The sequence below is a fragment of the Papaver somniferum genome, chromosome 3, assembly GCF_003573695.1.
Source record: "Papaver somniferum cultivar HN1 chromosome 3, ASM357369v1, whole genome shotgun sequence".
Taxonomy (NCBI): Eukaryota; Viridiplantae; Streptophyta; class Magnoliopsida; order Ranunculales; family Papaveraceae; genus Papaver; species Papaver somniferum.
Genome location: NC_039360.1, coordinates 177,297,538 through 177,369,626, shown reverse-complemented (window position 1 = coordinate 177,369,626; position 72,089 = coordinate 177,297,538). Strand labels below are relative to the sequence as shown.

At 36.6% G+C, this 72,089-nt stretch overlaps 3 protein-coding genes across 4 annotated transcripts; all 3 read right to left on the bottom strand.

The window, feature by feature from the left end:
- Positions 1-25,451: 25,451 nt before the first annotated feature.
- Positions 25,452-29,222, bottom strand: LOC113358125 (serine-rich adhesin for platelets-like). The gene has a single exon (XM_026601647.1). The coding sequence runs from the start codon at positions 29,151-29,153 to the stop codon at positions 25,722-25,724; it is 3,432 nt and encodes a 1,143-aa protein (XP_026457432.1). The 5' UTR covers positions 29,154-29,222; the 3' UTR covers positions 25,452-25,721.
- Positions 29,223-29,470: 248 nt separating this feature from the next.
- Positions 29,471-34,248, bottom strand: LOC113358124 (proline-rich receptor-like protein kinase PERK3). The gene is made up of 8 exons (XM_026601646.1): positions 33,865-34,248; positions 33,061-33,525; positions 32,445-32,816; positions 31,670-31,879; positions 31,205-31,582; positions 30,754-30,997; positions 30,512-30,659; positions 29,471-30,179 (listed from the first exon to the last, which is right to left on the bottom strand). Exons 1-8 carry the CDS (start codon positions 33,893-33,895, stop codon positions 29,799-29,801), a joined length of 2,229 nt encoding a protein of 742 aa, XP_026457431.1. The 5' UTR covers positions 33,896-34,248; the 3' UTR covers positions 29,471-29,798.
- Positions 34,249-35,187: 939 nt separating this feature from the next.
- On the bottom strand, positions 35,188-40,153 carry LOC113358122 (aldehyde dehydrogenase 22A1-like). Of its 2 annotated transcripts, none has more exons than XM_026601645.1 (14): positions 39,848-40,153; positions 39,713-39,753; positions 39,003-39,104; positions 38,754-38,881; positions 38,418-38,540; positions 37,784-37,937; positions 37,480-37,583; positions 37,319-37,397; positions 36,895-36,975; positions 36,610-36,747; positions 36,242-36,457; positions 35,967-36,158; positions 35,728-35,871; positions 35,188-35,642 (listed from the first exon to the last, which is right to left on the bottom strand). In XM_026601645.1, exons 1-14 carry the CDS (start codon positions 39,957-39,959, stop codon positions 35,487-35,489), a joined length of 1,770 nt encoding a protein of 589 aa, XP_026457430.1. In that variant the 5' UTR covers positions 39,960-40,153; the 3' UTR covers positions 35,188-35,486. The 2 variants fall into 2 exon arrangements, with proteins under 2 accessions (XP_026457430.1, XP_026457429.1); XM_026601644.1 differs by having other exon boundaries at positions 36,880-36,975; positions 39,848-40,152.
- Positions 40,154-72,089: the final 31,936 nt, after the last annotated feature.

Here is a 72,089-nt window from a genome sequence, read left to right as displayed (position 1 = left end):
CAATGGAGTGGGCCTTGACCAAACCGTTTACCGGGTTTTAATTAAACCAACTCGATTAGAAGTTGACCTTTTGGACTCAGAAGTACTTGAGCGCCATTAAGGAGCCTTTGATACATAATTCATCTATGTCTACAAGGGCTTTACAAAAGGTGACATGAGTCAGAAAAATCTTTCCATTTTTATCTTTTCAACTTCATCCATTATGTTAAATTAACAGTAGATTCACGGTCCATTATACATTAAAAGAGATTCACAGTCTTTATTAAACTATTCAACCCGATGTAAGTTGTTGGGAGGCATGTGAGATTCTCTTAAACAACAATGTTTACATTGGGATAAAGAAATTTCTCAACTTGAGATAACTGTGTCAAGGAAATATATGGAAAGAACCTCGGAAAACAAAGGGTTAGACATGCTAAATCATACCAATATTGGTATACTAGAACATGTGAAAGAGTTGGAAATTAACTTTGTTATAGGTATTGATACAACCAACATAATGTGAATATCGTAGCAGCAACCAATTGCCATCTATATAGGGATTTTTAAAGAACCACAAACTTTTTAGAGCACTGCTCGGTCGAACTCGCAAGCGTTGCTATCTCAAGCTTGTTGTCAAGTTTATTTGCCAAAACTATAAGTCTTGATTTCTACTCTACTTATGGCTAAGTCTCGGATTAGGATAGAAAGTGTAGTTGAGCATTAGACTTCACGACGTTCATCGATTGAAGACGAAGAACTACGAAGGGGAGCTTGTGTAACTTCATCAACAAAAGGTATGCGGAGATTTGAACTCATCTATCACTCAAAAGTTTATCTACTCTATCTCATATTTGAGACAAAAGTCGTATAGCTATATAGACTTCAATTATACACATTTGATATTTCGAGCTGAGTTTAACTCGCTTACATATTTCTCGAAATATGTGTTGGTAAGATTTAACTTTAACCAACTTCATCTTATATTCTTGACGAAAGTCAAAAGATGATCATGTGAAAATCACCTTGTAACATCTTACATGATTTGTGTGAGACAGTCATTTGATGTATACTCGGAATGTTTCGTATTGATCATTCGTTCACTTAAAAAATTATTTGAAGCTAATAGTTTGTGTGAGATAGATATTGTCGTCTTCCAAGAAATGTTTCAATGGTTGAAATAAGAGTTTAAAACAATTGGATACAAGCACAGTCTGCGTACTTGCATATGTGTAATCCAAGTCCGGGAACCATGGTATGCATACCCGTATGCGTGCTGTTTGGTTTGTCAAGGTCCGGGAATTAAGTACGCATACCGGTACGCGTACTGGCGTGAGGTTCAGTTCCGGGAATTTCTGCTGAGTTTGGAAAGTATGCATACCCGTTCGCATACTGGCAAACCCAAACTTAGTCAGGCCATTTACGTATGCGTACCCGTTTGCATACTTGAGTGGTTTATGTTCAAAAATCAGTTTGTTCATGAACTAATACATTTATATAATAAAGAATGCAATCTTTTGCAAACCGTGGCTATAATGTTCATGACTTGATTCGAGTAAATCAAAATCGATGTTGCTTCAATTGTGTCTTGTATACTTCTATGAGAAAATAAACAATTCAACAACTCTAGAACTAGTTTCATTTGAGTCATTTGAACTAGTTATGGTTAAGATGAATATGGTTGATATGAAAGTGTCAATATGGCTAACTTCGGTTAACTATTGTTGAGCCAACAAAGGTGCTCACTTTTAGGTACGGTTACTCATATCTAAATGAAGTCACTTTTCATTTGTGTGTAACAAGCTAAGTTTGATCTAACAGTTGAAATATATTGGCTTGAGTCTAATAAAGTTTTCATCTAACGGTGAATATTGAATGTTTTGTTACCAAGATAACATTGATTGCAAAACCTGATTTGAAGACTATATAAAGGTGTTTATGGGTGAAAACTGTTTCTACTGGTTTTGGTAAATTTGGATGTGTGTGGATGAGAAACGAATCTAAACCCTAAACAAATGTACAGCACGAGAGTGCTTTTGATTCGAGAGATCAATCTATACAATTCTGGCATAAACCAAGAAATGGCCGTTCCAGACTTGCTTCGGTCACAAAGTGATAGGAGATGGGGTTGATCTTAGGGAGGGAAGCGAAGAAGGTGTTGATATTGTGAAGGTGTTGGTTGTTTATGACTTGTATCAGAATGTTGAACTGGCTTGCACAGTGTAAGCTATCAGTTCTGTGTGTTTTCTGGATACTGTGACAACACTTGGTTTTTTTTGTGTTGTTTGAAAATAGGTTGAAGAACCTATTTATACAAGTCATTTGAGCGCAATCCTCATCTCGTAGGAAGTAGAGGAAGTTGAGTGATGGAGTAGTGGGGTCGTGTAGGTGATTGTCACACGATCACGCCTTTGCCCACTTCCCTCATCATCGTTAACCGTACGTGCCTCCTGACACGTTCTCGTAATGGGCGCGTTTCACGCCACACGTTGTAAACCGCCATACCAATTCCCCAGTAAGTATCTCCCAGTTTGTGACATGTTTGATGTCTCGAATGAGTGGGTCAGGTCGTGGGACCCGCCGCAGGAAATAGTATACGGTGCTATTAGGTTAAATAACTGAGTTATTTATGGAATTGATATTCATGAAATATCGTGTATGTTCGATGCATGTAATGCATCGTTTTAAAGCAAGCAGCTCAAAACAATCGATATGCATAAAGCATCGCTGTTTTAAAGCTTGATTGAATAAGTGGCGGATTAAGCGTCTTAAAATGGCAACACATCCAACCATCTTCGAGCGATCATATGGAAGCCGCATGGGCGGGCCACCATCTGGTCGATCACTCCATGTGACAGAGTGGTGGATGGTGATCATTGAGGCTCTTCATTGATCGCCTAACTTTTAATCCAAGCCGTCCGACCAAGCTGGAAAAGTTGGACAGACGAGATGATTTACGACACATATTTGTTGTCGTTGATGGATTTTAGGGGTTTTTAGAGGTGCGCAACATCTCCTCTTTGGCTTTATCGAATCCAAGCATGGGCGCTAATTTTGGTGGGATCGACCAGGCATGCGTGGAAACGGCCTGCCAGCGTGCATGCCTACACCTCTCGGTCGCATAAAGATTCGATCTAGGCCACTCAATTTGACCGTCAAAGATGAGTGGTCATGATCGATTTGCGACAGAAATACATTGCCGCAAAGGTTTAAAAGTCGTGTGGCATGCCACCTTTGGGCGTGCGTTTTGAGGCGCCGGGCCCTAGTCTACATAGGTCGGCCAGTCACACGCAAAGGTGGGCCCACGGTCATCACGTTGACATCCTTGGGACCTCTTGATTTTATATCTACACCCTCCGTTTAGGCTGGCGAAGATGGATGGTCACGAGTGAACTACGACAGATGTGCATTGTCGCAAACCCTAATTAGGGTTTTGAATCAGTCATGCACGCGTGACTTTGGCCAAATGGTTTGGCATGCCGTGATCCTCCTTTGGAGAGACCGATCACGTGGGGCCCATGTTGGGCTGACGGTGAACGTATGTGCACCTTCCTGATGGTCCTAAATGCGATCTAAGCCATCCAAATAGGCTGGCTAAGTTGGATGGTTGTGATCGATTTAAGACACTAGTGGGATTTCCACGATCCTTTAAAGCATCACGCCAGCCATGTTTTGAGCAAACGTTTCATTTCTCCATGACTTTGTCGTGAGAAATCCGATCGGGGGAGGGAGAAGTGGGCCCGCCAATGTGTGCATTATCACTTCCGTGATCACTCACGGGATGATTTGATCCGTCCAACCAGGCCGGCGAAGTTAGACGGTCGTGATGGTTTTAAGACTGCCCTGAACAGTCTATGCTCGTCGAGCTTCTCCCAAAACAGCGCGGCCACTCAACTTTGGGTTGGCGTTTGGTGGCGCTGGGGGAGTATGGTGATTGTTCGGCCGACTAGGGCATAAGTGGGCCCGCCGGTGGTCATCACAACAATTGCATATTTTTGCCAGGGTTTGGCTAGGATTGTTAAATTGCGCGGCCATCTTGCGTGGCCGTGATCGTTTCTCATACTGATATGGACAGTCCAGATTTCCCTTAAGGAAATTAAGCATGCTCCATCGGCTAACCAAAGCGCGTCGATACGAGACTCTTCTTTAAAGAGTGATGTAGCATGGACGGGTATTTCGTGCACATCTCAAAATTGGCACTTGGAGATTCATGTTACTCTGCTGAGAGTGAACACTCGGTCATCATGTCATGCTAATAATGAGAGTTCGGCTGAGAACAACAGAGGAAATACTAGAAAAATCATGCATTAATTAATAATGCTAAAAAATACACAGAATATTTGGGATTGTTGTTACACGCACCATTCTGGGTGAATTTTGTGTATTTATTGAATTGCTTCGAATAAATAAAGTGAAGAGGTACTCATCACTTATCAAACGGCTTTACCCTTTGCAGGATGTCAGCGCATTATCAAACGGCTTTACCCTTTGCAGGATGTCAGCGCATTAAATTTGGTTTTACAATTTTAGCCCTGAACTAAAATCCACCATCAACAAAAGGAGAACTCTAGCGACTGGGAAACCTAATCCCCACACCTCATGTGTGATACTAGTTGCGACTAGAGTCGATTCTCCTTTAACCTTAGGTTTTTCACGAAACCCTATAGGTTAACGACTTAAATACTTCATTGGGATTGTGAAGCCAGGCCAACTATTTTCTCTGTAGTTGCGTGTTCTAATTTTGTTGTTTTCTATCGTGATTGAGTACTATCTTCTCTAAGATTTAATCGAGATTTAATCACCAATAAGCAAGATAAAAAGTAGTCACAAACATCTTCGTCTCATCGTTTGTGATTCCAAAATATCTTATTTCGCTACCTTACGGTTAAGATTATTGTGAGGTGATTGATATTACTAGCTAGGTTGTTCTTTGGGAATATAAGTCTGGTGTATCAATTGGTTCATGTTCACCTTGATTTATCAAAAGACGGAACAAAAATCATAGGTTTATCTGTGGGAGACAGATTTATCTATTCAATAGACTTTTCTGTGTGAGACAGATTAATTTATCAAGTCTTCGACTTTGGGTCGTAGCAACTCTTAGTTGTGGGTGACATCAGCTAAGGGAATCAAGTGCGCATAATCAGTGTGCCTTGATCAGTGTGAGATTGGTTAGGTTTCAACTACATTCCAGTCCGAAGTTAACTTGGAGTAGGCTAGTGTCTGTAGCGGCTTAATACAATGTGGTGTTCAAATCTGGACTAGGTCCCGTGGTTTTTCTGCATTTGCGGTTTCCTTGTAACCAAAACTTCTGGTGTCTGTGTTATTTCTTTTCCGCATTATATTTGTTTATATAATTGAAATATCACAGGTTGTGCGTAAGTTCAATCAATTGTGAATCCAACCTTTGGTTATTGATTAAATTGATTGACACTTGGATATTGGTTTTTGATACCGTCCAAGTTATTTCTTATATTCAATCGGGCTCGCAAATTCCTATTCGTTTGATTGCGGATTGAATTGAGAAATTGAGATATAACTCTTTGATATACTTTTCTTAAGATTGAGTCTGACTATCTAGTTGATTCTCTTGGAAGTATATTGGAGTTAGTCTATACATATTGCTAAGCGAAATATTGGGTGTGGTTGTTAGACCCCCGCTTTTTCAATTGGTATCAGAGCAGGCAAACACATTTAAGACCTTATAAGTTTGTGTTTGTAGTGATCTGACTCTATGGACAGAAGTGTTATCTCTATAAACGTACCACCAGTCTTCGATGGCCCGAATTACCGATGGTGGAAAACTGTTAAGCGTGTCTTTCTTCAAGCACGATATTTTTAATCATGGGTTTATGTTGTTAATGGCTATTTTCCTCCGGTTGTTACAGTAAGCGATGTAACTGTTCCAAAGGATATTGGTGATTATGATGATGTCGAGATTCTTGTTGCAAAGAAAAATTCTAACGGATTGAATGCAATCATCCATGCCATTACCCAGGATCTTCAGCACCATGTGACTACGTGAACTCGGTCTAAAAATGCTTGGGATATCTTAGAAACCGTATTTGAAGGGAATAACTGTGAAAAAGAAGCTAGACTTCAAAACATAAATTCTGATTGGGAAAACCTTCGTATGGAAGATGACGATTCTAAGAAACATGTCATCGTTGAAGGAAATAACCTTGATGCATTTTCCAGAAATACTCTCGTCGGGAAGTTACAGATCTTTGATCATGAGCATGTATCCAAATCTGGAAAGGATATTGCTTTCAGAACACAGAAGAACACTAAATTACTTAATAAAAGTAAAAGTGTTGGCATCTCTGAAGATGATCCTTTTGAGACTGATTCATCAGATGAAGATCTTTACAAGTCAGTATCTTTTATCACAAGACAGTTTAGAGATCTTCTTTTGAAGAGAAGTAAATGGTTCACTAGAGAAAAACCTAAGTCATCAGTTAAACCACATAATCGTATTCCTCCTAAAAACAGGGATGCTGACGATACTGATGATGAGGATATGCCACAGTGCTTCAAGTGTAAAGGTTTTGGTCATTTTTCAAATGAGTGTCCAAATCGTAGAAAATACACTGGAAACAAAGGTCTTGCTGCAACTCTTGATGAAATTTCTGATCACTTCGATTCTAATGAAGCCGAAAAATCAAGTGTTGTACTCCTCTGTGAAAATAATGATTTCGATAATATAGCAATGCATACATCAATCTCGACATTCTTCCAGGAGAAACTTCAACCACTATGGAGGATAAAATGGAGTTCTCTTTGTCTATTGGAAATTCGGTTTCTATTTTTTCAGGTTCCACCATTTGTCTAGCAGCCTGCACAGCCATGACGTCTGAACCTTCCTCCGTATTGACATGTTCTTATTGTACTCTCAATGGTCATGAACTTTCCAGATGTTTCAAGTAGAAACATAAGATAAGATATGTCAACAAACTTCAATGAAGGGCGAATTGATTAGCAAACAAGCTCAAACTTGTTCACAATCGTCTGCGGTATGTGATCTCATCTCTTCTCCGAAGAAGTTAATTTCCAAAGAGAATTTTAGACCACTAGAGAAAATAATATGGTCTAAACTGTCTGTGAAACAGGGTCCTAAGAATTCCATTCAAGAAGGTTATGGTGGACAGATTATTGTTCACCCCAGCACAACTTAATTGTGTTGGTTGTGTATCTTGTCTCATGTGCCTAGTTCAAAAAAGACAAGGGTTTGCAGACTTCAAGCTTTAGGAAAAGAAAATAGTTTGCTTTGTTTTTTCTTTTTGGTCTTGTTTCACTGTTTTTGGAATTCTTCCATCTTTTCATATCTAATTGATATTGAAAGGACTATCCCTGTTTGATCAATAAAAGAGGGTTAAAATCAACAATTCTGCCTTCTTCAGGGATGAGAGTTGTGTGTACGTGAATCCATTTTGTGTATAAAGGTTCTGTAACCCTACATTCCTTTTTCCTTCTCTGCAAACTCTTTTTATCACAAGATTGCTTGTTGAGTCTGATTTGTGAATTCCTCTCACAATCTCATACTGGTATGGAGAATCAAAGCATTATGTCTTTTGATGGAAAAGTTGTTAATATGATTGTTAAGCCATCAATCATGAAGGAAAAAGATAAATCTCCTGTACCTTCAACTTTGAAAAGAAAAAGGAGGAATGTGAGAAAACCAAAAGTTGATCCTTATAATCTACGGAAGTTTTCTGGGGTTCTTGAAGAGTTGAAGGAAACAAGAAAGGATACGGGCTATTGTTTTTAAGACTCTCGAAATTCAGAAGGCCCTGGTTTGGCATCTGTCTAGAAGGTTTGTTGGAATTTACTCCTTTCTTCATGAACCTTATGTTCTCATGGATGTTGACGACAAGGAGTTCGGGGACGATAAAGAACTATTTAGAGGCCTTAATGTCTAGGAAAATTCTTGTGAGAATTTATTCTTGTGTTTTAAGAAGGATAACCAGGGTTTGGAATAGCCATTATTGTGAGTCTACATAGCTATTTCCAACGATTTTCATCTTGCAATGTTTTTAGATTTATTTATTTAAATTCTAAAGTTTATTTGGAAGATGATTTTACAGTATGAATATTTATGGTTTTATATATTTCAATTTGTTATGGGATATGTGTGTTTGCGTCCGTGAACTATGATTGTCCCATATATGCTCAAAAGTTAAAGTCTATCATATATCTTTATGAAAATATTGATAAAAGATAGAATGAACTTTTGACAACAAAAGCTAAGCCTATTATGTCATTTTGCAAATATTGATGGAAGATAAGATGAACTTTTTTTTTACAAAGATTAAGTCTATTACATGTCTCTATGCAAATATTGATGAAAAATAGAATGAATCTTTGAATATTCCGCAGTATTAGTCTTTCCCTGATCCACTTCTTTGTGAAAGTACCGTTGAAAAGACGAGGGTACCCAAATATACCACGATCTTAAACTTTTCCACCTATAAGTCCTCTTACCGAAAGTGATTGTATATAGACTGTGTCGAGACAATACAACGAATCGGTATTCACACTTTATGTGATCGTCTATGGATACGAGATCGAGACAATACAACAATCAAAGTGTGATTACTTAATAATAGGTTCAGACTTAGCCAAACTCTATAGGATCACTATCAAGTAATACGGAGTTAACGTTTGTGTAATTTACTTTAAATTATCATTGCGGAAAACAAAAGTAAATGACACAACAAGATTTTGTTAACGAGGAAATTGCAAATGCAGAAAAACCGCGGGACCTAGTCCATAATTTAATACTCTTAGAATTAAGTCGCTATACAAAATCAAACAAACTTCGTATAGTTGAGACCAAGCAATTAAACCTATAGTTCACCTAGTTTCTTCAGTATCCCTGCGCTTCCGACATTTGATAAGTGTGCGCACTGGAACAATTCCTTTGGTTCGTATTCCAAACAGTAAAGGAACAACAAATCTGTTCGGTAAAAACTCTATTCAATCTCAGTGATATGAGTTAGACAAAGGATCTTCTGTTTAATCCAATAAATTCCTTTGTCGGGTTTAGATCTATCTATCCAACAACTACCAAATTAGCAGAGTTTAGACTTTGCAATCAAATATAGAATCTACCAAGATACTATATAGTGATGCCGATCTACGCAACTAATCAATCAAATCTATCAAAGATAAACCGATTATAGTTGTATCCCAGCCGATCAAATTTTGTGCACACCAATGATATGAAACCAATAAGAAATCTTATTTGTCTTCAAATCTTCTTTAATCTTTAATAAACACCTGCACACCACAACTTGAATCTCTTGTGATCAATCACACACAGAAAGGAGTCTGTTAACAATGGATTATCACAAGACGTCTTTAGATCTACAAACAGTTCTAAAGATCCCGTCGACACTTCGATCTAGTTTGAGTGAATCTTATATCAGAAGAGAAGATTCTCAAGAATAAACAAACTAGGTGCAACCAAAGTTCAACAACCGTTAGTCAATCAAATCAAATCGAAAACTAATAATAATGTTTCCCCCAACGGTACTCGTAGAGCTTCTTGATCCCACAGAAGTCTTTAAACGAGCGATCGTAAGAGATATCGCCTAATTAGGGTACTTTCCTCTCCGAATAGACGGCTCCACCAGTAACAACACAACAAGGTAGTTTTGTTGGCTCTTAGGATAGTTTCCTCGAAATGCAAACTTGGGTATTCATAGACCAAGGATGTTTGGACACCAAGGAATTTCCAAAACCGAATTATTCTTAAGATATACAATAAATGCCCAAATCAGTTTTCATAATTCCTGGAAATGCTTTGTCTAATATTACCAAAATCTCACTAGAAAATCTCCAATTAGTAAATGCACATTACCAATTTTTATTTTCCAGAGATATGTATTTAATTGCTGGTAATTAAAAGCATATAAAATTAACAACCTTAATTAAAAGATTCTCAATTTATTTCGGTCCGGGATCTCCTTGAGTTATTAAGGAATATCTTTGAACAATAAAAGATAAGAGTTATTAAACATGTTCAAAGTATGTCGACATCTTTTTCTTTGTGAATCCTTTTTCATATTTAAAATCGTGGAACCGATTATACCACACTTCCAAACAAGTTTAGAATTGGTTCATCTGAATTCCAAGAACTATGTGATTGATCAAATATCAATACACTAATCATGGGTTTACGGTTCTATCAAATACAAGGATCGGTTTTACCTTAATATGGTTACTGGGACCGGTTACATTAGTTACCAGGATCGGTCACGTCAATTACCAGGACCGGTTACCATATTCTCATGGTATTACTTGTGATCGGTTACACTAGTCACTAGGATCGGTTACACCAATTATCAGGACCGGTTACGCCAATTACAAGGATCGATTACACAACTCTTTTGTGATTGGTCACCAATTACTATGATCGGTTACACCAATTACAAATATTGATCATACCATCTAGGGTGATTACTTAGAATCGGTTACACTAATAAAAGTCATACCAATACATAAGTCAGGCACTGTGATTAGTTTTACCAAGATACATAACAAGTTATGATCGGTTCTACTAACTCACACATATTGGTAATCCAAAGATATGGAATGAATAACAATACCAATAATCCTAGCGATTTCCCTTTCGATTCATAAAACAAGTTCATGAATGTACTTCCTTTAAACAAATGTAAACATTGTTTCCTAGGATGAAATCTTCACCTTTACCCATACACATAATCACAATAGATAAGTGTTATACTTCGTATATTAATTTCTTAACACTATGTCTTACTACTAGAGTATAATCATTCACAGCTTCGTAGTTATGTTTTCAATATAGCACGAATTGAAAGATACCTTGGGAATGAAACAGTTCAAGTCAATATTACTAACCTCAAGAGGAAGGATGATGTCGTCGATGTAGCTTGTTGCTTCTTCACATTCTTCAAGTCTTTGAGTAATACTTGTATGTCTCATAATCCTAATCTTTCTAGCCTAACCTATACGAAGTTGTACCTAGTATATAATCAAGCGACTCTTTAATTGAGTTTTGATTCACTAAAATATGACAATCAAACTTGACATACCAACGCTTGGGTTCAACCGAGCTATGATCTAACAACTGTGTGGCTCCGCAAGTTCTCTTTTGTGAGCATTTCTGATTAAATTAATCATGGGTTCTCTTGAGATTAATTTAATTGAATATTTTGGATACAAATTCATGTTTCATGTGATTTGTTAATTTCCAAAGAAATCTTTCTTTTCTTGTGAAAGTAAGTTTTCTCTTGTTGTTCTTTCGGGAATGACATTTTATGGGGGAGAGTTCTTAATTGAACTTGTGCTTCACTGCCAAATCTTTGTGGGGAGTGCGGCTATGGAATATTGTAGGAGTTTTCTTGTATCTTTATAAACTCGTTGATGAATACACTAAGTTTCGGCTATGTGAAATCATCGAAACAAAGTTGATAAGTTCTCTTTTGGTCATGAAGTATCTCTATGGAAATTTCATTAGGATCCCACTAGTTTTCGTACCTTTGCCAATTTATATTGCCAAAAAGGGGGAGAATTAATGTGTAGTTCACACTACAGATACATATGGTTTACAGATCATTATGTAAGGGGGAGTGGTTTTCATGTGAGATGAAGTATTGACTAAGGGGGAGTGATATATATCACCATAGTATTGTTTTCAAAGTTGTGATACAATTGGACTTTGATGTTGTGTAATAATACTATGACATTGTATAACAATGATTGAGAGCTATTGTTTTCTCATTGTTATAGCTACAGATCTTCAACAATTATGATGCTGAGTTGAACACATTCAGAATCACTGGAGTACTTGGAAGTGACGAAGATTTAGAGTAATGTTGAAGAACCAAGGAAATCAAGCATTTGGTTTGAGAGCTACAAAGTTTATTTATTTTGTATTCCATATGTATTGATAGTTTTATCACTAAAATTGACAAAGGGGGAGACTGTTAGAGTACTGCTCGGTCGAACTCGCAAGCGTTGCTATCTCAAGCTTGTTCTCAAGTTTAGTTTCCAAAACTATGAGTCTTGATTTCTAGTCTACTTATAGCAAGTCTCCGATTAGGATATAAAGTGTAGTTGAGCATTAGACTTCACGGCGTTCATCGATTGAAGATGAAGAACTACTAAGGGGAACTGTGGAACTTCATCAACAAAAGGTATGTGGAGACTTGAACTTATCTATCACTCAAAAGTCTATTACTCTATCTCCTATTTGAGACAAAAGTCGTATAGCTATATAGACTTCAATTATACACATTTGATATTTCGATCTGAGTTTAACTCGCTTACATATTTCTCGAAATATGTGTTGGTAAGCTTTCGCTTTAACCAAGTTCATCTTATATTTTTGACGAAAGTCAAAAGATGATCATGTGAAAATGACCTTGTAACATCTTACATGATTTGTGTGAGACAGTCATTTGATGTAGACTCAGAATATTTCGTATTGATCATTCAATCACTTGAAAATTGCTTTGAAGCTAATAGTTTGTGTGAGACAGCTATTGCCGTCTTCCGAGAATGTTTCAATGGTTGAAATAAGAGTTTAGAACAATTAGATATAAGCACAGTATGCGTACTTGTATATGTGTAATCCAAGTCCGGGAACCATGGTATGCATAACCGTATGCGTACCGTTTGGTTTGTCAAGGTCTGGTAAACCGGTATGCATACTGGCGTGAGGTTCAGTTCCGGGAATTTCTGCTGAGTTTTGAAGGTATGCGTACCTGTTCGCATACTGACGAACCAAACTTAGTTCGGCCATTTATGTATGCGTATCCGTTGGCATACTTGAGTGGGTTATGTTCTAAAATCGATTTGTTCATGAACTAATACATTTATATAATAAGGAATGCAATCTTTTGCAAACCGTGGATATAATGTTCATGACTTGATTCGAGTGAATCAAAATCGATTTTGCTTCAATTGTGTCTTGTATAATTCTATGATAATATAAACAATTGAACAACTCTAGAACTAGTTTCATTTGAGTCATTTGAACTAGTTATGGTTAAGATGAATATGGTTGATATGAAAGTGTTCATATGGATAACTTCGGCTAACTATTGTTGAGCCAACAAATGTGCTCACGTTTAGGTACGGTTACTCATATCTAAATGAAGTCAATTTTCATTTCTGTGTAACAAGCTAAGTTTGATCTAACAATTGAAAGATATTAGCTTGAGTCTAATCAGGTTTTCATCTAACGGTGAATATTGAATGCTTTGTTACGAAGGTAATATTAATTGCAAACCCTGATTTAAAGAATATATAAAGGAGAACTCTAGCAACTGGGAAACCTAATCCTCACACCTCATGTGTGATACTAGTTGCGACTATAGGTTAACGAAACCCTAGAGTCGATTCTCCTTTAACCTTAGGTTTTTCACGAAACCCTATAGGTTAACGACTTAAAGACTTCATTGGGACTGTGAAGCCAGACCAACTCTTTTCTCTGTAGTTGCATGTTCTAATCTTGATGTTTTCTATCGTGATTGAGTACTATCTTCTCTAAGATTTGCTCGAGATTTAATCACCGATAGGCAAGATAAAAAGTAGTCACAAACATCTTCATCTCATCGTTTGTGATTCCACAATATCTTATTTCGCTACCTTACGATTAAGGTTATTGTGAGGTAATTAATATTACTAGGATGTTCTTTGGGAATATAAGTCTGGTGTATCAATTGGTTCATGTTCACCTTGATTTACCAAAAGACGGAACAAAACTCATAGAATCTGTGGGAGACAGATTTATCTATTCAATAGACTTTTCTGTGTAAGAAAGATTGGTTTATCAAGTCTTCGACTTTGGGTCGTAGCAACTTTTAGTTGCGGGTGAGATCAGCTAAGGGAATCAAGTGCGCAGAATCCTGCGTGTTTCTAGAGGCGTAAGGGACGCGACTGTACCTTGATGAGTGTGAGATTGGTCAGGGCTCAACTAAATTCCAGTCTGAAGTTAACTTGGAGTAGGCTAGTGTCTGTAGCGGCTTAATACAGTGTGGTGTTCAAATCTGGAATACGTACCTGGGTTTTTCTGCATTTGTGGTTTCCTCGTTAACAAAACTTCTGGTGTCTGTGTTATTTGTTTTTCGTATTATATTTGTTTATATAATTGAAATATCACAGGTTGTGCGTAAGTTCAATCAATTGTGAATCCAACCTTTGGTTGTTGATTAAGTTGATTGACACTTGGATATTGGTTTTTGATACCGTCCAAGTTATTTTTTATATTCAATCGGGCTCACAAATCCCTATTTGTTTAATTGAGTATTGAATTGAGAAATTGAGATATAACTCTTTGATATACTTTTCTTAAGATTGAGTTTGACTGTCTAGTTGATTCTCTTGGAAGTATATTGGAGTTAGTCCACAGATATTGCTAAGCGAAATATTGGGTGTGGTTGTTAGACCCCCTGATAGACACATTTTTGTGTCTAAATTATCTCGATTCTATATATTGATAGTGCTCATTTTTGTACTTATTATGGTGTTTTATGTGTGTGTAGGTATTTTTGGCCAATAAACATTTTTAGAAAAATCAGCTCGAAAAGTTGCGCGGGGCACCCCCGGAGGACACTTGCTATTCGGACCCCTCAAACGGATAAGGGGAGACCAATTACTAAGGGGCATCCATTTCAGGGCAGTTTCTAAAGGGAGACCAGCACAGGATAGGAGGAGGTCACTTTCTTCTCAAAATTCGAATATTTTTTTTGGCGGGAAAAATAACCAGTGAGCAACCAAATTTTCGTTTGGATTTCGAAGATGTTTGAGTGAGATTCAATCGCTGAAATTTGCTGGGCTAGACGTGATTCAACTAAACAAGCCTGGTATGTGCGCTGGAATCAATCGAATTGGGCTGGATAATCCAAAATAAGGAAACAGAGTTTGAGTTTTGTACGGGTCTCTGTTTGGGTTGATTTTTGGTAATTCAGGGAGACTAAACGCGTGAAATTGTTTCCTAAGGTAGTATTCTATCTAAGGAAGAGTTTAAGACAATCGGAAAAGCTCAGAATTGGCTAGGGAAGTCGCCAGAAGAGATTATTTCCGTGACTTGCACGTAAAGAAAAAGCGAGAATTAATCGCTATTTTTAGGTTTCTGAGTAGTATAAAAGGTGTGTTTAAGTCCCAGGAAAGAAAACGAATTATTGGAGCAGTCGCAGAGGAGTTAGAAACCCTACAGAGCCATATTGATCAAGTTGCAGGAAACCGTATTCTGCTGCTGCTGCTGAAGAACAACCGCTGCAAATAAGAACAGCGTCTCAAATTTGTAACGCTGCTACAGTGGCTTCTTTGTAACAGTCAGTCCTTTGTCTTGCAACTCCAATACATCGTTGCAAACATCCAGTGTTATAGTTTTTCATCTTTAATCAACTTTTGAGCAACAAACATGTATTTTGAGAAAGTGATTAATATGAGGAGCTAAACCGCATTGCTGAGGCGATAGAGGAAGTTATTTTTCCAACAAGAAGTGGTATATTCTATTTTATTTATTTATTGGCAATTATTTTATGATTATTTGCCTTGGTTGAAAATTGTTTGAATGATCTTTGTTAAGCAATTGTGATTTCTTTTGATAGAACATACTTGGACCTAGGCTTTTGATGTTCTATGCTTTGGATTTACACTTGTTATTTTGAGAATCTACTAGTTGCAATAAGTTAGAATCAACTTGAACGAGAAAATTGCATAAATATAAATATTGGGATTAAATCACTTTGAACTTGGAAAATAGTGGAATCTTAGCCTCAATGTTCTTTTAATATTGATATCATCTTTGATTGAGTTTGTGACAATTTTTAGTTTGTTTTCTATTTTAGTTTTAGAATTTAAGTCTATATTTTATCCTTCGCAAGTCTGAGAATCGAACCACTTTTACCACTATCTACAAATCACATCAATTTTTGGCGCCGCCGACGCGGATTTGTTTTTAGGATTTTTAGACTTAGTTTTCTTTTCTTTTATTTTATTTTTTAGGTTTTTATTATTTTTGTTCTTTTTTACGTTTTTGGGTATTTATCTTTTGTCTACAGTTTTTGGATCATAAAGCGAATTGAGCCAAGGAGTTTGGTGATTTCGTAAAGACTGGAACTTAAAGCATAAATACTTAGGCGAAAGACTAAAGCGAAAAGAACGAAGAAGAAGAAAATTTCTTTTTAGATATTTTTTTTATTTTTTTAGGGTTTGTTTATTTTTCTTTATAAAAAAAAAGTTGAAAAAGAGATGAAAAAAAAATTTGAGACCAGACCATTTGACCAAAAGGAACAAATTCAATAAAGTCGACCACTGGTACCCTTGTATATGCCAGTTGTGTTGACCTAGAGTTAGGTTATCGACCACTGGTTCCCTTGTATATGCCAGTGTGTTGATATTAGTCAGACTAATATCTCAATCCATTTGGATAGGTTCATTTTGGCGGAGGCCTTCAGACAGATATGGGAAACGCCGTTCACTTAGTAAACATCAAAACCATCTATGTTTTTCTATATCCATCTTCTTGATCTATCCATGTGATTAGTATTGACTCCGGATATTGATGTCCATAGTGCAACTATTTGAGTAGAGCTCTGTCACTATATATGTATTTTAGTATGCTTGAGTGCAAACTCGTGTACAGCAATTGGAATTTCGCATCAGGGTACTTCCTCCTGTAGTCAATAAGTATGCCAACCAAGGAGATTCTTTAGTGCCTTCCAAGGTTCTGCGTAGATAGCTAAGGTCTGGAGTAAAGGTTTTGTGGGTATATCTCTTGTAAGCCCTCGCGAGACTATAACTCGGCCACTAGGGCCACCTAGGGGTTTAAAGGCTTTTTGCATACGCTAAATGCAATCGACGATGCCTGCGTCAGTGAGTTAGGATTTTATTTTATTTTGCTCGAGGACTAGCAAATAATAGGTTTGGGGGTATTTGATAGACACATTTTTGTGTCTAAATTATCTCGATTCTATATATTGATAGTGCTCATTTTTGTACTTATTATGGTGTTTTATGTGTGTGTAAGTATTTTTGGCCAATAAACATTTTTGGAAACATCAGCTCGAAAAGTTGCGCGGGGCACCCCCGGAGGACACTTGCTATTCGGACCCCTCAAACGGATAAGGGGCGACCAATTACTAAGGGACATCCATTTCAGGGCAGTTGCTAAAGGGAGACCAGCACAGGATAGGGGGAGGTCACTTTCTTCTCAAAATTCGAATATTTTTTTTGGCGGGAAAAATAACCAGTGATCAACCAAATTTTCGTTTGGATTTCGAAGATGTTTGAGTGAGATTCAATCGCTGAAATTTGCTGGGCTAGACGTGATTCAACTAAACAAGCCTGGTATGTGCGCTGGAATCAATCGAATTGGGCTGGATAATCCAAAATAAGGAAACAGAGTTTGAGTTTTGTACGGGTCTCTGTTTGGGTTGATTTTTGGTAATTCAGGGAGACTAAACGCGTGAAATTGTTTCCTAAGGTAGTATTCTATCTAAGGAAGAGTTTAAGACAATCGGGAAAGCTCAGAATTGGCTAGGGAAGTCGGCAGAAGAGATTATTGCCGTGACTTGCACGTAAAGAAAAAGCGAGAATTAATCGCTATTTTTAGGTTTCTGAGTAGTATAAAAGGTGTGTTTAAGTCCCAGGAAAGAAAACGAAGTTATTGGAGCAGTCGCAGAGGAGTTAGAAACCCTACAGAGCCATATTGATCAAGTTGCAGGAAACCGTATTCTGCTGCTGCTGAAGAAGAACATCCGCTGCAAATAAGAACAGCGTCTCAAATTTGTAACGCTGCTACAGTGACTTCTTTGTAACAGTCAGTCCTTTGTCTTGCAACTCCAATACATCGTTGCAAACATCCAGTGTTATAGTTTTTCATCTTTAATCAATTTTTGAGCAACAAACATGTATTTTGAGCAAGTGATTAATATGAGGAGCTAAACCCCATTACTGAGGTGATAGAGGAAGCTATTTTTCCAACAAGAAGTGGTATATTCTATTTTATTTATTTATTTGCAATTATTTTATGATTATTTGCCTTGGTTGAAAATTGTTTGAATGATCTTTGTTAAGCAATTGTGATTTCTTTTGATAGAACATACTTGGACCTAGGTTTTTGATGTTCTATGCTTTGGATTTACACTTGTTATTTTGAGAATCTACTAGTTGCAATAAGTTAGAATCAACTTGAACGAGAAAATTGCATAAATATAAATATTGGGATTAAATCACTTTGAACTTGGAAAATAGTGGAATCCTAGCCTCAGTGTTCTTTTAATATTGATATCATCTTTGATTAAGTTTGTGACAATTTTTAGTTTGTTTTCTATTTTAGTTTTAGAATTTAAGTCTATATTTTATCCTTCGCAAGTCTGAGAATCAAACCACTTTTACCACTATCTACAAATCACATCACCCCCGCTTTTTCAAAACTCATTGTATATTAGAGGAAGGTCATATTATAGACATCAACTTTAATAGAAAAAAGAACTTTGCCTTACCAATAGACTTACTCGAATTTGATTATCTCATTCAAAAATGTCTTTACTTATGGAATGGAAAGTATATCATTTCCACGAGACATAAATACTCTAAAGCACTTGAAGTATAACGATCATCATGTGCATTTCATCCACATGAATCGTAACACTCTAAAGTACTTGAGTTAAACCTCACTTTTATTACGTAATAAGGCTACACCACTTATTAAGTCTCTCAAGACTCGATGTCTAACAGATAGTGGTTTCCCTCCCACTAGCTTAAGGAATATACACCAGTTTAGTTGTTGAACTAGTTCCTTATCGTGTGACTAAAGTGATTGAATCATTGAGCGAAGCACTACTCAAACTTTGTTGCCAAGAGGAAACAAAGATTAAAAGTCACAAAGCTCTATATGTACCGAGAGCTAATCACACGTTGTTAAATTCCAAAGAAACCCATGCAAGTGGATATCACATGGAAACTCACAGTGATGAAAATGTAATTGATTACGTCTTTTATCGTCTTTAATGAATATGAAAGGAAGCATATTCTTAGAGAAATTTTATGAGTCAATTTGGTTAAATGTAAATCACTAGTATTTGGATTATTGAATCCATATTGACCCCGACAATGAAATATTGGGTATTGACTCATACATGCTTTGGCACAACCATAAAGCAATTTTGGTTGTGACATCATGATCGTTTTGAAAGGACTCATACGTACATCACTTTATTTGAGTGAACAAGACAACAAGAAAAAGATTGACAAATTGCAAAGTGACGACATATATCTCTCAATAAGTGTTTTCTAAAGTACTAGACGTACAATCCCACATTCCCATTGTGCTTTTAAGTAAGAAAGCATATCACTCATTTTACAAAGTTTTTAGTAAAACAGGATCGAGACCATCCTAAGATGCAAATTGAAAACAATCCTTATTACAAAGAAAACAAGGCGATATTTAGAAAAATATCCATGTAGAATGCGGACCATTAAAGTGACTTATAGGTCTCGTGGATGTTTTGATATTTTGAACTAGTTATTGTTCCCAAGTAATGTTGCGTTTGGAAAATTACTAGCATATATTATATATGTAAGGACTCACCACCCCTTGTAAATACTAGAGAATACATCAAAAGGACTTGAGGGTTATTGCATGTTTAATAGGATTAATGTAGAGCATCCTATACCCCATGGTCTCACAAAGTCTGTCATTAAAGGTTAAAGATGGTGCCTAAGGCATGGTTATGCGTACAACCCTACCTTTAATTGCTTGGGAAATATGCAATATTACACGCATCTTCACTTATTCTTTTTAGACCCACAATTAGTCAAACATTCTTTGAGTACCAGTTGGTAACTGGATATAAGCCTGATATTTTGTGTTTTTACGCATTTTTTTGGTTGCACTATATATGTTCCCTTACAACTACACATTGTACTGTGATGGGTCATCAAAATGATTAAGTGACTATGTTGGACAACAATTTCCAACAATTATCTACATTTTTAAACCTTTTGACAGGTGATCTCTCAACCGCTGATTTGCGGATAGTCACTCTAATGAGATAGTCTTCTCGTCGTTAGGGGGAGAAAGGAAAAAGTATTTTCCCGAGGGAACGACAGGGAATGTCGTGGTGTGTTACTATTTGTCTCATATAGACTCATATACTCCAAAAATAGAAATGTGAAGTGAAAAAAGGATTATCAATTTTAGGAATGTATACCGATATCGCTAAACTGACGAGATCACACATACCAATTGCAAACGTGCCTGTAAGGTTAAAAATCCTTAGTAAAGTATATGCACCGTAAACTATAGTGTTACAACAACACTTGGTGGAAGTGTGGTTGAGGCCGTGGCTCCATAAAGGAAGATGGAGAGACCACAAGGTTCAATCAATACTCACCTAGAAAGGAAATAAGTAAGTTAGGCACAACCTAATTATATCATCTGAAATCATCTCATAAGATTGTATCTAAATATGTACATGAATCAAACGGGAGGATGCTCCGAAGTTTTAAATGATTCTAGAAAACAATGAAATCCTAACATATTATGAGAATGCACATGAGTCAATGAGAGGATCATGCGTGCACAGTGATGATATAATCCATAAATAGTTGCTCCATAAGTAGAGCACAATGAGATCGAACCATGCTTTATTTTTCTTTATTATTTTATAATTTTTGTTTGTGTGATAGTCACTGATTACACAGCTTGTGAATGAATATCTATATTTTTGCTATGTGTTTTCGGTTTTTGAGATGTCTGATTTCAGTTTTTATTAACCTTAAAATTCGATCTCATATGGTGTTACCCTTATGATTTGTGCGGCCTTTTTTATTTAGCGGGATTAAGTTCTAGCCCATGTTGGTAGGCTTTATCAAAGGATCATAAGATGTTTCGATTGAAACTCATATGTGAAAAGTCACAATATGTTGAATCAATTTATGTTTACATGAGTTGTGTTTAGCATAACATATGTGTTTCGGGTTTTCAACTTTTTCTATTGGCACAAATTTTCAACAACCATTTTTCAATCAAATCAAATCGAAAACTAATAACACTGCAATTATCTAGTTTTCCACCAACGGTACTCGTAGAGCTTCTTGATCCCGCAGAAGTCTTTAAACGAGCGGTCGTAAGATATTTCACCTAATTAGGATACTTTCCTCTCTGAATAGACGTCTCCACCAGAAACAACAAGAAATGAAGTTTGCCTGGCTCTTAGGATAGTTTGCTAGAAATGCAAACTTAAGTATTTATAGACCAAGGATGTTTGGACATCAAGGAATTTCCAAAACCGAAAATATTAGATATGCAATGAATTCTCAAATTTGGTTTTCATAAATTCCAATAAATGTTCGTCTAATATTTCCTAAATCTCTCAATAGAACTCCAATTAGTAAATGTGCATTACTAATTTTTATTCTTTAGAGTTATGCATTAATTGCTGGTAATTAAAGCATATAAAACCAAAAACCTTAATTAAAAGATTCTTAACTTATTTCGGCACAGGATCGCCTTGAGTACCAAGGAATATATTTAAACAATAAATGATAAGAGTTACTGCTCGTGTTCAAAGTATGTTGACATCTTTTCACTGCAAATCCTTATTTCATATTTACATGGATTTGCTTCTTGGAATCGGTTCTACCACACTTCCAAACAAGTATAGAATTGGTTTGCCAGTATTCCAAGACTACTATGTGATCGGTCACACCAAGTCACAATGGTTAGTTGTGATCGGTCCTACCAAGTCACATACATGGGTTCAGATCGGTTATACCAATCACTAGGATTGTGACTACCTAAACATGGTATCTGCTTGTGATCGGTCACACCAGTCACTAGGATCGGTTACACCAATTACAAGGATCGATCACACAACACTTATGATCGGTCACACCAATTACCAGGATCGTTCACACCAATTACAAGGAACGATCATACCATCTCATGGTGATTACTTAAGATTGGTTACACCAATTACCAGGACCGGTCATACCAAATCATAAGTCTAGGCATTGTGATCGGTTATACCAAGATACATAAACTTAGTTAAGATTGGTTCTACCAACTCACACATATTGGTCATCCAAAGATATGCAATGAATAGCCAGACCAATAAACCTATTAATTTCCCTTTCGATTCACAAAACAAGTTCATGAATTTACTTCCTTTAAACAAATGTAAAACATTGTTTCCTAGGATGAAATATTCACCATAACTGATTCACATATTCATAACACTATACACAAGATTATGTCGATGTCATATCTATGAAGTTCAAAAGATAAGCGTTATACTTCGTAGTCTAATTTCTTAATACTATGATCATACTATTATGATGATGTCTCATCACTAGAGTATTTTATACAATGTGTACATTATAAACAGCTTCGCAGTTATGTTTTCAATATAGCACGACTTGAAAGATACGTTAGGAATGAAACAATTCAAGTCAATATTACTAACCTCAAGTGGAAGGATGATGTCGTCGTTGTAGTTCGTTACTTCTTCATATTCTTCAAGTCTTCGGAGTAATACTTGTATGTCTCAACATTCCTAGACTTTCTAGTCTAACCTAAACGAAGTTGACTCTAGGATTTAATCAAGCGACTCTAGACGAGTTTTGATACTAAAATATGACAATCAAACTTGACATACCAAGGCTTGGTGAGTTCAACCGAACTAGGCTCTTACATTTTTACTATAACTAGGAACAATAGTTAAGGTTCAAAGTGATCAAGTGCTCGCTTTATGGACTCTTGACAAGTATTGGATATAGGCAGGTGAGTAATATTGGATCTCCTATTCTCTCTACTGTAGTAAACTGATCATTGTAGTTTCTACATTTGTATTATTCGTGAGTAACCTTGTCTTTCTTGAATCTTGATTTAAGAAGTTCATTTGCTTGAATAGTATGAAATTGAATGCAGAAACATTGAAGTAGTTATATTAGACGAACCTGTGGTGTAGTGGTATCACTATTGACTTCATTCAGAAGATGCGTGTTCAATTCACGTCAGGTTCATTAATTTTAGTACATCAATTTTTTGGATCAACCTTGGTTGTTGACTCCATTAACTGGGATCAACTTCCTTTGTCGATACAAAAAAGCTAAAGTATTTTTCAGTTATTGTGTCAACTTTGGTTGTTGACTCCATTTACTGGTATCAACTTCCTTTGTTGACACAACTGAAGTGGAATACTTTTCAGTTATTTGTGTCAACTTTGGTTGTTGACTCCATTCACTGGGATGAACTTCCTATGTTGACACAAAAAAGATGGAGTATTTTTTTCAGTTATTGTGTCAATTTTGGTTGTTGACTCCATTCACTGGGATGAACTTCCAGTGTTGACACAACTGAACTGGAATACATTTTAGTTATTTGTGTAACTTTGGTTGTTGACTGCATTCACTGGTATCAACTTCTATTTTTGACACAAAAAAAACTGGAATATGTGTTAGTAAAGTTATTTTTGAACTTTTAATTTTGGATCAACTTCGTTTGTTGACACCAAATTTTGGCGGCGGTGGTGGTGGCGGTGATATCATCAACAATGATGATGGTGGTGGTGGAATATTAGTGGTGGTTGTAGTTAGTAAGTGGTGGTGATGGTTGCGGCGGTGAGGTGATAGAGAAAGAAATATGTTGTATTTTGAAATAAATAAAAAAATTATATGAGTGAGGGTATTAAGGTAATATATTTTCAAATGGATAAGGTTTCCAAATGATAGGGGTATATTTATTGTTGTATAAGGGTATATTCGTTGGGCGTCAAAACGAGAGGTATACAATTAATGTACCCTAATTTTAAAGTGCTCTAACGAAATCTTCATCCCTTACGACTAATATCCAGGATTGAATAAGTGCAACATCTTCTCCTTAAGTGAAGCGAGCAGTAGCCATTTAGGTGTAGAGATGGTATAAGTTGCATTGTATGAAAGTGGATATTTATCGAGGATTTGGTACTAGTTGTTGGATGATGGACCGCTGAGTGACGACCATAGTGTTGAACAATAAAATTATAATCACTGGCGATGTAATGATCATCGAGCGGTATACTGACCACCGAGCAATAGAGTCTTTATCGCTTGGGAGAGATTGTATTGCACATGGCTAAAATATGTTCGCCACTTAACCAGTTACATTTGCTATCTTGCTGTATTTGGGTGCAAAAGTTGCAAAATATATGTTTTTTCATACCCATAAAAACCTGCCTAGAAAAAGAGATTTGGTAGTCTTTCCACTAATTTAGATTATGCATACCATATCAGATGGAACATACATTTTAAGGAAATAAATCCCTTAAAGTTTCCTTATATTTAAGAATATATAAGTGTGAAAGGACAATAGTCCCACATCGTTATAATCCTCTTAATGAAATTAAAATATAATATGGAAGGGCCGTTCCATTCATTGCCAATTGGTTTTGAGTTGGATGCCCGCAAACTTTAACATGGTATCAGAGCCAAGCCCCAGACCCAGACCTGCGTACGCCGGGTGTAGGCCGAATTACTGGACGAAGTGTTTAACCGATTTTGTCACTTGTACACCCGGGGTGTAGGCCAGTACCGATACTGGCCGAGGTGTTACCCCCTGATTTAGTCACTCACTTTGTGCACCTGTTACCGATGGACTGGTAACTCGTACGTAGGTCCACGTGTGAGGCCCAGTGACTGGCCTTACAGTGAGGGGGCGTGTGAAAGGACAATAATTCCACATCGCTATAATCTGCTTAATGAACTTAAAATATAATATGGAAGGGCCGCTCCACTCATTACCAGTTGGTTTTGAGTTGGATGCCCGCATACTTTAACGGTAATATTTTCCTATATTTATTTTTAAGTTTTTACATGAAAAAAATTGATTAAGAAACGATTTCGCCTGTTAATGATTTTAATCCAAAAACTAAAAGAAAATTGGAGAAATATTTTGCATTATATCCCTTCTTTTCCCTTCTCTCATTAAACTTTCTTCTTTCCTAATTCAACTCTAACCCCCATATTACTTAGTTTTGGTTTATGGAATACAGGTTTTGAGAGAACTTTTTACCTCGTTAGACCAGGAGCAATACAAGTGGGAGAATATAGGGTCACATGCTCTCATGGGAATTTAATATCTAAAACCCCATACATGCATACAAACACATGTATATATAACATGCCTTCTCCAAATGAGTTCACCCTTATTTATACTTAATCGATGCTTATAATTCAAGTATAATATTTGGTGATCAAGATTCACTAATTCCAGGGAAAGTATCAACCAATTTTGGTAACCAAGAATTACAACCGGCAAGACAAGTATCACCTACTTGGTTGCCAAGTCTTGCTTACTTGGAAACCAAGGAAACAATATTGTCAACAAACTTCACAGAAGAAACTGTGATTTAAAATATACATGCCATAATATCAAAATTCAGTGGTCGAAATTCATTTAGTTATATTCCCATGCCCAATATAAAGGAATGTTGGAGAAATAAGAATGCCGTTGTTATATAGACTAGCACATCTTTGAAACCATACAACTATGCTGAATGGGTATATCAAAAAATAATAATGGTAATATGTGTACAGTACAATGATTAATTATGAAAGAAAAAAAGCTCATGAAAAGGGTAAATATGAAAAATGGGACATAATATTTCTGCCCCTATTTTTACCACTTTCCTGGCGACATTTGTTTTTACAAAAAAATCCTAGCGTTACATAAACTACCCACGTAAATTCATGGATGATAATTAGGCGCACAACGAAGTAAGTGCTAAGCAATTGCTGGCAAGTTGATGCATCAATATACTGTATCCAATACAAGGATGGTTTCCAAATCCAAATATGGAAGCAAATCCTGCTTTGCAGCTTCCAACCGATGTTATGTATGCATTTAACATTTTCTTTAATGATACTATATCGCGGCTTTCAATGCAACTTGATGCACCTTTTAGACTATTCATTGCATTATTGAAACTATTTTTGCAATCACTAATGCGAGCAAGAACATCAGATGACGAAGAGAAAGATGAAGATGAAGAGTATGAAGCAGAAAGAGAAAAATCTAGTGACATTTTAAAGCTTACGTCAATGGCGATTTGAGTGGTTTGAGTACAAGCTTTGATTGACATCCCGAGAATAGCATATGCATCGGTATTACCATTAAAGAATGGCATAATAGAAGATTGACAAAGTTCAGGAAATTCACAATGGCTGCATATGTTTTTGAGTGCTGGATTAAATTTTCCAGATGACGATAAGCTACCTGAAGGCGAAGGAATGAAAGGCAAGTGAGGAACATTTGGAATGTTTGGGAATAAAGGAAATTTTGGAAATTCTGATGATGAGGAAGAAGATGACGACGATGGTGGTGAAGATTTAGACGACTCGGATGAGGAGGAAGATGATGGTGTGGATGGTGATGGATATTTGGTTGAAGCTGAATGGGATTGAGAGGATTCATAGTCTGACGAAGAGGACGACGGGGGTGTGAGTGGTGGTAACTGAGATGCAGAAGTACCCGACTGAGAGTTAGATTTACTTGTATGAGATTGAGATGAATCTGTTGATGATGACGAGGCAGAAGGCGTGGGAGTGGAAGGTGGTGGTTGAGATATAATTGTACTGGAATGAGATTTAGATGACTCTGACGAAGAAGGTGTGGAGGGAATGGTTGGTGTTGATTGAGATTGAGAAGAACTTGACTGGGACGTACTTGTACTTGATTGAGACTGGGAAGACTCCGATTCTGACGAAGAAGACGAGGAAGACGGAGGTGTGGATGATGGTGATTTAGATATAGTTGTACTTGAATGAGATTTTTCCGACTCTGACGAAGAAGATGACGGGGTCGTGGATGGTGGTGGTTGGGACTTGGATGTACTAGTTGAATGAGATTTAGATGATTCCGTATTTGACGAAGAGGATGAGGGGGGCATGGATGGTGGTGATTGAGAATTTTCTGTACTTGAATGAGATTTAGACGACTCTGACGAAGAAGATGATGAGGATTCGTTTGGTGGTGAATGAGATGCAGAAGTACCTGAATGAGAGTTATCTTTACTTGTATGAGAATGAGATGAGTCTGAATCTGATGAGGAGGAAGATGGAGGCATGGATGGTGGTGGTTGGGATATATAAGTACCAGAGTGAGAGTTATCTTTGCTTGTATGAGAATCGGATGAGTCTGACTCTGATGAGGAGGAAGATGGGGGCATGGATGGTGGTGGTTGAGATATACTTTTACTTGAATGAGATTTAGAAGACTCTGACTCTGATGAAGAAGATGAAGGAGGAGTGGTTGATGGTGACTGAGAGTTGGAAGAACTAGAATGTGAGGTGGATGTACTCGATTGAGATTGAGACGAATCTGACTCTGACGATGAGGAAGACGGGGGAGTGGATGGTGGTGGTTGATATTTAGTCGCACTTGATTGGGATTTTGACGAATCAGAGTGCGACGAAGAAGACGACGCAGGCGTGGTTGGTGGCGACTGAGATGTAGAAGTACCCGAATGAGAGTTAGATTTACTTCCATGGGAATGAGGCAAGTCTGATTCTGATGAGGAGGGGGAGGGTGGGGGTTGATATTTATGTGTGTCTGAATGAGATTTAGACGACTCTGACGAAGAGGGTGAGGGGGGCGTGGTGGATGTTGACTGAGATCCAGAAGAACCTGAGTGAGAAGTAGATGTGCTTGATTGAGACTGGGAAGACTCTGATTCTGACGAAGAGGGTGATGGGGGCATGGACGATGGAGGTTTTGATTTAGTTGTGCTTGAATGAAATTTAGATGACTCTGATGAAGAAGACGACGGGGACGTGGTTGGTGGAGAATGAGAATCAGAAATACCCGAGTGAGAGTTATCTTTACTTGTGTGAGAATGAGATGAGTCCGACTCTGATGAAGAAGATGAAGGAGGAGTAGTTGGTGGTGGATGAGAATCAGAAATACCAGAGTGAGAGTTATCTTTACTTGTATGAGAATGAGATGAGTCTGACTCTGATGAAGAAGATGGAGGAGTAGTTGGTGGTGAATGAGAATCAAAAATACCCGAGTGAGAGTTACCTTTACTTGTATGAGAGTGAGATGAGTCTGACTCTGATGGGGAGGAAGATGGAGGTGCGGACGATGGTGGTTGAGATATACTTTTACTCGAATGAGATTTAGATGACTCTGATGAAGAAGGCGAAGGAGGCATGGTTGATGGGGGTTGGGATTTAGAAGAACCCGACTGATAGGTAGATGTACTTGACTGAGACTGAGACGACTCTGGCGATGAGGAAGACGGGGGTGTGGATGGTGTTGGTTGAGATTTACTTGTACTTGATTGAGATTTGGACGAATCTGACTGGGACGAAGATGATGAAGAGGGCGTGGTTGGTGGCGATTGAGATGTAGAAGTGCCTGAATGAGAATTAGCTTTACTTGTATGAGAATGAGACGACCCTGACTCTGACGAGGAGGCGGGCGGGGAGGTTGATGGTGGTGGTGATTGAGATTTAGCGGTACTTGAATGAGATTTAAACGATTCTGACCCAGAGGATGGAGGTATAGCTGCTGGTGACTCGGATTTAGAAGTACCACCTTGAGAGTTAGCTGCACTTGATTGAGAATTAGATGATTCCGACTTTGACGAGGAAGACGAGGGTGTGGATGGTGGTGTTGAAGGATGACCTGATCTTGACGATGATGATCGTGTGTAATTTAATGACGAGAAGGATGATGATGGTTGTTGTGGTGAGTTTGATTTTGATGACGAGGAGGAAGAGTTAGAAGAAGAGTTGAAGGAGTAAGATGATGAATAGGAAGAAGAAGCGTTCGAGTTAAATGAGGATGAGGAGGATGAGGAGGAGGAAGAAGCCGATGGTTGTTGGGATGTTGATGAAGATGACTGAGAATTAGACGTTGAAGGTGACGAAGTTGGTGGTAACGTGGATGATGACGAATAAGAATAAGAGGATTCAGACGATGACGGCCCTGGCGATTCTGATGTTGATGACGGCGGTGTAGCAGGCATGAACTGTCCATATGATATCGACTTCTGAAAAGCAGCTGAAGAAGGGACTGGATATCCAAAACTACGAGGTCTACAGTGAGCCTCTGTAGAACATAATAAAAAGATTGAAAGAATGACTATAATCATCGTTGTCGATCGACAACTGTTACTGTTGCGTTCCATTTTGTTAAATGAAGATAATTGAATTAGATGAAAACAGAATAAATTAACACTTCGAGATTTAAAAGCATGTAGAGTGAAATTTAAAGAAGAAAAGAAGAGAGGTTATCAGGAGATTTACCCGATGGCTTGGCACGAAACAAGGAGCGGTTGGAATCTTTAACCGTCAACAAATACCAGATTTTAACTACCTTTATAAGGTTTTACTATTTTCTAAAAAGAGTTCTCTCTTGTGGACTTATATCACCACATTGTTCAGACCTTAGAAATTGCTTGGAACATCCAATTTTATCTCATAATCCCACAAACAACTGAATTAACGGCAACAAATAGTGAGACTCATTTTTGGTAATGCGTGCACAAACTAACGTGCAATTTGTTTGTATATTCAAATTACGTGTGCACATGTACTTATATGTACACACAATAGAACTCAGCATACTAAATATACCCATAGTAACATAAAATGAAAAACCGAAAACGCCTTGAAAACAATGGAAACACAACTATCATGGAATATACAATGAATACCTATCAAGGAGAAAACTGACTGCAAGCTACCTGGGGGGGAAATGAAAAGTGGGGTCTCTGCTGAGTAAAAATCCTGAAACTTCTTGTTGATTTCAAGCTCATGAGTTCTTGAACTTCTCACCTTCCTTCATGAAGATCTTCTGAAAAAACTGCGGTTCTAGAGATTAAGTCATTATCAAAAGTGCTTAGACCAGAGAAAGGGCCAGAAGAAAACATAGAAGAAGTCCCATCTTCTGACTCATAGGTTGTGGAGGACTGCTTGTGACTGGGACGAGCATTTGAGGTTGTCGAAATGGTATCTTGATACTCTGTATTACGTTGTACCATTTTAAGTGACTGCACCACTTCCCCCATAGTGGGTCGTTGATTTGCCTCCGGAGCAACACAAGCTGCTGCGACTGTGCAAACACGAATGAAATCATCCTTGGAGTACTTTCCTCCTAGCCTTGGATCAGCAATCTCCTCTAACCGCTCTTTATCTCTTAAGATTGGCCTCGCCTGAAAAAGCAAAAACATAAACCAGTTCTGATTTCTTTTCTCTGTTCTATTCCTAAAGACTTTCTAAAACACTACATGTGCAATGTGTTAATTGGTGTAACATTGATTAGATCACCTTATTTGGTAGATTAATAAGCAAATACTATTTCAACAGGTTTACCTTGTGAGTTGTAGGTATTAGAACACAAGATTTTAACACATTTTAGCTGATAAATGTATAGGAGTAATTATAAACCTGGAAAGTCTTGATGTACCCAAACCAAAAGAAGCCACTCATAGTTATAGATAATCTAAATAAATGAGATTTAGAACATGAAGGAGAAAGTACTAACCCATGTTACGAGATTCTCCTGGCCCGAGGGTTGTGACATATCTACAGGCCTTCTTCCAGTCAGCAACTCCAGTAAGACAACTCCATAGCTATATACATCACTCTTTACTAGAAGATGACCAGTCATGGCATATTCTGGAGCAACATACCTGGAAATCGAATTGTATCCAGTTTACATTTACTTGCCAGTTTAACATTAACAAAAAACTTCTACAGCTTTGCGCAGAGAGTGTTCTGAGTTACCCAAATGTGCCCATCACGCGCGTAGACAGATGTGTTTGGCGACCTTCTGGTGCCAGTTTGGCAAGGCCAAAATCTGAAACTTTAGCATGGAAGTTGTTTTCGAGTAAAATATTGGATGCCTTGAAATCCCGATGGATGACACAAGGCTGTGAGTCCTCGTGTAAGTATGCAAGTCCCCTCGCAGCATCTAGGGCGATCTTCATTCTAGATTCCCAGTCCAAAGCACAATTTAATCCCAGGGGACCTGAAACAAATATCATCCATGAAAGTTGCATGATCAAGAACTTCTATCCGATGTTTTCCACATTAATAATATGAAGCACACAAGTAATAGGAACAACTTTGTCATAGTTAAAAAAAATAAAAAAAATCATGATTTACCAGATAAGTGAAACACTATCACCAACATCGAACATCATAATTTATTAAGAAAGGAAAACAGAGTGAATACCATGGAGCCAGGCCTCTAAGCTTCCATTTGGGACAAGCTCGTAACAAAGAAGATTTTGTGAAGCACCAGGATTGCTATAGTAACCCACAAGTTTTACTAGGTTACGGTGATGTAGCCTGCTAAGCATCTCAACCTCAACCAGGAACTCTTTATCACCTTGTTGTCCTCCAGTACTAAGCTTCTTAATGGCAACCGCTGTACCATCACTTAACATACCCTTGAATACCTTGCCAAACCCGCCTTCTCCGAGCACACTAGCAGATTCGAAGTTATTAGTTGCTTCTTTAAGTTCTTCGAACGCAAGAAACCGTGTACTGGTAGGATGGGGAAGAGAATCTCCGCCAGGAACAGGATCTATCGGCCATGACCTTGGCTTTTCTGTTACATAAGACATAATAATCTATCGGCCATGCTACATATGTTTATAATCGTGCAACAAGCAAGCACATGCATTAGAATACTTACCAGTTTCACTGGTGGGAGATTTCTTCTTTCCTCTACAAGACATGCATGAACAAGTTATCAGCATTGCTACAAGAATGATGATCAGTAGACCAGCACCAATACCAAGACCAATAGCCACTTTTTTACTTTTACTTCTATTAGGAGCACCACTTTGGCCATTATGTGGAGGTAGAAGAGGTGGAGCATTCACATGAGATAGGGGAGCGGGAGCTGCAAGCAACATGAACCCAATTAAAGCAAATGGAAACATCCATAATATTCTTTCACAAAAAAAATTAACCATCTTCACGTCTGAAAATTACTAGGCACAGTAGTTGGTCAAACTCAGAAGAAATATGCAGCGAAGAGAGGTCTTGGAAACAAGTTTTATACACCGCATGACTCTCACGTCGTTGTTTAAAAGCAAAAAGCGTAAGTTTAAACGCATACAAGTAACACATGATAATGTTTGGAGTTATTAATCTTGAGCAATGTTGGTTATCCTATATAAGCTGATAACTATCATATGATAAGAATCTAAAGCAAATCAAATCCTTAACATGCACTTCAGCTTAAGTTAATCAACCTATATATTTCTATGATGTTAACTCAACACTTGATAGTTGTAGTAATCAAACTTTTTTACCTTATTAAGTTCAATACAGATGACCACTTTATGTTGCATCATAACATACTAAAGGGTAATGTGCGCTACCATCCCCAAAGCTAACATATTGAAAATCTCAAGAAAGTCGAATATCATATCTAAGTTTTAAGAAGGGTAGTAAAAAATTACCATGGGATGGATCAGGGGGTTTAAACCAGGTCAGATTAAGGAGTTTGTAGTCACCCACCAGCTGAGGATCAAAATGAATCCTATGCAAAGCAAGCGATGAATTTACTTGTTTCACATCTTTGCGAGAAAAACTGATTCCCGTGTGTGGAGTAATGTCCATTGAAATATTTATTCTTGTTAGGCCAAGCACATAAAAGTTGATAAGCTCAAACTGAGAAACTCGTAATCCAAGCTGAGAAGCTAATTCTTCTAGAACGGGACTCCACTTTGAACTAGTTGTAACATTCAGAAGGAGAAGATCAATCTTTATAGGATAAACACAGTGGCAACCCTTACTCCCCCGTTTTAGCACCATGTCTTGTTGACAACAGTCTGCCCAAAATGAAAAGTAAAATCAAATGTTACTTTCTGGCTCAGATGAAACAATAGTCGATTATATTGAAAAGCCAAAGTGTTTCTTTTGTATCAAATAATGGAAACAACAATCGATTCACGCTTTTTTTTACAGAGTTACCACACTACAAGTTTACAACTGTCGACCGGCAGTATAGCTTAACATTTTTTTATGCCAATCTAGTTATACAGAGTTAGGAAAGTAATTCTCATAATATCTTACCAGAGTTACGAGGAGAAATTGGTGGATGAGCAAAACCAGAAGGAATTGACCCACCATTAGAGTTAGCAGGTGCGATGCCAACCAAGCGGTGGTGAGGTGGAAATTTAGAATTAGGATCAGGGAATGGAATTTTTCTCATTAACGGCCGCGCCAACCGTGGACTTGATGGAGCATGACCTGATGTTGTTAATGAACCAAATCCTGGAGCTTCAGCTGGTACAAGCACAGGCAACGGTGCACCATGCGGCGTAAAACGCTTCCTATGAGACCGATGACCAGAGTGTGGAAGAATGTCGACAGGCAACGGAAGTTCAGGAATAGCCCGATTAAGAAATGGTGAATGTGCAGGTGATAACAAAGGCGATTCCACCAAATAATTAGGTAATTCAGCATCTATATCAAATGTCATACACGATAATACAATCAAGCACTCTAGTACTACCCATTGCACCTTCTTCAATTGCACTGCAAATCAAAAAAATTGATAAAATCTCAGATAACCATATTCCTAAAACCCTAGATAAACAATCTATGAAAATCTCATAAGCAATAAACCATTAAACCTAAAACCCTAATATTCATACTCTTCAGATACACACTTGCATGCTTACAATAGCTTCAAATTCACAGACACTCATCAAGAACTTACAAAAATGAGCACGGATACCAAGAACACAACAGAGTCATTCGAAAACCAAATTTAAAGAAGTAATCAAAAATCTCATCAGGCAGATGTTCAGCATTTCTAGAGTTTTACTCAAAGCACATGAAAAATTACAACAAACACGGAGACTGAAAACATACCTTTAGAAACAGTAAATAATCCCGACGGCATCGAGAAGCAGGAAACAGTAAATCGAGAAGAACATATACAATTTCCAGATCTACACCGTTGACACCGACAAATTAGAAGAACATAAGTCACTGAAAACAACACTTACTTACAGTAACAACCATCACTAGTGGTTAGGTTTAGATTAGAAAAAATGATTGATTTATATAATTCAGCCTTTAATTCACAAAAATTCCACCATTTATATGCAAATTTTGACTTCACAAAATCAGATTTCTTGGTAGAAATCTACAATTTTTCTGTGTGAAATTTGAGTTTTTTTTTCTTTTTTTTCTCTCACTCACGCTCTTCTAGTTCTCTGTCGTTGAGAATAAGAACTGAATATTTTAGATTTTTTTTTTATTTGTTTTGTATGAACTATGAACTGACAAATATTTTTTTAATTTATAGAAACATCCAAAATTTAACGGAAAAGTAAAAAAGGAATTTAACGATAAAAACAGATTACTTCAACGTTAAACTATTCAAGACGGGGCGGGGTTTGTCCTAAGACTTTGCAGCAGTGAAAAGTCGCTGTTTTCTGTCTGCGACCCTAAACATTTGGTCTTCCCGAAAACATTGGATATTTACGAGATAATTTTGAACAGTGGGATTCGTGCTATGGAGCCGGCCATCATCGAAGATTAATACCAGTCTATTTGAATCTCTGATGTACCATTCTTTATATACGTATATTTTTGTCGTAAAAAGGATTGAAAAGGAACCAAAACCACCACAAAGATAGAGCGTCACTGGTCGTCCAACCAACCTATTTGACTTAAATGATCCTTCTCTTTCACTGTAGTACAGTGGTTACTGGGTGATATACCAGTGACGGTGCTGATAGTTGGCTAAATAGTGAATCTTCAATGATGCAAAATCCCATATCAATTTGTTTCGCACTGCACCAAAAACGATCACGGTGTAAGTTGGGTTTCGTTGACTATTTGGGTCACAAAAACATACTTATTTTTTGATGGAGTTACAAAATCATTAATTAACAACTTTCTCTAGTTCTGGAAAGACGCATGGCAAAGTTGGTAGGTTAACTCACGCTCACGGTACTGATAGGGACAAGGTTCCATGGCACGGGATGGCAAAGACCTGGTACAGTACATTAGATGCTTCTCCAGCTATGGAGAGACCTGGACACACATTACATTAGATGCTTCTCAAACTAGTACTACCTGCTCAGGCCCAAAATAGCAACACCCAATGATTTCACATGTTCACGAGAGACTACACTATCTGTGGAACCAGGAAACTACACTAAGCAGCGAAGCATATCTTGTTTCTCGAAATGGGTTCCCGTTGAATTGCAATATCAAGAAGACCACTAATTTTAGCATGTCAAATTCGTGTTACCCACAAAGGAAAATAGAGTATCAACATAAGCTGTTACAGAGAGACGCAGGTTCAGACCTTAGGGTTCATGATCTAATTAGCCGAGGAGGAGAGGGTAAGAAGACAGTGGATGGGAACAAGAAATGTCAAAATCTCATCAATCTCAAAGCTGATTGATAAGTAAATCGTTAAAACGTGTAGAAACCAGCTGTTTCTGGAAAAGGGGCAACACTTCAAACATTTGAGCCAGTCAGTTTCTTCTCGCATTCTTGGCAGTAGTAGACTTCTTTTCTGAGAGGATCTTTAAGACGTTAACCAATGCTCTCAGTCTATCCCAAATATTCAAACCATAGAGTGCTTCTACAAGGGACTCTTGAAACTCAAAGCTGTTCTCTGCTACCGGATACTGCAACCAATAAACCGAGCACCGTTTAGTGACTCATAGAAATGTACTCCATAATACAGTCAAAAATAAGTTTTCCCATAATGACCTGAATTGGTTTTGGTATCTTGGTTTTGATGTATGGCCACCATCTATCTTCCACAACGGATTTTACAAGACAACAAGCTCGCAATCCTTCTATACCAGCAAATCTTCCGAATCCACTGTGTTTCACACCACCAAAAGGCAGCGACTAGAACACATACAACTTCATTAGCAAAATTTTCTACGTAAATGACTACAAGATAATACAAAAAACATAACGGAAACGCGTTATCAAATGAGTACCTGGCACATGTAATTCGATGCAAAATCATTGATTGCAGCAACTCCACAGTTTAACTGGGAAGCTATTTCTCTTGCACGCCGTTGATTTCCAGAAAACACAGCACAACCAAGTCCATAATTGGAGTCATTAGCCAACTTAATAACCTCTTCATCGGAGCTAAACTTCATTATCGGCATTATTGGTCCAAAAGCCTTCAAGTAATTAACATTATTGAGTTTTGTGAGCGCTTTTTTAAGGAACCTTAACATATGTTCTATTGAATTTGGCAAGTTACCTCTTCCTGCATTAACTTCATTGTGTGGTCTACATTTACCAATATAGTAGGTGGAAAGAACTGGTCAACAGCATCTTCACCTAAATTGCCAAAACTTCCTCGCCCAACAATTTCGGCCCCTTTGTCTACAGCATCATTCACAAGGTTTTGGAGCCTCTCAGCATGCCCTGGCATACATATTGCACCCATATCATACTTTCCAGCTAATGGAGGACCCTGCATAGTTAATCGATAAATCTTAGGTTCCGTTTTTAAGAAATGATTCAGCTAGTGGAGTGCAGCCATCGGTCTCGATTCCATGCCAATTTTTATGAAAAGAAACAGCAGGTATATGTGGGGACAGTTATAATCAAAAGGTAAATACTTACAACACAAATAGATTTTATGATTTTGACTACTTGAGCTACAAATGAAGAATAAACATCCCGATGAACATAAAATCTCTCAGCACCAGCACAGTTCTGGCCACTTGATTGAAGAACACCTCGAGCAGCAATTTGTGCAACCTGTATGGAAAAGAAAACTCCGATTACAGCTACATACATAGATATCTTAGTATTGTGAAGGTCTATAACTTCAGAGACCAACTCAACAATTTCTAACCCTGACAGAGTTTTAAGCAAAGACAAACTTCGTACATGAGGAACATCTACATCTTCACAAACAATAAATGCATCTTTCCCACCAAGCTCTAGAGTGACTGGTATTAGTGTCTCTGAAGCGCTTCTCATGATCTACAAAAATTCCAAACACGTCACTGTATCAGCACTGCAGGTGTGAAGTGCAGTGAAAGTGGAAATAATACCAGCGAAACATTGTAAACATATAGAGATATATGGGAAATATACAATAAAACATATGTACTAAACTTAAGTTATCTTTAAAAAGTCACGGACTCATAGATCCTTTATAGGCCACATTCTCAGAGTACCCCTCAAGTGAAGCATTTGAAGAGTCTTGAAGTCATTGAGGTCATATTCAAGGGTTTTCAAACGACACAATATTCAGAGATGATGATCCGAAAAATCGGGAATCCAAAGAAATATGTTTATTGTGTCGGTAAAGAGAAAAGCATACCATCTTACCGACACCAGGGGATCCAACAAAAATGATTTTGTCAGCAGATGATACAAGTGCTTCTCCTGTTTCTGCAAATCTGGTAAACAAAGATTTACCAAGTAGTAGGTATACTCAAATTAACAAGGCCAGTAACATGAGATAAGGAATGTAAGCTTTACCCTGTTATAACATGGACCAGATTCTCAGGAGCCCCTACAGCAGCCAGAGCGGCTTGAACGATTCCAGCATAGAAACAACCAGACCAACTTGCATGTTCTGAAACCTACATTTACAGCCATACTGACTTTTATCACATTGGAACTGAAACAAATGTACATTAATCCTAAAATGGTGATATCAACTTAATAAGTAAATCTGGTTTAAGAGCAGTCAAATGGAGGTATAGTATTAAGAGTACCGCGAATATGTTGCCATCAGGTTTTGCTATATACAAAGTGAACGCTAAAGTTTTATAAGGTCTACCTTTACAACAACACCATTTCCTGAAAATATTGCTGCTAGCATTGGGTTCAAAATGTTATGGAATGGATAATTCCATGAAACGATGGCACCTATCACTCCAAGAGGATGAAACTCCACCTTCGATCTCTTGTGCATCATTGCCCTTCCAGACGATCTGAAAGCCAGATGATTAATGTTAGTACTTAGAAATGCAAACTCAGTTGCTCACATGTTTGCTTCATGGTAATTACAATGAAAAAATGAGACTTAAAAGGGCCTCAACTGTTGGTCCACCACATCAAATTTATAGATTTATTTTAATTTTTTTTTAATTTTTATTTTTTTTGCTTCTATAAATCTATTTTTGGCAAGCAGGCCATCGAACAAATTTGGTCAAGCATCCCACATCAAGATACCAGATGAACAATTGGGAACAAACACCTGCCGTTTAAACTTCACAGACTACGACATACTATTACGTATACAAATACAAAAACAAAAACAAACTCACGGTATACAAATGAACTTAAAAATGATATTATGAAATAATTATGCTTTTATTTAGGAGCTGAAGGAAGATATGAACTCTGGAGCAATAGCTGAAAATACCTAAGTAGTGGCAACCAAAATATTAAACATAGGCTTAAACACTAACCGGTATTCGGGCTTTAGCCACTTCTCACCCTCCGCAAGAAGCCAAGTAATTTTCTCACAAGTTGTCATTATCTCGCCCAAAGAAGCATCAACCATTGTCTTTCCAGTGTCCCTTGAGGATGTCCTATTCAATTTAAAGCACGAACATGCATAGTTAATCATTAACGAATATAAAGATTACATTGTCACCAATAAATTGCAGATGAATCAGTTGTAAATAAAATACCGTCATCATCTAAGTCGGCAACCACATAGATTCACATACTGGTTTATTCAAGCAAATATGCAATAAGATCTTGTTGTACGTAAAATGTTTGGTAATACAAAACTCACTTACTGGCATATAAGCTCTTGATGTTCAATAATATACTTCAAAAGTATCCTTAAGAATTGACGCCTTTGTTTAAACGTACTCTTAGCCCAAGCCTTCTGTGCCTTCCTGGCATCCGCCACATGCTCTTTTACCTAAATCCCCAGATATATAAAAATATATCAGTACACGAAACAGTAAAGAACACGAGCCATTGCGGAAACACATAATAGCCGTTTAAGTGTTCCAGGAACATAACAAAAATTCATCACCTACCTGATCAGATGTCAGTGCCGGAAAATCTCCCAAATATTTCATTGTTGCAGGTTCATAACATCGAACTCTATCGGTTTGTGCTGCTCTCCCCCTTCTTGGTATCTACATCAAAACTCGCTAATCAACAAAACAATCCAAAACCTATTAAACATTATATAAAAAAAAAAGAAACTCCAAAAAATTCCGCCACGACGGTACAAACCACCAACCATATTACTAATCATCTAATCAGACTAGATCAAGTAAGAACTCTGAAGGTGAACTAGTTACAGCAATCTAAATCTACATGCAGAATGCACTAGAGTACCTTTCACTGTTCCCCCCTCCTTAGTGTCTACATCAAAACACTAACCAACAGACCGGAAAACCTAACCCTCGGTCACCTTAAAAATTCTCTTAAAACTCTAATTTCCCACCACAGCGAAGAATCAAAAGAAATCGCTAATCTAATTATCACACTAAAATCAAACAGAAACTACGAGATTGGAACTGGTTACTGCACTATATCTACATTTAGTAAATCAACTAATTACACTAAATCAAGTAAAAAGTAAAGAACTGGAACTGGTTACTGCACTAAATCTACATCTAATCAACTAATGACTCTAAATATCAAGTAAAAACTGTGAAAATGAAACTGATCGCCACAACCTAAATCAATATTATAACAAATATGAAGTAAAACAATCAGCATTTTAAATAACACTCACATAGATATAGTTCTCTTTAGTTTGATTTCCATCATCCAACACTGCCACCATTCAAAAACAAAGATGAGTAAAATACAAGGCCTACTGAAAGAGAGAGCGAAAGAAATAGAGAGAAGAGTAAGGAATGAATAGTACCATCACCAGCGTAGACATCGATAGAAGGAACATTAGGAGGAATAAGCATTAATAAGAGTTTACAGATCAGAAAAGCAAACCCTAGAACTATCAACGGCCACCAAAACGCCATTCTTACAAATCAAATGATTCGTTCAATATAACCCTAGAAATTCTTCATTCTCAATCGAGAATGTGAGAATGGTGGAGATTTAACAGAGCGGAACAAAAGAGAGGAGAATAATTTTGTCTTTCATCTGCACTTGTTGGTCTTGTTGGTTTAGTGAGTGAGAGAGAGTGGATTTTTAGCTTAGCTGGCTGTTGGCTGAGAAAATGGTGGGGGTTGCAATAACGTGATCTGTTGATACGGAGTACGCAGGATTTAGAGGGGGGCATCAGGCCATGTTTGATGGTTGGCCATATGGGGTAGGGCTGTTCATGGTCGGTTTTGGTTCGGTTTCTAACCAAACCAAAACCGAAACCAATATTATTGGTTTCTAAAAATCTAAACCAAACCAATCCATTAACCATTGGTTCGGTTTCTAAATGGTTCTAGTTGGTTTCGGTTTGTCCCGATGGTTTTTGGTTAACCAATAATTATGTCAAACCAAAAAAAAAATACACAAATTTACAGATAAAAAAATCGTAGTTGCCGATAGTATTGGTTTACACAAATATACAGATAAAAAAAAAATCAAGAATAGTGTAAGCTTACTCTAATTCTAGAGATCAAAAGAAGATATATAATATATCTTAATTTAGTTATTGACAAATAAAAAAGAAGGAAGACGGGAAGAAAAAAGTCGAGTAGCAGCAGCTGTTGTTGGAGGTGGAGAAGGGAGGCGGCTGAGAGAAGGAGAAAGAGAAAGAGGGAGAGTATCATAATGAAATATTAGATTTAGGGTTTCTATTTATCCTCTAAATCAATGGGTAGAATCTAATACTTTTAAATCGACGGTAGAAACTAAGTTTAAAAATTAATCGGTTCCCCAATGGTTTTTGGTTCGGTTTTCAGGTCAAACCAAAACCAAACCAGTAATGTCGGTTTTTCAACTTTTTTTACCAAACCAATCCAAATCTAAATGGTTTGGTTCGGTTTCTTACTTATTGGTCTGGTTCGGTCGGTTTCCAACGGTTAACCGACACCATGTTCAGCCCTAATATGGGGATCACGGTCTGATTTTGTGCACACTCATGACCGAATGTGCAATTAACATTTCAATCTCCACCATTAATTTAGTTTTGAGAGTTATGTAATGAAGGTTGTGATTCTAAATATGCAGAGTAATTGGGTCGTCCGACAACTAATTATCCACTCGAATGAACATGTCAAATATACATTTTTTAGAACAGTGTGCACATAACTAAACTCAAACAGACCCTTGGTGATAACATTTTCCATCATATTTTATTTGTATACTAGCGCTTAATCCGTGCCTTAATGGCACAGGCGTGCATCGCATTCTGTTATTGGAATTCGTAAAGATACGGTTTTGTTACTTGCTTCGGCAAGGAAATCCAAAACTACAAAATCCCACCGAACATGGTTACGCTAATGTCTTGTATAATAAGGGTATTAAACAACCATGGTTTAATAATTTAGCCATTTAAGCAATCAAGAATTCGAATAAAAATTAATAATACTGGTACAGCAAGATGAAACTAAAAATCATGACAGAAAAATCCAAGCAAACATACGCGCAAGCACTAAAATCATGAATATGGGACATTTCAACAATAATTCCATATTTTACCTTTCACCTTGTGAAATAGGAAGAGTGATAAAATCATGAACTTCTGATTGTTGTATTTATTTATTTTTGATGCAAATGAAAATTCATTAATTACTAAGAAAAGACATTGTGTTTATCTTCCTCTAAACTTCTTATAATGAAGTTTGGAGGAGTGACAGACCAGACTTTTGACATCTTAACTAACCTAGCATGCCTGGCTAATTTATCTGCCGGCTTATTTAGATTTCTTTTAACAAATCGCAAAAATCGGAATGGAAAAGAACGAAAAACTTCTTTGATGTCTGATAGCACCGGATGGTTCTGCCAGCAAATACTATTAAGATCTTCGTTAACTCCATTAACTACCTTCTGCGCATCCATTATGAAGCACAGTTTCTGAATGTTCAGCTTTTTAGCCCACTTAAATGCCTACCAGAGAGCCTCACATTCTGCCTCTTCAGCACTCAAGGTTCCAGCAGCATATCCACACCTTGTTGTTGCGAACTCACCTGCACAAGATCTGAGTATTAGTCTGATACCACAGGCAGTAACTGGTAATTTAAATGAAGCATCACAATTTATATATAAATCAAAATCATGTGTGGGTTTCCAAGTTATGATGGTTTCGGGCAGAGATGCATTATGATTAATGTTTTCTTTTTTCATCTTCTTCCCTGTCATGAAATTTAAGGTATCAATCCGCCTAATAACTTCTACAGGATTAGGTTTTACTCCCTGAAAGACACAACAACATCTATATTTCCAGATTTCCCAAGCAGCATTGGGCATTCTAACATACCAGTCTTCATCTAATTGATATTCAGCAGCCTCAAACCAGGATTGCACCCACTCCTTTATACTACCTCCATATAACTCTATAGACCTTCTGGCACCAGGAATAGTAAACCAAATGGACCTAGAGAGAGGGCACTCCATTAGGATATGTTTGGTGGTTTCTACTTCTCCGTTGCAGAATTTACAAACTTCTCCTACATGACCCATGGCTCTGGCAGTTCTTTCATTGGAGGGGTCGATATCAGTGATGCACTTCCAGATGAAATGTTTCACTCTAGGTAGAGTATTCATCACCCAAAACTTATTCCAGAATTTTGTTTCTTCCATAGTCACTATATCATTCTGGTTTGTCTTGATTTGAACAAGTTTTCGATAAGCCGACTTCACTGTGAATGTTCCATTATTGGTGAGAGTCCATATAAGCTTGTCTTCTCCATAAAGAGGTATTCTCATGTTGAGAATTTTAGCAGCAACATTAGGATGAAAGAGTGTAAGGATTATGTTATCTCTCCAAGATTTGTTTGTTGCATTCTATCAAGTCAAAGACTGTAGTATGTTGACTTGTTATCTCTTCTGAAGCTGCAGGAATATGAGGAGCGTCTTCTCCCGTAATCCAGATATCTTGCCAAATCACAATCTTTGATCCATCACCTAGCTGCCAGAAACTGTATGTTCTGATGAAATTGATAGAGCTATAAAGACTTTTCCAAACCCAAGTTGCATCATTTTTCTGCAAAGAGTGAAGAAGACTTGTGCATGGGAAGTATCTTTCCTTGAGTGCTTTAGCATATAACTGATTTGGGTTATTACATAACCTCCATGCTGCTTTAGCCAACGATGCATCATTAAAACACCCCAAATCTCTAAATCCCATACCTCCTGCAACTTTATTAGTATATAGTTTTGGCTAAAATATCAAACACATATTTTTGCCTTCTTGTTTTCCCCACCAGTAGTCTCTTTGTACTGCAGTTAACTCCTTTATTGTACCTTCAGGAATTTTGAAAGTACTCATCTGATGTTGTGGTATTGCATTTAGAACTGTCTTAATCATCCCAGCTCTGCCTGACTGATTGAAGAATTTTCCTCTCCATCTTGCTAGTCTTGATTTCATGTTACCTACAAGAGAAGAAAATGACGTGGTTTTTTTCCGATTTAGGAATAAAGGAATTCCTAAGTATTTCTCCTCCAGATCCATTCTTCTCATCTTGAGTTGTCTTGTAAGAATTCTGCAGCGCCTAATATGAAGATTGTTTGAGAAGAATACAACAGACTTTTGTAAATTGATTTGTTGCCCTGAACACTTGCTGAACAACTCAATAATTTGGAGTACATTATCTGCATTACAAAAGTCCGCCTTTGTAAAAATCACGCAATCGTCAGCAAACAGCAAATATGTTATCTGTGGTGCGTTTCTTGAAATCTTTACTCCTTGAATATGTCCACTTTGTTCAGCACAAGCAAGTGCCCTTGTGAGTACCTCCATGGTGAGTAAGAATAAGTATGGTGATATTGGATCACCCTGCCTAATGCCTCTTGTAGGTTTAAAAGCATTACCGTGTGAACCATTCAACTGTACTTGAATTTCATAAGTACTTATACATTCCATAATTGGAGAGAACCATTTGTTGTTAAACCCTAATCTTTTCGTGATATTCTCCAGAAAACCCCACTCAACTCTGTCGAAGGCCTTCGACATATATAGTTTGAGTGCCATATAACCCTTCTTCCTCATACAATGTATAATCTCTTGTGCCAGCATGATGTTGTCTCCGATTTGTCTACCATGGATATATGCGGCTTGCATCGGAGAAATGAATCTGTCCAGCAGAGGCTTCATTCTTGCAGCTAATATTTTGGTGATGAGCTTGTAGGTAGTATTGCATAAAGCAATAGGCCTATAGTCGCCAGACTGTTGAGGAGATTTGACTTTGGGTATTAAAGTAAGATTAGTGCGATTCATTTTCTTCAATAGTCTCCCACTTCTGAAAAACTTTGCACCATATCAACCACATCTTCTTTTACAATACTCCACTGAGTTTAGAAAAAACCCGGTGGAAATTCATCTGGCCCTGGAGCTTTCCATGGCTTCATAGACTTGAGAGTTTTATAAATTTCGATCTCATATGGTACCTTAGTCAATCTTTCATTATCAGCTTCAGTTATACATTCAGGAAGTAGATTCATGAGATCTTCATTCACATCAGGAGAAGTAGTGCTCATGATATCTTTGAAATGAGATGTCAGGTGTTCTTTAAGATTCTCTCTCCCACTGCACCAAGAGCCATCTTGTTTTTTTAGAGCTTCAATTTTGTTTCTTTCTCTTCTTCTATTTGCATTCATATGGAAGGTTCTAGTATTCTGGTCTATTTCATTAAAGAAACTATCCCTTGACTCATGTCTATAGAGTTCTTCCTCCTGTTGCTTTCATTCCTCTATTTCATTCTCAACTTGTTGTACTTCATTGGTGTTGCTACCATTAGTACTTGTTTGCTGCAAATTAGTCAATTTGGTATACAAAGAGTTTATGTTGTCACGTATATTGCCAAAAAGTCTTTATTCCACCTAGAAAGGCCCCTTCTAGTTTTACTAAGTTTTTGTTCTAGTTTATAGCCACCAGAACCTCTATGATTAGTGGACCAAGACTTAGCAATTTGCTCTTTGCAACTTTTTTTTCTTAACCAACATTCGAAAAACTTCCAGCATTTAGTATTTTGAAAAGAGTTTGGAGAAAGATCCAACATGATTGGACAGTGGTCAGACCCTAGTTGTGGCAAGTGTTTAAGACAAGAATCAGGAAAATGAATGAGCCATTCAGAGTTAGTGAGTGCTCTATCCAGTCTTGACTTAATTTTGCATGTCCCATGCTTGTTACTGGTCCATGTGTATGGGTTACCATGAAATCCCAAATCACACGGACCAGATTCATGAATGATATTAACAATGGAAGTAGAAAAAGAAAAGGATCCAGCATTATAAAATCTATCTTTTGTATGCAAAGTAATATTCAAATCCTCCAACAGAGCCCAAGGAACACTATTGTCACAAGTGTTACTTAGACTAAGAAAAAAAACCATTGTGAGCTTCTTTCATTAGGGTATGGAGAGCCGTACACACATGAAAGAAGCCATTGTGGTTTAGAGGGATCACTAGTAACAAGGGCATGAATCATATTCCTATCATGATGAATTATATCAAAGCTAAAACCATCTTTCCAAAGCAAAACAATACCTCTAGCTTGACCTATAGAAGGTACATAAAAAAAAATAGGAAAATTCAAAGGTTTAACTAGATTTAAAATTTTATCATACCTAAGTCTAGTTTCACACAGGAAGATTATGTTTGGATTAAGCATACGATTTAAATCTAACAGATGTTGTCTAGTAACCTTAGCAGCAAAGTTACAATTCCAACTTATAATTTTCATTTTGTTTTTTAGGTTATTGCAAAAGGGATGAAATAGATAACCCACGCCAGTAAAATTTAAATTAACAGAGAGCAAATTAATTTTAAGAGTGTTGCAAAACAAAAAGAAATGATTGAAAACAGTAATTGTAAAAATATAAATGAAGTAGGAACAAATATTAACCTGATCATTTTTAGTACCACCTTCAGCTTCAATTGATTGAATGGGGTTTTGCTCTCTCCGATCAGCAATTGTGAGTTCCACCCTCGAAATAGTGGTTGAACCTTCTTGATTATTGATTTGCTTACCATCCATTAGATACCTATCACTTTGAAATCCAGAGTTGCTATCCTCAGAATTGGGGGAGAAAATAGGATTAGAAATGGAATTGAAATTAGATTGGGAATTTTGGTTGATGTTGGTGGTAGTATTATAAGTCGGGTTTTCCTTAAGCCCATTAGTTCTGGCTCTTTTCTTATTATGAGAGGAAGATGAGCCCAAGCCTATATAAAATTCTCCAAACTCTGTATCTCCAAAGTTGATGTACTTCAAAAGTTCCCCTTCATTCCTCTTAATCAGTGCTTTTGCAGCTTCAGGCAAATGTTGGATATGATCCAAATTAAAGTGTTTTCCTTTGATGAAAATTTTATATTTGAGTGCACTAACATATGCCTTCAATTCATCTTCTGGGGGGATCATACCAAATATATCCGTTAAAAGGTCTTCTTCCACATATTTACAATGTACTTCTTGATGATCAATTATATACCACTTGTGCCAGATATGTTTTAGTTGTTTCTCATAATAGAATTCAATCCATATTTCTTCACTAGATAGAGTCTTCTGCCAAAATCCTCTTACTAAAGGAGCTGCAATATCCATAGATATCTGCACTTTCACCATTTTCCCTTTTTCAGAATTACTATTCCTTGGTAACATGTCAAGATACACACCTAGTGGTTCCACAATCTCTTTGATAATTTTTGGGTAGAGAAAGGTGACATCCAGATTGTAAAGTCGAATCCAGAACTTTTGACGCTTGATTTGTACCTTGTTGGGTATATCAGCGACAAACTTCTCTAGTAACAATAAGTATCCTAATACACACTAAGGCTCTTGCTTTAGAATTTCATCATAATCTTCCTTGTTATGACACTTGATAATGAAAGTGTTATGAGTTGGAATCACATCTTCAATTGAAATGGTTTTTATGGCCAAAGTTCCTTCAGTTCTTCTTCTACAACACGAATATCTATTGGTTCTTTTTTGTAGAATTTGCTGAATAGAGCTAAGTTCCATTGGTCATAACTTTCTCTAAGTGAAGCATTAGATTTTCTCTTTTGGAATATTGGGTCGAGTCAAGAGACTTGATTGATTCATCTTGCTAGTGAGATGATCAACTGATCTAGTTGGGGACAAAGGGGGTGATTTGGCACGGTTTTCATTGTCAATGCTCATCTTCTACGGAATGGGTTGATGGTACTGAGAACTTAATTCTTGGAGGGAAATGTTATTTTTAAATAAAAGTTTATGGTTGCAGGTACTGAAAGCAAGATGGCTTAATATACTCAACACCAGAATATAATTGTGTTTATTATGGAGAAACCGTCGGCTGATTCCCAGGCATTTCAAAATTGGGGGTAACAAAATAAATAGGATATTCAAAAATAAGGAAATAATGTATGATAGAAATAGACCAAAAATGGTAACTTTGGGACGATTCAACTCGGATGGAACCCTCATGTCACAACTGCTTAGAGAGCAAAACTCCATAATCGCAAAACTGCCGCTGGAGGAAGATACTGAAAGATCAAAAAAAGATATTAGCAATCCATGAAGATAAAGAAAATAAATAGATTACAAGACTATAATCTTCGGAAAGAAGATAAAATCAAGAAATGTAGAAATAAAAGATCAAATAAATGCTCGAGATATCAAATGATGACTTAAGAGTACATATCTAATTTAGAATTTAGAGAATAAACCAAATCTTTTTCCAATGAAGCAAAACAAGAAAAAATCCAGAGAAGATAATTACTATCTATCAGAATTATATATTCTCATGAAAGAAAGGTTAAAAGGGATCTTAACGAATCATCTAACAAGATCTAACAAAAGAGAACAAATCTAAAAGAAGAAACTCACAAACAAACTGAGAAAGAAACTGAAGAAAGGAAAGATTAGAAGATATTATCTTCCATGATTTTGAAGAAAGAAAAACTGAGTCGCTCCCGATTCGCAGAGCATCTCTCTCCTCCAATTGAATCACTTCTGATTGTTGTAATTCAAGATAAAATCAATCCAAAATTTTATAATTTTAATAGTAAATAACCTCAGATAACGACTATCTCAAAACCGAATATTTTAGCACAGCTGAGAAATGTGTGCTTTATAGAGTGCTTATTGCTCCTCGATAACACTACTACAGTTTTTGTGTAGAGCCAAGTAAGATATTAGACTGTATCACTAAACCATACAATATTATACCGTATCATTTTTATGCATTAAATCATATAATAATCATTCATCTTCACTGGAGCCTTTACGTTTGAATCATCAATGGTCTTCAAATATTGTGTAGATGTAAGTTCATATATGAGCTCCAATACTTTTGTTAACTTCTTACATCGAAAATCTTAACAACATAACATGTTTTCTTGTCCACTTGAAAGATGGCAGCATAGAATCGCAAAACCCTTGAAATTTTGTTCTAAACCACTTTACATAGACATTCAATATTGTGATGGAGAAAAGTATTAACTACCAATCGGAAATTTGGCTATCTGCCATTTGAGTTCTAGCATACGACTTTCATAGTCGTTTAGTATCTTCACTGTTTGTGTGTTGGTGATGCTAGTCAATATCCCAACTACACCTGTGAATAATATTAAAGGATCAATTTTTTAAATGTGAGGGGGGGGGGGGGGGGGGGAATATGTGTTAAACACATCCGGTGTATTAGTTGAAACAACCACCACCGGGAACCCAACTAAACCAAATAATATTTTTCTCAAAACATTATGTACACTCCAAACACAAAATTATCATAGTACTTTTCATGTGGAAAGTTTTTGTTGGACAAATTATATTAAAAAGAAAAAGGAAATTAAAAAAAAAAAAAACAATATAGGGGGACATTAAACTAAAAACATGAAAACTTTCTCAAAAAAAAAATGAAAAGATAAATGATAACTGTGTGAAAATTAAATCTTCTAACATATAATTGTGAACATCACCCTTAATCACATATAAGGGATAAACCCATTTTGAGCTTAAACGGATTTCATTTGTATTATGTAGACTCGGATATAAACCTACAAATGCGTAATCTATCAAATACTACAAAAACTAACGAATAAACAACATAAAAAATAGAAATGTTGCAATCGTTGTAAATTGTATGTGGAGCTTATAATTGAACTATGCCATCGTATTGAGGTGATCCAAATTTATCTAAACCTCACATCAAATCAAATATAGGTAGAATATCATAACGGGAAAAATCTAACAAAACCGTAACCTTCACAAATCGTCTAATTTATATGTATATCGATTACGCAGAAATACATCATTTGAATACCCAAAATTTCAAAATCAAAACTAAAAAAATTTAAAGAATTGAAAACTTTAAAAAATAATACATAAGGGATAGCATAGAGATGATTCGACAAAGGCTAAAATCGTAAAATCATGATCTTGCATATTTCTGACATAACATCATACACGTATGTGAAACTCATATTTTAGGATTCGTGAAATCTCATTTCACAACCTCTGACTGAGCATACACCCTCTCAGAGCGCTGCATGAATATGTGATTTGTAAAGCCTCTCAACTGAGCTTTTCGACACTTCGTATATTTCATCAACACTTCTGTATAGGAACCGATAGTGATTGGACGTCTCCTAGACATATTGCATGCTAGTATATAGCGTTAACGTCTTGAGGATGTCTCAATGTTCCCTGACTATACAAAATTAATATTCATAATGAGGAAGGTAGATTGCTTGTTAAGGAAGGCGGCCATCTCATACCTCGATTCTACACAACGCTCATAGACATATTGCATGCTAGTATAGAACAATTCATAAATTAATTCTAGCGCAACATTCATCAATTGAATTCCTAGAAAATATTTTATCTCATTACTCTGTTTTATGGCTTCTTCTCAGCTGAAATCCATGAATTAATAATAGATATTCAATTCATCTCATTATTCCGTTTCATGGCTTATTCTCAGCTGGATTCCATGGATTAGTAATAGATATTCAATCTATCTCATTACTCTTTTTCATGGCTTATTCTCAGCTGAATTCCATGGATTAGTAATAGATATTCACTTTTTGGGCATTTAGGCCAGCACCGAGTAAGACTCGAGAAAATGGTGCGAGTGTACTTAACAATAATGCACAAATGAGCACGCAAATATGCATGTGTGAGCACCCATATGCATGAACGATCATTCAAAAATTTGTATGAAAGAGGAAACCTATGCAAAATAGGAAAGAAAAATAATAATAAAAAATAAAGGAAAGGCACGCACGGGACCGGGGCCACCGTACGACCGGTCATGCCGTCGTGGTCGGTCCTAAGCCTGCAATTTTATTTTTTATCTTATTATTTTCCTCATCTCATGAAAACTCCTTTGTTTGAGCAAAATTCTTAGTTTCTCCTCACACGATGAAAAATAATAATATAAAATAGGGAAGAGCACATGACCAAGCATAATGGCCGACCGGCCATGCCTTGGTCGTGGCCGGTCCCACGCCTCTCCAATTCCTTATTTTATTATTATTATTACTTCCCTCATCTCATGAAAATCCCTCGTTTGAGAAAAAACGATTTTTTCCATATTTCTCTGATACTGCTCAAACTACCAAAAAGACAAAAAGTTAAATGGTCACATGACTGTCTGGACTTCTCACTAAAAATATTAAAATATCATTATTTTAATATTCTCAAAATATTGGTCGCACGAGCAAAGTTCTACTTGCTCATTCAAGCAAAATCGAGAGTTTCAGTCAAGATCAAACTCTTCTGAAAATAAAAAATATTGCACGAACGCACACCAGAAAATATCAAAATTCTCAGAATTGAGCCACGAGCAACATGGTGACACGGGCATGCCACCTTGGTAGGCCAGGGTCGCCCCTTTGGCTTGCAGAAGCCGGTCCCACACATTTGATGATTTTTGACCTAATTAATCTTCAATAGTTCATATTGGGTTCAAACTCTTTCCAAACAACTTGGAATTTGATCAATCGAACATCATCTGGTCCCACGACCACCAAGGGACGGTTTCATACCCCTTGGTCGGTCCATCATCTCTCCATCATTAGGTTTTACCACCTAATGCTCAGACGAGCACTATTTTAATAATGATTAAACGAGCATTTAATCATCCTTTCACCAACTGGTCTACAAAGGACTTTGGTGCATGCTCATTCGAGCACCTGGGCATTATATGGTCTTCATATCATCTCATATGACTGTCCGTATATCACTCATGGTTGATTTTCAGTAAATAATCCACTGATCAACAATCGATCAAAATTAGGGTTTCGAATCAAATGCTCTGTGAAGCATAATTCTAAGCAGGTTCAAACACCAATAATTTTATCTTGATCCAGCAATAGACATTTTAATTAATTATATAATATTTGGTCCAGCTATCAGTATTTTTAATTAATATTTTATTTGGTTCCACTACCAATAATTAATTAATCGAGCAATATTTGCTCAAACGAGCAATATTTGTTTAAACTAGCAATCTTTGCTATGCTCATCTATTAACACTAAATTGCTTAAGTTAGCAAAATACACGATCAACTGGGTTCAGAACTCACTTCTAGCAATATTTATTCAACTATCAATATTTAATTGCTTGGCCGAGCAATATTCCTCAAGTTGATTCAACTATCAACATTCGAGAATTCTACTAATCTTCATTGGTCCATCAACCAATATTTGGTTCGTCAATCGACCATTATAATATTTTTCGTCATTCGACAAGTGCTCAACATCATTTCCTATTAATGAGTCCATGATCGAGCAATCTCATTGGACGCTCAACGATTTAAGTTATCGAAACATCATTATTACCTCAACTGGTAAAATGATACTCCCTCCGTTTCTAAAAAAGAAATACTTTCACTTTTTCATTTTAGCCTAAAAACGGGCCAAATTGAAAAAGCCAAAGTATCTCTTTTTTAAAAACAGAGGGAGTATATCAAAATTTATTAAGAGTCAACGTCTTTCCATTATTCAGTCTCAGCAAACACTTTATGCTCAATCCATGAGTCTCAGAGCGTATCACATTCGTTCATTATGCTCGACTCATCAAGGCTAAGACTCATCGTCAAGTCAACAAATTAATAATTAAATACACATCTGCCTTGCAGACTCCACATTCGTGAGACATCAATCATGTCACATGGGGATATGCACTAGGGTTTTGGTCTGGCGGCCTACGACACGTGTGTACACCCACAATGAGAAATGTGAGTAAGTCTTGCAAGCAGTTGAGGGAGCTAGCAACGTAGTGGATGGACAATCAACCAAGTCTCTGCACGACGTGGAACTGGTTTAACCACAATTTCCCACTCTTTCACTCCAGCAACCGTCACACTTACTAGGATCAATGTGTATAATATTCTTTCAATGTAAATAAGTTCCTGGATCCACAATTGAACAACAACAATTTCGATCCACAAGAAATTATCACTTAACCGATAAGAACTTATCTCATTAGAACTCAACAGTTCACAAACTTGCAGAAACCTTCAACACATACACAATCCTCGATCATTGATCTCACACACACTTCTCAGCTTCCCTCCTACATATCGACCCTCATCCCTCTTTGTGACCGAATTGACTATGGAACGGCCATTGTCTTGGTTTAGGCCGGAGTCCTACAGATTGACCTCTTAAACTCAAAGCACTCCCATGCAATGCATCTATTTGAAAAAGGTTTAGGCAATTTCTTCGGTCGAGGAGTCTCTGCCCGCACGCTCGAGTCTCCACTTTCCTAAAAAAACAGCAAATCGTTTTCACTTATCAACTCCTGGCAATTTCATGGGAGCTAAGTTTACTACATCAAAGAAAAACTGGATTTATCCAAATAATGCACGATCACTTTCATTTTCTTTGAGGAAAAATGTCAGACATGAATTTATCTTTTGCAAGCACCAATCTAGACCACCACTTATATAAACTAACGTGACCCCTACCATAATAGCACGATCTCGATAAAAATAAGTACCATGTTCTTTTTTGTTACTATGTAAAGTGACAATCCTGATACCTATTTAATTGTCTTTTTCTTTAGTATTGTAACCGAGTTTACATTAACAATCACGAAATTAAAATTGTCCAATACCCACCAACATCATAAAAACCATTTACAACTAATTCTTCTTATACCTCCACCGCCCATCACTACTCACAAAGGCCTCACAACCACCACTATCATTTTTATTCGTTATCTATTAATAGATAGATATTTATTAGGATCTATAAATAATGGGATGATATATTTATTATATGAAATTATTAAAGCATTAATTATGAAAACATAATGGGACATTAATGATATGATAAGAAAATTAAGGCCGTCATATGTAATTCTTATCAAAGCATTGCTCGGTCGAACTCGCAAGTGTTGCTATCTCAAGCTTGTTTGTCAATATTAGTGATCAAAACTATAAGTCTCGATTTCTAGTCTACTTATAGTGATGTCTCGGACTAGGATAGATTGTGTAGTTGAGCATTAGACTTCACGGCGTTCATCAATTGAAGACGAAGAACTACTAAGGAGAGCTTGTGGAACTTCATCAACAAAATGTATGTGGAGACTAAAAATCATATATCACTTGGAAAGTCTATTTGTACTCTATCTCATATTTTGAGACAAAAGTCGTATTTGTTAGAGCATTGCTCGGTCGAACTCGCATGCGTTGCTATTTCAAGCATGTTTGTCAATGTTAGTGATCAAAACTATAAGTCTTGATTTCTAGCCTACATAGCTAAAGGTCTCGGACTAGGATAGAAAGTGTAGTTGAGATCCAGAACTCCATGGCAATCATCATACAAGACGAAGGACTACTCAAGGAACTGGTGGATCTTCATCGACTAAAAGGTATGTGGAGACTTGAACTTATCTGTCACTCAAAAGTCTATCTATTCTATCTCCTACTCTTGAGACAAAAGTCGTTTTGATATATAGACTTTCATTATACACATTTGCTATTTCGAGCCGAGTTTATCTCGCCTATCTATTTGTCGAAATATGTGTTGGTAAGCTCTCGCTTTAGCCGAATTCATCTTTACCTAGTGACGAAAGTCATGTTATGTTTCAATCACTTTGAAAGTTGCTATGACGAAAAATGGTCTGTGAATAACGGCTATATCCGTCCTCTGAGAATGTTTCAATGATTGAAATGAGAGTTTAGATTACATAACCATTGGTAGGATATAAACATTATTGTGGAAACACATATATGCGTAAGTCCTTATTCCTTGAACCAAAGTTTGCGAACTTTGTTGATCAAGAGAAATGGAAGTGGCATGAGCCAAGTCCGGAAACTCAGTCCGCGAACTTGCGGAACTTCTCGGCCCGAGATTTTCTGATCGAGTTTGTGTACTCCTTCCATGAGCTTAAGTCCGCGAACCCAGTCCGCGAACTTGAGAAGGTTATATCTAAAGTCGGTTGTTCTTGAACTAATGTTTATATAAACTAAGGAATGCTTTTGCAAACCGTGGCTATAAAGTTCATGAACCGATTCGAGTGAGTCAAACCGATTTTGCTTCAATTGTGTCTTGTGTAGTTACATAAGATTTCCTTGCAATTGAACAACTCTCTAACTAGTTCATTTGAGTCATTTGAACTAGTTATGGTGAAGAAGAATAAGGTTGATATGAGAGTAATCATATGTCTAACCTTTTGGTTGACTTGTTGAACCAACAAATGTTAATGTTTGGGTACGGTTCATAAACCAAAAATTGGACATTTCATTTGTGTGTGACAATCTAAGTTTTCGATCTAACGGTTGAGAAATATTAGCTTGAATCTAATCAGGTTTTCATCTAACGGTGAATATTGAATGCTTTGTTACTAAGCTAACATTGATTGCAAACCCTGATTTGAAAGTGTATATAAGGGAGAACTCTAGCAACTGGGAAACCTAATCCCCACACATTCTGTGTGATACTAGTTGTGCTAATCTAGAGTCGCTTCTCTTTTAACCTTTGGTTTCTTCTTCTAAATCAGGTTAACGACTTAAAGACTTCATTGGGATTGTGAAGCCAGACCGATACTACTTTATCTTAGTTGTGTGATCTGATCTTGCTGTTTCTATCGTTACGAGTACGATTGTAATATTTGGCTCGAGATTTTATATCTCTGATAGGCAAGATAAAAAGTAATCACAAACAAACTTCATCTCATCTTTTGTGATTCCGCAATATCTTTTTTCGCTGCGTCGATTAAGATTATTGTGAGGTGATTGATAATACTAAGATGTTCTTCGGGAATATAAGTCTGGTATTATTGATTGGTTCCTGTTCACCTTGATTTATCAAAATACGAAACAAAACTCGTAGGTATATTCGTGGGATACAGATTTATCTATTATCGTAGACTTTTCTGTGTGATACAAATTTGTTTATTTAAGTCTTCGACTTTGGGTCGTAGCAACTCTTAGTTATGGGTGAGATCAGCTAAGGGAATCAAGTGCGCAGTGTCCTGCTGGGATCAGAGGCGTAAGAGCATAACTGTACCTTGGATCAGTGTGAGATTGATTGGGGTTCAACTACAGTCCAAACCGAAGTTAATTTGGAGTAGACTAGTGTCTGTAGTGGCTTAATACATTGTGTGTTCAATCTAGACTAGGTCCCAGGGTTTTTCTGCATTTGCGGTTTCCTCGTTAACAAAATTCTGGTGTCTGTGTTATTTCTATTCTGCATTATATTTGTTTATATAATTGAAATAATACAGGTTGTGCGTTGTTCAATCAATTAGAATATTCGACCTTTTGGTTGTTGATTTAAATTGATTGACACTTGGATATTGGTCTTTGGTACCATCCAAGTTATCTCTCTTTGATAAAGACTCGCAGATTTCTATTTGCTTGAGTAAAAATCAAATTGAGAGATTGAGACATAAACTCTTTGATATATTTTTATCTAGATTGAGTCTGACTGTCTAGTTGATTCTCTAGAAAGTATATTAGAGTTTGTACATACAGATTGCTAAGCGAAATATTGGGTGTGGTTGTTAGACCCCCGTTTTTTCAATTGGTATCAGAGCAGAAAAACACATTTAAGACCTTACAAGTCTGTGTTTGTAGCGATCTGAGGATGGATGATACTATCTCCGATAAACGCGTCACCATAAATAAAAGCTATGTCTCGTCTACTTCTATTAATGAGAAAGATTCTTCAATCTCAAAGATAGATGAACCTTGTGTTCAAAGAAGACAGACAGGCTCCAACATGTGTTCTTCCGATTACCCTTCAAAAGAGTCTATCTCTCTAAATGAACGGGAAACAGCTGAAGAGAGTAAGTTGATTCTAAATTTTACTAGAATCCAAGCTGATAAATTTAATCGGTTAAAACATCATGTTGAAGTCCTTCTTGGTGTTGTAAGAGACTGTAAATTCAAAGAAAATACTAAAGATCATTCTTCATGTATGTCGCTTGAGGCTAGCCTCAAGAAGGATGCTTTGGAAATAGAACATCGCTTGAGTAAACTCTCTATTCAAGGATGCTCTAAGCAGTCTAACATACCAAGTACTTATGCTACAACTGAAAACGTTCCAGCTCCAGAAGTAAAATTGGAATCCCTTCCTGGTGTAAAGAATGTGTCTGGATTTCCATTGATCAAGGATGTTCCACATCACATGGAAGGAAGAAATCTCCTAACGAGGTTGTTAAGACTACCTTGTCTAATCACTCTTGTGATCAGAAAGTATGCCTCTTTTGCGATGCAAAAGGCTTTGCTAAACAAAAGAGAAACTCTAAGTTGAATAAAACCTCCTTGGTTCAACTTCAACACACCTTAGACTTAATTCTCAAAGGTGTAACTGACATTCGTATATCTAAACCAGTTGGTTTTCGTACTTACCCTGTGTATATTACCAGGAAGGTCAGTTCAATGAGTTCCTCAAATGCTCTAAAGCATAATAAGAGTCTTAACAAGAATCGTCCAAGGAAAGATCAAGTCGTTTCCTCTGGAAATAACATTTCCCTTAATATGAACGAAATTCCAGAAGAAAGAAGAAAAATTAATGATATGAGAAATAACCTGATGGAGTTAATTGAAGGATATAAAGAAATTGTTGACAGGTTGTCATCCTCCGCAAGTCAAAATTCTTCTGGTAAGAACTATAACTATGTCTCGTATTTTGATGACAGTAAGTTTTATGATAATTTCTTACATAAAAAGGGATCTCTCTCTAAATTCAGAAGGAAAAAGAGACTCGATCATAAACACAGTTCTTTTAATGAGCTCAAAGCTCATACTTGTGCTAATTAATCACAAGGATTAAGAACTTTCTCATAAAAAATCTTGTTGAGCAAGATGTGTAAGGTTAAGGTATACTACGACAAGTTAGTGTTCTTCTTAGTTGAGCTATCCTCTTATCGTTTATAGCTAAACTAGTGCCTGCAGACAATATTGCCTAAAAATTATTTTTGTATCGTTTCTCTTTTTATGCATTTTCTTTTGCATCTTTGTAGTATGCTACACTTGTTCTCTAGATTTCCTCCTGTTATGAAATTTATTGAGCCATTTTTGTAGCAAAAGGTTTTTGTTAGTTTTTCTTTGTGGGTATTATTGTATTCGTATGTGTACGTGCGTTGCCATCACGAGTCAACAGTCGAAAACCCTAAAAATCTTCTTCCCTAAGAAACCTTTAAATACCAAACCTTTGAGTCACGTTTGCGCACTCTAGGTTATTTTGGTTTATCAAGAATGTCGTCCTCTTCACAATCGTGTGGTTTTGCTAAAGGCTTTCTTGATAACGTATGGGTTTGAATCCAAAGGGAGGAAGAAAAAAACCCGTGTAGATGAAAATCATCCCAATGCCTCGTGTTACTATGCGTATACTCATGAGAATGTTGAGAAGGATGATATGATTTCTGCTGAAGTGGTCCATGACTTTCTTAAGTATTTTGAGGAAGCAAAACTGCAGCTCGTTGATACTCTGAAAAGTCTTGATATGTTGAAAACTGAGTTGAAAAAGGTTTCATCTGACCTTGGTCTCATAAAATCTCACATCAATGATCTTGACAAAGAGAATCTCTTCTCTGAAGATGCAATGGATGCTGCTAATCACAAGCTCAAAGACACCAAGACTCGTGAGGATCCTAAACCGTCTATTTGACCTTAGTTCGTGTTCGTCCATGGCACTGGAGTCTGCTTTTATTCCCTAGCTTGTTGATTTCTTTTGTTCGTCTAGTAAATCTTCGATTTTTCTGTTTTTGTATAGAAGAATAACTAGAGGTTGGAATAACCATTATTGTGATTACACATAGCTATGTCCAACATTTTCATCTTCATGTTTTTAGATTTATTGGTTTAAATCTAAAATTGTTTGGAAGATGATTTTTGCAGTATTAATCTATATGGTTTTATATATTGCAATATTGTTATGGGATATGTGTGTTTGCGTCCGTGAACTTGATTGTCCCATATCTTGTCAAAAGTAAAGTCGTTCATGAATTGATATGCATGTATTGATGAAAGAATGAATGGACTTTTGACAAATACAAAAGTTAAGCCTATATTGTCAATTATTGATGGAAGATAGGTTAAAATCTTTTGTTTACAAGGATTATGTCTATTAAATGTCGTTATGCAAATAGTGATGAAAAATAGAATGAATCCTTGTATATTCCACAATAATTGATCTTCCCTGATCCATATTTTATGTATTACTGTGTGGCTCCGTAATGTGTCTTATGTTGAGCACGAAACAACCAAGTTGATTATTTTTATGATTAGCCTTGTTGTTGTTCCGTAAGGTACTTTATGTTGAGCGTTTTGAACTAAATTAATCATCTTGTTTGGTTATTTAGTTATGACTCCATAATTCTTCTTATGTTTGAGCGTGCATGACTGGGTTGTTTGTTTAACTTAGTCATTGCTCCATAGACTCTCTTATGTGAGTATGACCAATTAAATTGATTACTTTTGTGGTTAATTTGGTTGTGTATTTCTATTAGATTAATTATGGGTTTACTTGTGATTAATCTAATCGAGCGCTCTTAAGTCTCCATAAGTTTACTTGTGTTGAGTCTTTTTGGTTAAATTAATCATGAACTTCTTGTGGTTAATTTAATATTTTGGATTCAAATTCATACTTGTATGTGATTTGTTTTTTCCAAAGAAATCCTTCTTTTCCTTCGAAATTAAGGTCGCTCTTGTTGTTCCCTTGGGAATGACATTTTATGGAGGAGAGTTATTTTTGAACCTGCGCTTAATTGCCAAATCTTTGTGGGGAGTGCGGCTGTGGAATATTACATGGGTTATCTTGTATCTTTAAACTCCTTGATGAATGCATTTAGCTTCGGCTTTATGATTTCATCTAAATAAGATGATGTGTGTTCTTTCTTTTGGTAATGAAATGTCTCTTTCGGAAATTTCATTAGGATCCCGTTCTTGTACCTTTGCCAATTTTATTGACAAAAAGGGGGAGAATTAATATGTAGTTCACACTACAAATACATATGGTTTTCGGATCATTATGTAAGGGGGAGTGGTTTCCATGTGAGATGGAGTATTGACTAAGGGGGAGTGATACATATCACCATAGTATTGTTGTTGAAGTTGTGATACAATTGAACTTTGACGTTGTATAATGATACTATTACACTGTATAACAATGATTGAGAACTATTGTTTTCTTGTTGTTATAGCTACGAATTTTTAACAACGATGATGCTAAAGTTACAACCTTTGGGATCATTGGAGTACTTGGAAATGACGAAGATTTCGAGTAATGTTGAAGATTAGGCATGTGGAATAGAAGCTACAAAAGTTAATTTATTTAATTTTTGTATTCCATATGTATTAATAGTTTTGCCACTAAAATTGACAGAGGGGGAGATTGTTAGAGCATTTCTCGGTCGAACTCGGATGCGTTGCTATCTCAAGCATGTTTGTCAATGTTAGTGATCAAAACTATAAGTCTTGATTTCTAGCCTGCATAGCTAAAGGTATCGGACTAGGATAGAAAGTGTAGTTGAGCTCAAGAACTCCATGGCAATCATCATACAAGACGAAGGAATATACAAGGAACTGGTGGATCTTCATCGACTAAAAGGTACGTGGAGACTTGAACTTATCTGTCACTCAAAAGTCTATCTATTCTATCTCCTACTCTTGAGACAAAAGTCGTTTTGATATATAGACTTTCATTATACACATTTGCTATTTCGAGCCGAGTTTATCTCGCCTATCTATTTGTCGAAATATGTGTTGGTAAGCTCTCGCTTTAGCCGAATTCATCTTTACCTAGTGACGAAAGTCATGTTATGTTTCAATCACTTTGAAAATGCTCTGACGAAAAATGTTATGTGAATAACGGCTATATCTGTCATCTGAGAATGTTTCAATGATTGAAATGAGAGTTTAGATTACATAACCATTGGTAGGATATAAGCATTGTTGTGGAAACACATATATGCATAAGTCCTTATTCCTTGAACCAAAGTTTGCGAACTTTGTTGATCAAGAGAAATGGAAATGGCGTGAGCCAAGTCCGCGAAACAGTCCGCGAACTTGCGGAACTTCTCGGCCCGAGATTTTCTGATCGAGTTTGTGTACTCCTTCCATGAGCTTAAGTCCGCGAACCCAGTCCGCGAACTTGAGCAGGTTATATCTAAAGTCGGTTGTTCTTGAACTAATGTTTAAATAAACCAAGGAATGATTTTGCAAACCGTGGCTATAAAGTTCATGAACCGATTCAAGTGAATCAAACCGATTTTGCTTCAATTGTGTCTTGTTTAGTTACATAAGATTTCCTTGCAATTGAACAACTCTCTAACTAGTTCATTTGAGTCATTTGAACTAGTTATGGTGAAGAAGAATAAAGTTGATATGAGAGTAATCATATGGCTAACCTTTTGGTTGACTTGTTGAACCAACAAATGTATTTGGGTACGGTTCATAAACCAAAAATTGGACATTTCATTTGTGTGTGACAAGCTAAGTTTTCGATCTCACGGTTGAGAAATATTAGCTTGAATCTAATCAGGTTTTCATCTAACGGTGAATATTGAATGCTTTGTTACTAAGCTAACATTGATTGCAAACCCTGATTTCAAAGTGTATATAAGGGAGAATTCTAGCAAGTGGGAAACCTAATCCCCACACATTTTGTGTGATACTAGTTGTGCTAAGCTAGAGTCGATTCTCCTTTAACCTTTGGTTTTTTCTTCTAAACCAGGTTAACGACTTAAACACTTCATTGGGATTGTGAAGCCAGACCGATACTACTTTATCGTAGTTGTGTGATCTGATCTTGTTGTTTCTATCATTACGAGTACGATTGTAATAATTGGCTCGAGATTTAATATCTCCGATAGGCAAGATAAAAAGTAATCACAAACAAACTTCGTCTGATCGTTTGTGATTCCGCAATATCTTTTTTCGCTGCGTCGATTAAGATTATTGTGAGGTGATTGATAATACTAAGCTGTTCTTCGAGAATATAAGTCTGGTATTATTGATTGGTTCCTGTTCACCTTGATTTATCAAAAGACGGAACAAAACTCGTAGGTATATTCGTGGGAGACGGATTTATCTATTATCGTAGACTTTTCTATGTGATACAGATTTGTTTATTAAAGTCTTCGACTTTGGGTCGTAGCAACTCTTGGTTGTGGGTGAGATCAGCTAAGGGAATCAAGTGCGCATTATCCTGCTGTGATCAGAGGCGTAGGAGCATAATTGTACCTTGGATCAGTGTGAGATTGATTGGGGTTCAACTACAGTCCATACCGAAGTTAATTTGGAGTAGTCTAGTGTCCGTAGCGGCTTAATACGATGTGTGTTTAATCTGGACTAGGTCCCGGGGTTTTTTTGCATTTGCGGTTTCCTCGTCAACAAAATTCTGGTGTCTGTGTTATTTTATTCCGCATTATATTTATTTATATAATTGAAATAATACAGGTTGTGCGTTGTTCAATCAATTAGAATATCCGACCTTTTGGTTGTTGATTTAAATTGATTGACACTTGGATATTGGTCTTTGGTACCATCCAAGTTATCTCTCTTTGATAAAGACTCGCAGATTTCTATTTGCTTGAGTAAATATCAAATCGAGAGATTGAGATATAAACTCTTTGATATACTTTTATCTAGATTGAGTCTGACTTTCTAGTTGATTCTCTAGAAGTATATTAGAGTTTGTCCATAAAGATTGCTAAGAGAAATATTGGGTGTGGTTGTTAGACCCTCGTTTTTTCAGTATTACTGTATAGTATTCGATTATGCACATGTGAGATTTCGAGCTAAGTTTAACTCGCTTACATATTTCTCGAAATATGTGTTGGTAAGATTTCGCTTCAACTAAGTTCATCTTATATTCTTGACGAAAGTCAAAAGATGATCATGTGAAAATCGCTGAGTAACATCTTACATGGTTTGTGTGATACAATCATTTGGTGTAGACTTGGAATGTTTCGTTATGATTATTTCAATAACTTGAAAATTGATTTGATGTTAATAGTTCGTGAATAACAACTATTGTCATACCCTAAGAAAGTTTCAATGATTGAAATAGAGTTTAGAACACTTAACCATCAATGGATTATAAACATAGTATGCATTCTTGCATGTATGTGATCCATGACCAGAGATATAGTATGCATACCCGTATGCGTACCTGTTAGTTGTGAAATTCCGAGTACCTAAGTACACATACCCGTACGCGTACTGGAAAAGGGTTTGGGTCAGGAAATTTCTGTTGTGTTTGGAAGTATGCGTACCCGTTTGCATACTGGCGAACCCAAACTCAGACCGTCTTCTTTAAGTATGCGTACCCGTTTGCATACTTGAGTGGTTAAAGTTCTAAAATCGGTTTGTTCACGAACTAAAAATATTTATATAATAAAGAATGCGTTCTTTGCAAACCGTGGCTATAATGTTCATGAATTGATTCGAGTGAACCAAACCGATTTTGCTTCAATTGTGTTCTTGTATACTTCTATGAGAATATAGCAATTGAACAACTCTTTAACTAGTTTCATTTGAGTCATTTGAACTAGTTGTGGTTAAGATGAATAAGGTTGATACGAGAGTGTTCATATAGCTAACTTCGGTTAACTACTGTTGAGCCAACATAGTGTACACGTTTAAGTACGGTTACTTAAACCTAAATGAAGGTACATTTCATTTGTGTATAACAAGCTAAGTTCGATTTAACGGTTGAAAGATATATTAGCTTGAATCAGGTTTTCATCTAACGGTGAATATTGAATGCTTTGTTACCAAGGTAACTAAGATTGCAAACACTGATTTGAAAACTATATAAGGGAGAACTCTAGCAACTGGGAAACCTAATCCCCACACCTCCCGTGTGCTACTAGTTGCGACTAGAGTCGATTCTCCTTTAACCTTAGGTTTTTCACAAAACCCTGTAGGTTAACGACTTAAAGACTTCATTGGGATTGTGAAGCCAGACCCAACTATTTTCTCTGTAGTTGCGTGTTATGATCTTGCCCTGTTTTATCGTATTGAGTACTATCTTCTCTAAGATTTGCTCGAGATTGATTCTCCGATAGGCAAGATAAAAACTAGTCACAAACATCTTAGTATCATCGTTTGTGATTCCACAATATATTGTTTCGCTACCATACGATTAAGATTATTGTGAGGTGATTGATAATACTAGGTTGTTCTTCGGGAATATAAGTCTGGTTTATCAATTGGTTCATGTACCTTGATTTATCAAAAGACGAAACAAAACTCATAGGTATTTCTGTGGGAGTCAGATTTATCTATTCCAATAGACTTTTCTGTGTGAGAAAAATTTGTTTATTAAGTCTTCGACTTTGGGTCGTAGCAACTCTTGGTTGTGGGTGAGATCAGCTAAGGGAATCAAGCGTAGAATCCTGCTGGGGTTCAGAAACGTTGCAAATGTACCTTGATCAGTGTGAGATTGATTAGGGCTCAACTGCATTCCAGTCTGAAGTTCATTGGTAGTAGGCTAGTGTCTGTAGCAGCTTAATAAAGTGTGGTGTTCAAAGCTAGACTAGGTCCCGGGGTTTTTCTGCATTTGCGATTTTCCTCGTTAACAAAATTCTGGTGTTTATGTTATTTCTTTTCTGCATTATATTTTGTTATATAATAGAAATATCACAGGTTGTTCATTAAAATCAATCAATTAGATAATCCAACCTTTGGTTGTTGATATAAATTGATTGGAACTTCAACATTGAACTTTGGAACCGTTCAAGTTATTTCTCTTATTCAATCGTTCTCGCAAATTCCTATTTACTGATTGCAGATTGAATTGAGAAATTGAGATATAAACTCTTTGATATATTTTTCTCTAGATTGAGTCTGACTGTCTAGTTGATTCTCTTGAAAGTATATTGGAGTTTGTCTATTCAGATTGCCCAACGAAATATTTGGTCTGGTTGTTAGATCCCCGCTTTTTATACTTCCAGTAGAAAGTACATTTTCATTGGAAAGTTCACATAGTACTCACATGGACATATGTTATAGAAAGAAAAAAAAATACAATCATAATAAGGCAGGGAAGTAGGCTGCAAAATGAATTTCATGAGTCAGTACCTTTGATATTTTTTCGGTCATTTGAAGGTTCCATTTATAATCTAATTCATGAGTGGCTAAATTTTTAACATGTACAAATTATTGTTAGGAAGAGGCATAATAAAATCATTCCCGTAAAATGTGAAGCAAATTCTCCTGAGGTAATCATAACATGTGAAGGTGGAACATAAGCTAATACAATACTACAAACAACCACATCAATCGTTTTCTTTCTTTCGTACATTAACTATTTTTATTCTTCACATTTTTTGTTTATAAATACTGCTTATAGGCTTAAGGAAAGTTTTCGGGAAATGAAGACATAAACAATAGCAAAATGCAGAAAAAAAAAGGTTGTTAGTATATCAGATATATTTGGTTATCAATCCATGCACTCCAAAGTATAAAGTGAAGACAATACTAAAAGCATTAAATAATTGTATAAGGGTGGTAAGCCATTAAATACGCAATATTCATCAACCCATTAAATATGCAATATTCATCAATTCCTTTTGGTGTAAATTCTCTAGCATTAACAAGGGTGGTAAGCCTTTGCACTTTGCATTGTATAATATGTGCTAGTAGTTTTTACAAAATTTAAACACATCGTGTGTTGTGAGTAATAATTGATTCAACGCGTCGAATCATCCACCAGAGCCATAAATTACTTGAATGATCCGCATTCTGCATGGATATATGTTCACTAACAACACTTTATTTCTTTGAAGAATGAGTTACTTTCCATTTGCATCTAAGTAAAACAGGATGGTCTCAATCATGTTTTACTAAAGAAAGACTTTGTAATATGAGTGACGTGCTTTCTTACTTTAAAGCATAATGGGGAGAGGCAAGTGCAAATCTAGTAACTTTAGAAATCACTGATTGTGATAGATGTCGTAACTTCGCATTCTACTAGTTCATTTTCTTGTACACTCAAATGAAGTGATCCCCGTGTTAGTACTTTCAAAATGGAACATCGTGTCACAACCAATGTGCCTTATGGTTATGTCAAAGTCTTTATGAATCAATCCCAATCGATTCATTGTTGGGGTTAAAATGGATTCAGTAATTTAAGTCCAGTGATTTGCATTTTACTAGATTGACACATTAATTTTCTAAGAATATGCTTCCTTCCACATTTAATATAAATAATTTGTAGATGCAATCAACTTCATTCTCAGTTTTCAAAAAGGTAGGTAATAGTTCACGCATGAACACCCTTTTCCCTTAACAAGATATGATTATCCCTTTAGTACATACAGAGCTTAGACAATGAGTCTTGAGAGATTTAATAAGTGGTGTGGTCTTATTATGTAAAAAAAAATCGGATCCAGCTCAATTACTTTAGAATGAATAGTGCTTTAGAGAATTTATGTCTCTTGGGAATGTGATGTGTTTTCAAAGTTGTTGTAGATAGTGATAAAAGGGTTGTTTTAAGACTTGTGAAGGCAATGAATTTTAGACTTAATAAAAATATATATACAAAAATATTAACAATGGGCGAGAGGTACTGGGACTCGGGATTCCACCAATTCTCACATTCATGCAGTTCAATATTTAATTCCGGACAATTAAAGCTCTTAAAATAACAAACATCGACTCTAAATCTTTGCCAAGGTAGATTTTATAAAGAATTATATGTAAATCACAAGCATGACGCATCAAAAGTACCTAAGACTAAGCATGCGACATCAAACAAAATCACAAATAATCAAGAAAAATCATAAATCAATTATAATAGTGCAAATAGTCATAAAAATTTAAATAGAATTACCACATGGGTGAAAAACAGCTTCCTCCGTCGTCCCAGTGATGGGTTTTAGCTCATCATGATAAAAACACGCTCAAAATATTTATTTATTTCTCAAATGGTGTTTACAATGAAGAGAAGAAGAGAAAATGGTGTAAAACTGTAGTCTGCGACGCACAAAAAGCGTCAGAGAATGAACGATAAAAAACAAGTGCTGCTGCTGTTTAGACTGCAATGCGACCCACGGATGTGCGTCTTAGACATTGTTGATAAACCACTGTCCTTGCGAGTCTGTTCTTCGTGTTCTTGGTGTTCTTCATCAGCAGCAGCAGCAGAAACAAAGTTTCATCAACTCTTGATTTCTGCTTCTCTGGACCTTCTCTCGACCCCAAACTCTCGACACCCATTCTATGTGATACCAGAAATCTATTTATACTCCTCAGCCTCATTTAATCACGCCATAACTCAAGATAATTCTCTCTTTACTCGGCTTTAAGAGAAAATATTTTTTGGATATTTTCTTCCTTTAATTAGCTCTCCACGCGCTGAAATGATGTATAAACACTCCAAACATGATCTTACACGCTGTAGAATTGATTCAACACTCTCCAAACACATGAGCACACGTCTAAATTTGATGTGATCGTGTGATATTCATTTCTTGAACGTGCTTCCTGATTTCTTGATTGCGATGATTCCAGCCAATTATGATCGATCCTAACACCCAAAATGTCTTCCTCTATCCATATCACAAATACCCATTGAAAATCAGAGGTTTAATCGAACTCTAACCCCTCCAAAAATCGATCGACCCAACTGCCAGTGAGAAGAAATATTTTCCCGCCTTTTTCCAAAATTTGAATTATGAGAAGAAAAGTGTCCTCCCCCTAATCCTGTACGGGTGTCCCTTTAGCAATTAGGGCGGAAATAGTACTTTTGGGGTGGAAATAGTAATTTTTCTGGGTTCCTCCGGTACATTTCTGGGACGCTTCCGGTGCATTTCTGAGGTGCCTCCGGTACATTATCCTGGGGTGTAAAACACTACTTTTCGAGCTCATTTCGCCGCAAAGGCTTATTTCTCTAAAAACATTTAAAAAACACAAAATAACACAATAAGTACTTAATCGAGTCTAACAATACAGAATATTGAGAACAAAATAGACACATAAATGCGTCTATCAAATACCCCCAAACTTATTATTTGCTAGTCCTCGAGCAAAACTAATAAAAAAAAAAACGAGTTAATCTCGGGAGGGTTTACCAGAGGTGTGCCCACAAAACCATTACTCCTAATTGGTCACAAGTATCCAAAGAGCTATCAGGACATACATATTCTCAACCTATCTCCAAGTAAGTAGAATGCCAGAGAAATTAAAGGTGTCAGCTCTAAAGATGACTGAAGAAAAGGGGAGACACATCCACACGACTGCTAGATAAAGAGATATCCGCTACACGGCTAGATAAACATTGTAAGATGCGTCCGCTGCTTTACAGCTGGATAAGATTAGGAGAGAGATAAAAATGAGAGGGACATCTGCTACACGGCTGGACTAATTACGTGTGATGAGTTAAACCAGTGCTAGAAAGATCTTGTGCCAGATTGAAAGCAGACTAACAAAGCAACCAAAATGCATCTTTCTTCGACTCTCTCACAGTGCTCAGTAGAAATAACGTCTTCTTCGGTCTTCAACTGTTGATGATAAACTCTCAAACCTCATAGAACCTTGACAATTAACTCTTCTCTTGCTTGACTTATAAATTTCTTCTTCCCTATGGCGTTATTGAACAAAAAGAACGTAATGATGTTTCATTTTTTTTTTTTTTTTCATTTTTCATTCATTTTTTTTTATGAACAAAAAATTACAAGACAAAAATTTACATGGCCATGAGAGAAGGACTTTCAAAACTTGGATCTTCGCAACTTGTGATGTCTTGGTATCATGGATTCTAACAACTTATATCATTTGCTCTTATAACTTCAACTTTGATTTTTGAATTATTCTCTTCTATTGTTGCTTCTAAACCTAAAACGTCTTCACTTTCTTCATAGATTTTGATGTCGCTCCGCTTGTTGATGATGATAAGTTTCTACTGAGAGAGAGTCGCAATCCAGTAACTAAGACTACATTGTGAGGTTGCTTTGTCTTTCTGGCATTTCCCTGACCTACTTGCCTTTCCATCATGTATGGTTAGGTCCATCACGGTTACCCTCTAAAAGGAACAAGTTCTCTCCTGAATTTCAAGGATCTCAATGTCTTTTTCTCTAATGTCTCAATAAGTTGTTATCTCTAGCATTCCAATTTCTATCTTTTCGGTGAGAAACAGTATGTAAACTTAGCTAACCGGGTACTATGTGACGCTAGAAGTTTCAAAAATGCGACTAAAATGTTTCTCCCATACCCCCAAACTTAAATCTATCATTGTCCTCAATGTTCTAAAGATAAAATTAAAAGCCTGAACAAGGAGAAACTGTTACCACTTGAAGCAAAAGAGATAAGGAAAGATATTACCGTGTCGCAAGAATATTGGGTTACCTCCCAAGAAGTGCTAAGTTTAAAGTCTTCAGCCAGACATCGGAAGGAATTAGTCACCTCATAGAATCATATAGAAGTAGTCGGAATAACTGTGGGTCATCTGGATCAAAAAGTATTACCCACAAGAAGAGGAAACTGCAACAGACCAAAAAGATGCCGAACATACCCTTGTTTAAGACAACTACATCTAGTTGTGGCTCAGGTTCAGGTTCTATAACTGGGTCTAGATAACAGGTTTTCATCGGTTGGATTTCCTCAAAGCTAAGATCTTCAGGTTTAGAGTCTGGAAAAACTCAACTAAGAACTTATAAGCACATAACAACAACCTGAATAACTGGGGATCCTCTAAGTCAATCAGATTTGACTCACACAGCTGACCACAATGAAAGAGGTGGTCTTCCTTAAGAAAATGTGTCGACCCTAATATCCTAAAGTGATTAGGTTTAGTCTCAAAACTTAATAACCGACACATCTTAAAATCAAAAGTTCCCACAATTGGTTGAAAAGTTTTTGGTGGGAAAACAAAGTCAATCTTGGTATCATAGCCTGGGTTAACCACATCAACCAGAGGATGGGTTTCTAACAACTGAGCTTCTTTGGACATCATTAGGTTCGGGAAAACGTGTATGAAGATAATCTTGTAAGATGGTTGAGGCACAAATGTCAAGTCCTACAGGAGGGTACTTTCTAAGAGTTAAAGCACACGGAGAATGATAATCACCCCCAAACTTAGAGTTTTCTGTGTCTCTAGAAAGACTAGTCACAACTTCCTAATTTCTAGGTCATCAGATTCCTGGAAATGGTCAATAGATTCTTCTAAGTTGGGTTCATCCTCACTCATTTCTACGAGTTTATCATCTTCTAAGACTAGTGTTTCTAAATCGCTAGATTCTAAAACAGTATTCTCAGGGTAAACTCTTTCCTCTAAACCATCATCACAATCATATAAAGGATTATCAGAGAAAGTTTCATATAAAGGCTCATCAACTAAGGTTTTAATCATAGTTACCTCCTCCGATTCACTGATAGGCACATCAAATAATGGATTATCCAACATACTGCAGGCTAAAGGATCATGAACTACATCGTCTAAAACGGTGGTATCTCTAGTCAAATCCACATCCTTTTGAATAGGTGAATAATTATTAAAATTATTTGGATTTGTATTAGAAACAACACTATCATTATAAAGCTCAATCGGAGTAACAAATTCCTGATCACTATGCCTACATATTTCATGTTCTTCATCAATACTATCCTCATCATAATCATCACTATAATAACATGAAAATGATCGAACCTTATCAAAACAAGTAGTGTTACCAATTCTAACCTCGTCATCTTGATTATGTGAATAAAAACTATCCTTATTTTCGAGGGTGGTATTGGGAAAACTACACTGGAAATTAAGACTATCCTGAGCAAGTTTTTCCACAATCCTATTTGTATTCTCAGTAAATTGCTTGAGGGTCTCTTCTGAGATATCTTAGTTGACCGCTCTACGGACTCTTCTGGGAGAAGAATATTATAAGTATCTTTCATAAATAACTTCCGTGCTGACTCATTGAAACTCTTGAGAGACTCTTCTAGAGAAATAGAAGGATTGTTTTGCTCGTATGACCTGTGGGTATGTGGATAGTAATTGGGCTCAAAATGGTATGGACCATAACCTTCAAAGGTTTCGCGTTCCCAATCACTATTCACACTATGGTCATAAAAAGGATAATGTCTAAGCTGCTCAGTCGGATACTCATTGTATTGGCTATTATAATACCAGTTCGACATCCTAACTGCAAGGGAATTCTAAACAAACACAAAGAAGGCTGACTCGACCACAACAAGCCTATTTTATCTAGCAAACAAAAAGCATGATGGCTCCACTTAGATTGTTTTCTAGACCAGCTTCTATTCCTTCGAAAAGGAATTCGTTACAATTTGAGCACACCCTTCTGGAATCAATCCGAGCTAATGTAAGTTGAATCGAGGCGAGGGAAGCTCAGTGGAGCTTTGATACCCAAAGCCTCACCGCTATCACAAGGCGGCGCAGTCACGCATTCAACTCACAGAAACCATCATGAACTTCGAAGTATGCTAAAAGAGTAACCAATATTTTTCGAACGACTTTCCTACTAAGCTCGTTACCCTATCGGTCTCGTTCTAGTCAAAATTTTAAGCTTAGGTTCGCGTTTGGTTTCGTTTTCCTAAAGCGGGCAAGAAGGGAGCGGTGATGAAATCCGAACCCTTATCTTGTATTGGCCAGGCCTTGCCCTTTACTAGGAATTTAAAAACAGTCCAAATTCGTCCTCAATCAATGAATCACCTTAAGGAATACAGTAACTCGCTTACAGGAGATTCGCGAGTGTTTCGATGGACTTACCTCCCGTACCAGACGGGGGATGAACCGTTGAAGTCGACTCGGGCCACGACTCCTATGTCATGTACGAACCCGAGGGGCCGAGACGATATTGTAATCGTCGTCCTTCCCTGCAAATAGTTTATATTTATTTTTTATATAACCCTTCCGTAGGGTTTAAAATTAAAATAAATTGTCCAAAGTCCAGTCCAATGAAAAGAAATACAAAAAATAATAATAATAATTACAAAAAAAATGGAAAGTCTCTTAAAAAATAAAAAAAATATTCTCTCTTTTTTTCTTTTTTTTTCTTTATTTTTTGCTTTGTCTTTTTCCTTCTCTTTTAGCTTTAAGCTTTGATTCCAAGGTCTTTAGTATCCAACTTCAAACCTGTAATACAAAGACACAACCAAAGAACGTAAAAAGAACAAATGGAATAATAAAAAATAATAAAAACCTAAAAATTCTACCTAAGCACAAATCCGCGTCGGCGGCGCCAAAATGATTTTTTTTTATTGTTGTAGTAGTATAAAGGATTCGTTTCAGACTTGTGAAGGAAATGAATTTTTAGATTAATAAAATATATACAAAAATATTAACAATGGGCGAGAGGTACTGGGACTAAGGGCCGAATTCCACATTCATCATTCATATTTATTGACAATTTAAAACTCAAAAAAAACATGGACTCTGATTTTGCCAAGATAGATTCTCAAAACAGATTGTAAGTCCTAAGCATGATGTATCAAAACACCTAAGCTAAGCATCATCAAAAATCAAAAATAACAATAAAAATCATATTTCAATTTAGATTAGTGCAAATAGTCATAAAAAAATTAAATAGAATTACCACATGGGTGAAAAACAGCTTCCTCCGTCGTCCCAGTGACGGGTTTTAGCTCATCAT

Excerpts from the sequence above, each read along its gene's own strand:
- LOC113358125 (XM_026601647.1), bottom strand. The coding sequence starts at position 29,153 with ATGGAACGCAACAGTAACAGTTGTCGATCGACAACGATGATTATAGTC.
- LOC113358124 (XM_026601646.1), bottom strand. The coding sequence starts at position 33,895 with ATGCCGTCGGGATTATTTACTGTTTCTAAAG. Across the intron at positions 31,583-31,669 it reads ATCTCCCACCAGTGAAACTG|AAAAGCCAAGGTCATGGCCG; the intron begins GTAAGTATTCTA and ends CTTATGTAACAG. Across the intron at positions 30,180-30,511 it reads AGGAGAATCTCGTAACATGG|GCGAGGCCAATCTTAAGAGA; the intron begins GTTAGTACTTTC and ends TTGCTTTTTCAG.
- LOC113358122 (XM_026601644.1), bottom strand. The coding sequence starts at position 39,959 with ATGGCGTTTTGGTGGCCGTTGATAGTTCTAGGGTTTGCTTTTCTGATC. Across the intron at positions 36,976-37,318 it reads CCCCTGGTGTCGGTAAGATG|ATCATGAGAAGCGCTTCAGA; the intron begins GTATGCTTTTCT and ends GAATTTTTGTAG. Across the intron at positions 35,872-35,966 it reads CATCGAATTACATGTGCCAG|TCGCTGCCTTTTGGTGGTGT; the intron begins GTACTCATTTGA and ends TATGTGTTCTAG.